A 72,089-nucleotide genomic window follows, 5' to 3' on the forward strand; every position below is an offset into this window, starting at 1 on the left:
CTAACACGGCCAAAACCAACCTACACGAAGGAATGAAAGAAGTAGCCGAATGGATGAAGCACAGCCGTCTGAAACTGAACTCAGACAAAACAGAAGTCCTCATCTTAGGTACCTCCCCCTCCGCCTGGGACGAATCTTGGTGGCCAGAGGCCCTTGGAAAAGCTCCCATCCCGACGGACCACGCACGGAACCTGGGCGTCATCCTGGATTCCTCACTCTCGATGAACAGACAAGTCAACGCCGTTTCTTCATCTTGCTTCAACATTCTTCGCATGCTCAAAAAAACATTTCGCTGGATCCCTACCGAAACTAGAAAAACAGTCACCCACGCTCTGGTCACGAGCCGACTGGACTACGGAAACACCCTCTACGCCGGCACCACCGCAAAACTCCAGAAAAAACTACAACGCATCCAGAACGCCTCAGCCAGGCTCATATTAGACATCCCGCGTAAAGAACACATCTCTGATCACCTGAAAAACCTCCACTGGCTCCCCGTCAATAAGAGGATCACTTTCCGGCTTCTAACCCACGCACACAAAGCACTCTACGAAATCGGACCCGAATGCCTCAACACACGACTATCCTTCTACACCCCCTCCCGCCAGCTACGATCCTCCAACCAAGCCCTTGCCACTGTACCTCGCATCAACAAAACCACCATGGGAGGTAGATCCTTCTCCTACCTAGCAGCTAAAACTTGGAACTCACTTCCCACTCACCTTCGCCTTACTCAGAACCACCTAGCATTCAGAAAGCAACTCAAAACGTGGATATTCGACAAGTAACTCCCCACCCTTCTACAAGCGCCTTGAGACCCTCTGGGTATGTAGCGCGCTATATAAATCTTCTGACTTGACTTGACTTGTAGGCAGTTGGAGTTGCACACTCAGCATGCGAAGGTGTCGTGTGTGCGCTTAGGGGTTGTCTGATAGCAGGCGGATGATTGTCTGGAGGACATTGCTTGGAGGTTGTCTGCAGCATGAGCCTATTGTGTGACGTGGGTCATGCAAAGACCAGAAGCTCGGGCACTGTGCATGTTGTAGGCGCCCACGGTCCTGCCTTTGGCACGGCGTTGGCGCAACAGTGGCACAGACAAGCTGCTGGCTGCATTAAGAATGGATGGAGTGGGGAAGGGAGGAGCATTTTTGAGGCGTGTGGGTTGCAGAATCATGGCACTCGGCGGGACGGTGCCGCAGGTGACGCAGCAGCAGGCGGAAGGGGTGAGAACCTAGGCAAAAAGTAGCACACAAAGACAAGGAGGTCAGAAAGGCACAGTGCAACAGGTGTAGGTAAAGGAAGGAGTGTCAGGTAACTCATGGGTCACTACGAGAAAATGTATGACCAATCACCAAAAATGACGGGCACAGGGTCAGGCAACAAAATGCGGAGCTGCGCACAGGAGACACAGCATCAGCATGTGTTCACGTCCCATTGTGTGGAGCAACCTGCACAAATACATACACAACCAGGGACTCCATGCACAATAGATATTATTAGCCATGAAGAACTGCATGCATGTTGCAGAAGTAGACATACACATATGCTCAATATTTGACAAGTATGCCATGGATGACGCATGCAAACTGGCAAGAGAGTTGAAGTGACAGAGATGAGGCCCTTTGGATTGTGCTGAAAACCTTTATTCCACATACACACACAATGGGAAATGCATCCATGTGAACAGACTCACAGGTCAGTTGACAGGACATGTGGGACATACGCTGGACCCCCCCCTTCACGACACAGATGATGTCAATCCCAAAGAACTGGCACACAATTCAAGGGGATGAGCCAAACAAATCCTGCTGCACACGGAGAGGCTGCAATTCCCCATAGAGCCTGTTGTTGTGATGTCCTACACTATGTCCACCCGTAGCATCAGCAATGTTTCATAGGCAAGGTTTACGCACATTGATGCCTTCATCAGACTCCACACTCCACTACAGATGACTGTCAAGAAGGGTGACTATCATGTTATGGGAGTGATGCTACATGTTATATGCTCCATGGTGAGAAGACATGTATGCATGGTACCACAACATGCACAGAAGCAGGCCCACACATTCCCAACCCGTACCACCACCAAAAAGCCTTGCTGCTATCCTTACCCAAACTGACATTTCCACATGTCCGTGCATGGAACGCTGATTCAGAACACGTTGCAATCCTCATGAGGAATAGCAGGAGGACAAAGATGACACGAGCAGACAACAGGCTCAGAAACCTGGGAATGACAGACACACAAGAAGTCAACTAAAACAATTCTCGCCGCACACATGGACATTTACAAAACATGAACAATGTTGGACACATGTAAATTTCAAAGAAAGTCTCTCCGCAAAACTGTGTGGCATGACAGCATCACTCGAGTGACACATCAGAACTCACATCAGTCACTTTGCATTCAGTCATCTGGACACACACATTGCAACACATGCCACTCAATGCAACAAGCTTGCACACTCATACCAAGTGACTCACCATTATGAGAAGAAGTTGCGTATGAGCTGACTCCGGATATCATCCTCCTCCTCCTCCTCATCACTTGCCTCATGACCAAGCCCTTGATCCTCCTCGGGTGGATGTTCCTGCTCATCCGGATCCAGGATGAGTGGCACTGCCTTCTCAACTGCCATGTTGTGCAGCATGCAGCACACAAGGAAGATTCTGCAGACCTTCTCCAGGGCATAAGGGAGGGACCCGCCTGTCTTGTCCAGTCACCGGAATCGGCTCTTCAGGAGGCCAAACGTCCTCTCAATCACTCGCCTGGTCTGCCCGTGTGCATTGTTGTACCTGTGATCTGCAGCTGTTCTTGGGTTGCGGAGAGGTGTCATTAGTCATGGCATGTTGGGATATCCAGAGTCCCCTACATGGAAGCATCATGTAAAAAAGTGGGTCAGGAGATGCCGTAAGAGCCAAAGATACCGCAACACACAGGACAAACAGAGTATACCCACCAACAAGACATGCTCATTCGTTGTGCAGCCGCAGCATCATTTGTGGCACCCTGCTACGCCTCATGATGTAGGCATTGTGTGCTGATCCTTGAAAACGTGCACAGACATGGGAAATCAGCATGTTAGCAAGACACACCATAAGGGCATTTATCGAGTGGTAACGTTTTCTATTGAGATAGGCTTGTTCCTGTGCCTGTGGTGGTACCAAAGCCACATGTGTACCATCAATGGTCCCAATGACATGGGGCATCCCTCCCAGGGCATAGAAATCACCCTTGACATCTGTCAACTCCTCAGGAGTAGGAAATGTGATGAATTCATCAAGGTGCTCCAACATGGCTGCTAAAACATCACACAGGACATGGCTGAACATTGTCTGTGACATGCCACCAACATTAGCTATGGTGAATTGAAACGTACCTGTGGCAAAAAAATGTAGGGCTGCCATCACCTTCATCTTTGGGGTCAGCGCAGTAGGATACCTGTGTCGCAGTTGGAGGTGTGGTGCCAGCCTGTCGGTCAAGTCCTCAATCAACTGTTGAGTGAATCTGTAACGTCGGATGCAGGCACGTTCCCTCATGGCACCCAAGTCTGCCATTGGTCTTGGGTCAGGCGGTGCCCTGCAAGACATTGTTTGTAAAAATGAAGATTGAGAGTCTGTCAATATCAATGTCAATGAACATAGCACATGCTACACTGCTAATACACATCAGGTAACTATGGAGTCGGGTGTGTGCAATACATACAGGACACATATGCCAGCTTGCTGGCACTCCTACAAAAAGCCAGATACACCTGTTGATTGTCAAGTCTACATGACATGCCCTGAAATGAGTTGGTGGCCAGTCTGAGTGAAGAGCCACAGATATCAACGGAGTGACACCCAACCACATAGCTGCATTGGAAGGATGTCATCTCATCCACACAGCTGACTGCAAGGCACACGCACAGGTCACAAGGAATGTCAAATGAACATATCAAACACATTGTGATGAAGGGGTACACGTGACAAGAGAAAGACACAGCCATTGAGACAACGCAGACATGTATGACTGGGAAAATATGATGTCCGATGCACACAGACCCTACAGCGGTGGAAATCCACATGTGGCATGGTGTGCGTAGATGTGTCCCATGCCCATCTCCACACAGACCCATGTTGGATGCACCAACAGCAGATGCAGTTGACGGAACACTGACATCAAGCTCATGGGAACACATGACACACACCTGACATTGTCACAAAGGGGCACGCAGATCGTGACATGTCAGTTGATAGAGTGCCCCTGTCCCTGGCATCAGGATACAGTTGCGGGTGGTGATGACTGTGCCATCACACTGCTGCTGTGCATGACACAGTTGGACTACAAGCGTTACAACAAACAAATGATGGACGGAATGCTGACAATGCATACATTCTCCCCCAGTCAAGAGATCTGGGTTAAATCCATCGTTCTTTTGCCCACTGCACCACCCCAGTTTAGACATGGCCATATGCAAATCAGTCTTGACCCTGTGCCTCATGGGAACAGTCCAGCCCGAACTGCCAAGCCATGTCTTCCCTGGACCGGAATCAAGCATCCTAGGACCGGTTTCTGGCTATCAGCCGTCATCAGCCAGGATAGCTTGACTCCAGTGGCGTAGTGAGCACGGGTCCCACGTCTGGGAATACCCATCCCACTTAGGGCGAAAAGCGTTACAACAAACAAATGATGGACGGAATGCTGACAATGCATACATTCTCCCCCAGTCAAGAGATCTGGGTTAAATCCATCGTTCTTTTGCCTACTGCACCACCCCAGTTTAGACATGGCCATATGCAAATCAGTCTTGACCCTGTGCCTCATGGGAACAGTCCAGCCCGAACTGCCAAGCCATGTCTTCCCTGGACCGGAATCAAGCATCCTAGGACCGGTTTCTGGCTATCAGCCGACATCAGCCAGGATAGCTTGACTCCAGTGGCGTAGTGAGCACGGGTCCCACGTCTGGGAATACCCATCCCACTTAGGGCGAAAAGCGTTACAACAAACAAATGATGGACGGAATGCTGACAATGCATACATTCTCCCCCAGTCAAGAGATCTGGGTTAAATCCATCGTTCTTTTGCCCACTGCACCACCCCAGTTTAGACATGGCCATATGCAAATCAGTCTTGACCCTGTGCCTCATGGGAACAGTCCAGCCCGAACTGCCAAGCCATGTCTTCCCTGGACCGGAATCAAGCATCCTAGGACCGGTTTCTGGCTATCAGCCGTCATCAGCCAGGATAGCTTGACTCCAGTGGCGTAGTGAGCACGGGTCCCACGTCTGGGAATACCCATCCCACTTAGGGCGAAAAGCGTTACAACAAACAAATGATGGACGGAATGCTGACAATGCATACATTCTCCCCCAGTCAAGAGATCTGGGTTAAATCCATCGTTCTTTTGCCCACTGCACCACCCCAGTTTAGACATGGCCATATGCAAATCAGTCTTGACCCTGTGCCTCATGGGAACAGTCCAGCCCGAACTGCCAAGCCATGTCTTCCCTGGACCGGAATCAAGCATCCTAGGACTTGTTTCTGGCTATCAGCCGTCATCAGCCAGGATAGCTTGACTCCAGTGGCGTAGTGAGCACGGGTCCCACGTCTGGGAATACCCATCCCACTTAGGGCGAAAAGCGTTACAACAAACAAATGATGGACGGAATGCTGACAATGCATACATTCTCCCCCAGTCAAGAGATCTGGGTTAAATCCATCGTTCTTTTGCCCACTGCACCACCCCAGTTTAGACATGGCCATATGCAAATCAGTCTTGACCCTGTGCCTCATGGGAACAGTCCAGCCCGAACTGCCAAGCCATGTCTTCCCTGGACCGGAATCAAGCATCCTAGGACCGGTTTCTGGGACCCGTGCTCACTACGCCACTGGAGTCAAGCTATCCTGGCTGATGACGGCTGATAGCCAGAAACCGGTCCTAGGATGCTTTATTCCGGTCCAGGGAAGACATGGCTTCGCAGTTCGGGCTGGACTGTTCCCATGAGGAACAGGGTCAAGACTGATTTGCATATGGCCATGTCTAAACTGGGGTGGTGTAGTGGGCAAAAGAACGATGGATTTAACCCAGATCTCTTGACTGGGGGAGAATGTCTGCATTGTCAGCATTCCGTCCATCATTTGTTTGTTGTAACGCTTTTCGCCCTAAGTGGGATGGGTATTCCCAGACGTGGGACCCGTGCTCACTACGCCACTGGAGTCAAGCTATCCTGGCTGATGACGGCTGATAGCCAGAAACCGGTCCTAGGATGCTTGATTCCGGTCCAGGGAAGACATGGCTTGGCAGTTCGGGCTGGACTGTTCCCATGAGGAACAGGGTCAAGACTGATTTGCATATGGCCATGTCTAAACTGGGGTGGTGTAGTGGGCAAAAGAACGATGGATTTAACCCAGATCTCTTGACTGGGGGAGAATGTCTGCATTGTCAGCATTCCGTCCATCATTTGTTTGTTGTAACACAGTTGGACTACAGACACACGTGGCAAGTGTCAAGGTGATGTGTGCCACATAGTGCCCCATCACACATGACATGTGTCCACAGGTCATCACACATCAATTGTGCAACTAGATGAGATGCCCTGTGCAATATCACTGGCTGCCACACCTAGGGCCTCCACATAACAGTATGCAATGACAAGTACGTGATGGACATCCTTGTGCGACCCGTAGCCCTCCATTCCTGGCATGTGTGCACCTGTATTACCATTGTAAGCATGTGAAATGCGTACCCTTAGGTGTCTAACGCACTGTGCTACTAGTGCGTACCGGTACGTGTGAACTAGTGCGTACCCGTGTCTAACGCACTGTACTACTAGTGCGTACCCGTATGTGTGAACTAGTGCGTACCCGTAGGTGTCTAACGCACTGTACTACTGGTGCATACCCGTACGTGTGAACTAGTGCGTACCCGTACGTGTCTAACGCACTGTACTACTAGTGCGTACCCATATGTGTGAACTAGTGCATACCCGTAGGTGTCTAACGCACTGTACTACTGGTGCATACCCGCACGTGTGAACTGGTGCGTACCCGTACGTGTCTAACGCACTGTACTACTGGTGCGTACCCGTACGTGTGAACTAGTGCGTACCCATAGGTGTCTAACGCACTGTACTACTGGTGCGTACCCGTACGTGTGAACTAGTGCGTACCCGTAGGTGTCTAACGCACTGTGCTACTAGTGCGTACCCGTGTGTGTCTAACGCACTGTACTACTGGTGCGTACCCGTACGTGTGAACTAGTGCGTACCCATAGGTGTCTAACGCACTGATAATAATATTTTATTGCGTGATTTGAAAAAAACCCATTGCAAATACAAAGTTAAAATATCAAGAAGAATTCATTTTAAAATAAGACTAGTTTAGTCCTGTGAGCTAAAAAATGTCAAGTTGTACTACTGGTGCGTACCCGTACGTGTGAACTAGTGCGTACCCGTAGGTGTCTAACGCACTGTAGTACTAGTGCGTACCCGTACGTGTGAACTAGTGCGTACCCGTAGGTGTCTAACGCACTGTACTACTGGTGCGTACCTGTAGGTGTCAAACGCACTGTACACCCGCTATCATCGCGTGTGTACGCTTCGTTTCACCATTGCACTTGTGCCGTAGGGGTACGTGTGAAATGCACCGTACACCCGCTATCATCGCGTGTATACGCTTTGTTTCACCATTGCACTTGTGCCGTAGGGGTACGTGTGAAATGCACCGTACACCCGCTATTATCTCGTGTGTACGCTTCGTTTCACCATTGCACTTGTGCCGTAGGGGTACGTGTGAAACACACTGTACCTGTGTGTGGATTTCAAATTTACATAGGGGACACATAAGGGACAAGTATTAGGCCCTAAATGCATGCTAGTTGTCATGGAGACAGAGTTTTCAGTTGAAAAGTGTCGATCATGTGTCCTGGAACAGTCAGTTGGACACAAAATACAATGTTGCAAAGTGGTTGTTGACTTGACATGATGCTCAAAATTTGAATGCTGTCATTGGTGTATGTTTAAAGTCATTGGTGTATGTTTGAAGGGATTGGAGTAAACGTAGGATGCGAATGAGTCTGACCAATCACTATGCACTCCTCTAAATGAATGCCCCTCAGCAAGACAGATATAAGGCAGCCAGAACCCATGAGAGGGCACTTGCCTGCACAACTTTCCTGTCGGCCACACTGCTGCTGTCTCTGCTTCCTCTGGACCATGTCACGTATTGTGGAGAGGGCCCAGCCATTCACCCTGGAGGAGAATCAGGCCTTGCTGGACGTCCTCCTCCCACAGTACACCAAGCTTTATGGGAGACCAGGGGAGCAGGTGAGTGCTGAGTCCACTAACTTTGCCTATGCACCTGTTGTGTGAGTGTCAATATTGTGTCCAGGTGGGACAGACATGCAATGTTGTTTAGAGTGGGTCCCAGGGGGGGGGGACATGCTGATGTCTCTCATGCAGAGCATGATGTTGTTCCTGTGTGCACTCCTCACTTGCATTGTGCTTACTGTGACTTTCACTGCATAGTGCATGACACTTTCAGCCTGGCAAATCCTTGGTGTTTTTTTTTCCTATTGTCCTGAGGTGATTCAGTGGTCCCCCCGGTCTGACAGGTGACTGTACCCACAGATGTGTATGAGTTGAGTGGCCCTGTGGTGAGAGTGTCCAAATGATGTGTACGACCTCATGGACATTGATGTGTGTGAATGTTCCTTGTCATGTGGGTGAGTGTCTATGTGAAGTGTCGCACCACAGCTGCATGGAGGAGGCAACAGTTCAACCCATCTGATGTGACAAGTAAGCCGTGCTGTGTGTCTGACTTGCAGAGCTAGTATGACACCTGTGACACCCCACTGGCAAGTGGCACATGTGCAGAGTGAGGGTTGTATCCGCTGTTGTCAATGACAGGCGAGTGATCTGTGCTTGGGTGTGTCTGTCTAGTATGCTGATGGTGCGTCAGTGGAGTGGGACATGTGACTGCTTGGCACGTGCTGCCCTTCAACCTGCTGTTGCATGTGCTGCACAGTGTGTGGCATGATCAGTGAGTGTGTCGCACCCCTCATGGCAACATGTTGACTTTCAATGCCATGTAGTGCATTGGGGCTTGCACACAGGCCAATTTCTTATTGTATTATGATGTAATTCCTGTCTGCATCCTATGCCCTGTGCAACATTTCAATGATGTTCAAATGTGTGTCTCTGGGACATGGAGCAGGTGTATTGATGTTGTGTCACTTTGTCATCCTGACAGGTAACTGCCTACGAGAAGGGCGTGATCTGGAAAGACATCGTCAGGGCCGTGGGATCTGAGGGGGATCATCGTCGCCAGCTGCCCCAGGTGCGCAAGAGGTGGCAGGAATATCCGGTGCTGGACCCGGCGGATCGCCCGGGTACTGCTGGGGCTCGACAGTCCGCGCCCCTACGGCAGCTGCCGATGCCTGACCCCCCACATGAAACGTGTCCTGGCGGTGGTATTCCCTGAGCTCGATAGGCAGCTACAGGAGAGACTGCAGCAAGGAGGGGGTAGGTACATGGCTGTTTGTCGTGTTATGTGTCGCCAGCTTTTGGAAGTGCTCTTTAGCCTGGATACACTCCCAGAGTTAATATGTGCAGTGCATTTTCTGTTCCCCAATGTCACCTGGTGCTCTTTTTCATCCCTTCCCCTCCTTGACATGTGTCCCCTGGTGTGTGTGTAATCACATTTGCACATGGTCATCTAGGGTGCCAGTAAATCTAAGTGCACATTGCTTTCGGCATCATGTGGGAGGGTGGTCTGTGACTTGTGTTGGTACCTTACCTGTACCATGACCTGTTCACTATGTTGGGGGTTCATATTTGTTGTCACTGATGATGATTCTCAACATAGGAGTGTGAGCTTTAAAATGAACACCCTTGCAGCATGCATGACCAATGTTGTGGCCTCAGACATGATGTGCATGAGTGGGAGATATGCATTTTGCCATGACGGTTGAACATGGTACAGTTAGCTCATTCCAGGACCACGGAGCAGTGGGCCCACTACAGTCCCCTGAGACACCCTGGCCTCATAATCATGTGTGTCATCCAACACTGTGCACATTCTCTGTGTGTTCAGCATAGGTCTGCCTCTTTGGCATTGTTCCCTGGCCTAGTAAGTATTTAGCAAATGTGTGCTACATGTGTCCACTGGAAAGGGATACACCATTTTGCTTGTGCATACTCACACTGGGCAGTGCCTGTGTGGCTATTCACAACAATCTGTTGATGGTTGTGTGTCACAAAAATGTGTTGCCAGCCCCACGAGGTGATGTTGTGTAAATGAAGCTATTTTTCCAGCACAGTTATTGTAACCCTGAAAGAGGTGTCACTTCTTGATCTGTATCAATCACATTGACTCAGGCATGGGGTGGGGTGTGCAGGAGAGGCATACATGTGCAACCCTGATTTTTCATTGCCAGGTCTGGCTTGTGTGTGATACTTGGCTGTACAAAGAATCACCGTGCAGTGCCCCTGTGATGCTGGCCAGTGCTTAATTTACCTGCTTTGCAGCCTGTGTCAGTTTTTTATAAATATGATTCCTGCTCATATATTTTTAGCACCCTTGTGTGGTTCAGATGCAACGCTGTTTGGACTTTGTGTGATGACATCTGTGTGTACATTCTGGCTTGCCATGAGGGTGTCCCAACTGTACAGCTAGGCTTTTTTTTTACCCAATTGCAGGCCCATTAGCTAATGCATTGTCCTGGGTGTGGACATGTGTGCCACTCCAGATGACAGGCAGTAGGTCATATGTGTAGCCAACTGTGTAATCAGGTGACGGATGGCCATGTGACAACTGACATAATTCAAGTTGTCACTCTTACAAAATTGTACCTTGGCACTCACAGCACTTGTCAACAGTTCTTCATGTTTTAAATGTGGGAATTTGATGATTTGTGTTGAGAACACTCTTGTGCCTGCATGGAAAAAGTTGCCCAAGGAAGTGCACACCAAAATACATTTCCACTTTCATGGAACACACTGGCACATCTTCTAAGAAGCCACTGTTAGAAGTAAATGGTGTTGTAGATTCTCCATATACATGCTCCCACAGTGCTCTTGATTTTGTGAGACTCCTTTATTGTTGGCGATACAAACTGACGAGTCTCAAGACATCCAGACCTCGAGCGATGAGGCGGAGAACATGGCGGCCATGAGTCAAGCAGTCGCAGGCTGACACCGGTAGCCCTTCCGCTCCAGGAGCTATGTTCTAGCTGTGGTAGGATGAGTAAGCTAGAATAAAAATTATGAAGAGAAAATTGCTTTGAATACCTGACGCGTTGATGAGGAGCTGAAATGCATTGGGAGTTTTTGCCGGATCTCCCGCGCTGCTTCTGGGCCGCATTGGAGTGGAGGCGAGGCCGGGGGTTTGTGACGCGCGGGCGTCTGCGCGGCGGTCTCTCTCGCGGAGTGAGCGTGGTGGGCAGTGTCAGCACAGGGAGTGCGACTGCAGCATTCACACTGGAGAAGGAAGCAGCGAGGGGAGAAGACGACGCCGCGGTCGCTGTTGCAGAGGAAAGCGGACGAATCCTGGATATTTCGGAATTGAAGGATCAGGAGTATCAGAATTGTGAGGTATTGGGGGCCCGGGGCTATATTAAACCGGGTAAGTCCTCTCTACCATACAGCCTGAGACAGGGGAGTCGGAGGGGGGGCTTGGGGAAAATAAGGGTATCAACGCCGCCAACGTCCTCTTTGATATCTTCACTGCCCCCCCTGCCCGGTAGTAATTTAGCTCCCAAAGTGTCCAAAGCTATAATAAATAAAACATCTATAAGAGGCAGGAAGCTGCGGGAAGCCCAAGGTACAGATATTCAAGAATCCAATGACCAGGAGATTTTTGAAGGGGGAAAAGCGACAGATAAAACAAAGCTTGTGAATAAGGAAGACACTCTTCAAGGTTCAGAGGGGGGCATTGGGGAAGGGCATTAAGACCTCAAAGAAGAAGGGTGCAGAGGCTAAAATTAAAATTACGCCCTCATTAGGATCATATTTTAAAGTTCTCCCCCAAGTGCTGGATGTGATAAAACAGGGGGAAGCTTTAAGAGAGGCTTTGGAGTTTGAAGGGTCAGCAAGGCCGTCTTCTTCTCCCGTTATGGACGTAGATTCTTCCCTGCTTCCAACCGTGTCTCCTGCTCTCATGCCTGCCCCCTCGCCTGTTCTTTGCTCCCCCCTGGACTCCCTGGATTCCTCTTCTTCTTTGAACCCCCCTGGATTGGTAATGCAGCTAGCTAAATTACCAGTTAATCAACCTACTCTACCAAAGGACTCTGAAAATGTGGCCAATTTAGAGAATAGTATGTCAATAACCTCATGCATAGGAGGCAATGGGGGGTCGGATATGGGGGCAATGGTAGAAGTAGGAGAGGCAGATGTGTGTAAGGGCTCTTTGGAAAACTTGTTCCTTACAATGGCTTGAGATATTAAAAAAGGGTTCGCTGTCTCCGAATCTAATCAAGGAGAGATTCGTCTTTTCTGTGAATCTCTAGAGAAAAAATTTGACAACTTATGCTCAAGGACAGTGGCCTTAGAGAATGCCATGGATGTCTTTAAGGATGATCTGGGAATGGTTAAAGCGGATATCTCCACACTTAAAAAGGAAGAAGCCGCCCTTCGAGATAGAGTTGAATCTTTGGAGAACAACGCAAGACGTAACAATCTGCAAATTTTAAATATCCCAGAAGGGAAAGAGGGGGATGATCTTAAATCTTACATTGTGGCCCTCATTAAAGAATCGATACAGATTGAAGAATCAGTGGATGAAATAAAGAAGGACATTCAAAGAATCCATAGGGATCCCTTTAGGAGGCATCCCAATCGGACAAAACCGAGGAAAATTTTAATTAATTTTCTGACTCTTTCTCTGAAAGAGAAACTATTAACAACTGCTCTTAAACTGAAAACATTAAAATCAGGCGATTCCTCTTTCTCCTTTGAAATAAGGTCGGACCTCTCACGGCATACTTTAGATAGACAGTGGGAGTTGGGCAAAAGAATGGAGGATTTCAAGAGACTGGGAGCAACTGTCCAACTAAAATTCCCTGCACAGTTGAAAATTATGTTTAATAATAAAATGTACATTGCCAAATCTGTGCAGGAAGCTGACGATCTCCTAGAGAATTTTAAATGATTTTCTTAGTTTCCCCTCGCATGTCAAAGGAAATTTAAAAAAAAAAAGAGAAAAAAAGAAAAATAAATAAATGGGAGAAAAAAAAATATATATATATATATATATATATATATACATATACACTAGTAATTTGTTTATATTTACACTTATAGATTTTTCTCCTAAAGATGATCTAAGAAAATAGGAAGACGATACATACAGCTTTGAAAAAATAGTTAAAGAATAATACTGGAGCGGTTAGAGTTTACCGGCCGGTAGAACCTGGATTTATCCAGGCAAATGGGGGTAGGGTTCTCCAGGGAAGGGTGGGGGGGGGGGGGTGTTAGGGTAAGGGGAAGGATGAGCACGGGTGTGGGGGCAGGGGGTTTAAAAAAGAAAAACTTGTTCGCCTTTTATCTCAGCTGAGGTTCATTTTGTTCCGTTTCTGGTTTGGTGTTGGAACTCCGTAGGATGGGGTAAAGTCAAAACCCAGTATTTTCGCCCCCCATGAGGACTTTACAATGTCTATCGTGGAACGTGAACGGTTTGCGAGTCAAAAGCAGGAGGGAGAAAATCTTCCAGTATTTAAGAGATTCACTTGCACAAATATTCATCTTACAAGAAACGCACCTCCTAAAAAAAGAGATTAGCAAGTTCTGTGGGAAGCTTAGGTGGGTGGAGCACTGTGTCTCCTCATGCCAGACGGTTAACATCAGAGGTGTGGCTATCTTAATAAAAAAACAAGTGAATGCTACCCTTCAGGAGGTTAGAACAGATACAAGTGGCAGGTGGATCATAGCTAAGATCATGATAGAAAATATACTTATTACGGTAGTACGTTACTACGACCCCAACCAGGATGATCCGTCAACATTAAAAACTATCTTTATGAATCTTTTGGAATTTCCTGATACAATCATTCTTGCAGGAGATTTCAATATAGTATTGAATTCAAAATTAGATAAATCATCAAAAAGTAGGGCCAACACCCCTTCCAAATCCAGGACATATTTAAAAACAATGATGAAGCAATACGCAATATGCGACAAATGGAGGGAGAGATCGGGCTCTCAGTTGGGAGTATCATTTTACAATAAAAAATACAGACATAAATCACGAATAGATTATGTTCTAATTAGTAGTAATCTACGAGGAAATATTAAGAAGATCGACTATTTGACACCCCATTTATCAGACCATGCGGCAGTTTGGGTAGATTTAGACCTGTTGGGGAAGGAACAACAGAAGGTATGGACCTTTGACCGTACTCTCCTTCTAGATGATGCCGTAACTGAATTTTTAATCCAGGAGACGACATCTTTCTTGGATATTAATATAGGTTCGGCAAATATTATGGTTGTTTGGGATGCCCTGAAGTCTTTTCTGAGAGGCATAATTACAAACAAAACTGTTTTTAAGAATAGACAATATAGGGAGGAGATCGCATCTATTGAGCGCCAATTGAAGTGGCAGGAGGAGAAGATTAACAAAGAAACTGACCAGGAACAGGAACTTCGTCAGACATTAGTGGCAGATATGGAATCCTTGAAAATCTCTCTGGATAATATAATCCAGACCAGGATTTCCAATAGGTGGGAGGTGAGTAAGCTCGCTCACTTTGAATATGGACTGGGAGATTATTGGCCTGGAAGGCGAAATCGGATAGAGTCAGAAATTATATCAAAGAAATTGAGAATGTGCACACTAGATTGCTAATAAGTAGGGAAGATGAAATAGGAGAGGCCTTTCACACCTACTTTAAAGAATTGTATGATGAGGAAATACATCCAGATGGAACATATATCCAAGATTGGCTAAAGCCAATTCAGCTAGCAACATTAGGAGTAACTCAATGCGACAATTTAGAGGCCGAAATAACAAGTGAGGAAGGCACTTTTAGAGTGTAAAAAGGGTAAGGCCGCTGGGCCGGACGGTCTTCCCGTCGAACTCTATAAAAAACTAGGGGACGTAATAATTCCTGTAATGTTAGAGGTCTTTAACCAAATTCTAATTGACGGAGTCCAACCACCCACCACATGGGGAGAAGCAAATATCACCTTAATTTTGAAAGCTGATAAACCCCCTACAAAATGTGGGTCATATAGACCCATTTCCTTGTTAAATTCAGACTACAAGGTATTTTCAAAAATGTTGGCAGATAGATTGGGGGCAGTGGTGGGGAATTTACTGCATACTGATCAAAAGGGTTTTGTAAAAGGCAGAAACCTCTTTGACCTTACACATGACTTCATTGATGCAATAGATCTGGCCTCTAACTTCTCTCTTCCTCTGGCAGCAATGACGCTGTATGCAACCAAGGCGTTTGACAGAGTCAATTGGAAATATCTTATGGCAGTCCTTGAGAAATTTAATCTCGGGCCTAGATTCGGTCAAACCATTCGTCTCATATATAGCGAGCCTTCAGCAAAATTGGTTGTGAATGGTAGAGTGACCAGGCCGTTTAAAATCAAAAGAGGAACCAGACAGGGTTGCCCCCTCTCCCCTCTTCTTTTTGTTCTATATATAGAGCCATTTGCTCAGCGTCTCAGAGATGAGGCAGCTATTTCATCATTTAAGAGCGGTTCATGGGAGAGGAAGGTAGCCTTGTATGCCGATAATATTCTTGTCTTTTCTTCAGATCTAGAATCTTCTTTTCCCCGGGTCATTGATCTAGCGCGAGATTTCGGCCATGTCTCTGGTTATGAGATTAACGCAGATAAAACTGAATTAATGACCTGGAATCTGCCGGAGTGCCGATACCAAACCAAGAGTGAGTTGCGTTACTTAGGGGTCAAAATAGTCCCAGAGATAGATAAGATAGCTACAGTAAATCTTGGGAATATTTTAAAAGAGAGTCAAAAACTCATGAAAGGTTGGGTCCATCTTCCATTGTCTATTTTGGGGGTCTCACTCTTCCCGATATACAGTACTATGCTTGGGCCTTTCAGCTAGTGCACTCTAGAATGTTGCTAAAATCTCCAGACGCTTCGGATAGAGGTAACATGTTTTTAGCTATGTTACAACAATCAGGGCTTCCATCGGAAGGTTTTCTATTCAAATATGGGGACAACATTTTTTTTAAGAAGGTTAGACTGAAAGTCCATGGTGGTGCAGCTCAGATTTGGGCCAGAATTAAAAAACTAATGGGCCTCGATTACTACTCAAGGCTAGCTCCTTTGTGGGATGGTCCAGGAACTCCTAACTGTCTTCAAGATTTGTTGGCTGTCCCACTAAAAACAGCTAGACTATCATCATGGGGAGACTTAGCGGAAAATGGAACACTTTTATCTTGGACCGAATTAAATGAGAAACTGGAAGACGGGATGTCTAGATTTAAATACTTGCAGTTAAAAAGCTGGTCCCAGGATTTTAAAAAACCGATAGGGTTGGGGAACCCTTTGGAAGAACATCTGGCTAATAGGCTAGTAGGGAAGAAAGAGATTTCGTTCTTTTATTGGGCAACTGAAGAAGCTATTGATGGGGAGTTTAAGCTAGCCAGAGAGTTGTGGGGGGATCCTTCCCGGGGACAGATTTGGTGGACTTGTGGCAATGTTCCTATAACACTCTTTTCTCAGCTGTTAAACCAGCTTGGCTGAGGAGGAACCACTATTTTACTACACATAGAGCCTATCTTTACCCAGCAAGGCTCTCTAAAATCTTCAAAACTTCACCTGCTAGATGTAAAAAATTTAATCTGGAGAGTGCCCCGGATGTACATATGTTTTGGGAGTGCCAATCTCTTTCTGTATTTTGGAAGGGGGTTGAAGTCTCTCTAACATCTATTTTGGGTCACCCAATACAGATTTCCCTTAAAATTATTATCTTTGGTATACTAAGTGACATCACTGGCTGTAACAGAGGCTTCTTGTTTTTTGCTATATTATTAGCCAGACGGGAAATATGTAAGAGATGGGTTGAGATTACACCCCCCACAAATTCGGATTGGCTATCTGCCCTGTATAAAACATCAAGGACAGACCTGACCAGATTGAAGAACTCTAAGAAGAGAACTATTTGGGACTGCCTGATAGGCTGGACTTCAGTCTGACCTTTTTTTTCAGTCCTAGTTGTCGATCAACAGTGGGCAACCAGCACTAGTCGTCGGTCTTCAGGATCCTGTAGAGCATGGCCATCCTCTCAATAATAACGGGAGGTCAGCAACTAGGGGGAAGTCGGTGTGCCACTGGTAAGTGGGGGACAGGAAGGTTGTGAAGGATTACCCCAAGCTTACTCCTCTTAATTTGAGTGACAGTGGCGACCTTCTGACCTCAGGTCAGCTGGGGTCTGAGGCGAACGAGGCAAAAAAAAAAAAAAGACATCCAGACCTCCGTGGGCCCATGTATATGTACTGTCTGCAACACCATTAATTTCTAACAGTGGCTTCTTTGAAAAGGTGCCAGCTTCTTCAATGACAGTGTAAATGTACTTTTGTGTGCACTGCCTTATGCGACATATTTCATGCAGTCACATGAGTGTTCTTTTCACAAAATGGTGAATTGGCACATTCAAAACATGTAGATTGTGTAAAGTATTGTGAGTCCCAAGGTAGCGACATTTTTTGGTTTTGTGTTCCAAGGTACTTACAGGTCTCTGAGTGTGGCGACACCTTGAGTATTGAGATGGGTCAGTTTACAATGGGTGCACCTCTACTGTTTCTTTCAGGTTAAACAAGAGGTGGCATGACTTCATTGTATTGTTGTGCTCACTGGTTCACAGACACTAGCTTCTCAGTGTATTTCTCAGTAAAGTTGTGGCCTTTTGTGTTCTTTTTTTCCTGGTGTACAAGTGGCATAGTGGGTCTACCAACTGGGCAGTACAGGTCTTACATATGTGCGGAGTTATCTAGCTGTTACTCATGATGCATTGCCTGATATGCACTATGACCAATTGTTCTTGTGCTCATGTGTCATATGTATACAGGTGACTGATGCACTTCGGTTTCTTCTCCTTGCCCACAGCATCATCATCCGCAACCGAGGGAGACACCTGCATGGACCTGGAGGAGGGACCCAGCGGCAGTGCCATCAGTGCTGTGGAATCAGAAGCACCCAGTGGCACGGAGGGCGAGGGGAGTCAGTCGGAGGACCTGTCTGGACACGATACCAGCTACGACGCCGACGGGTCCGAGGCTGACCTCCCTGAGGAGGCGGAGGCTGCAACACCAACTGGCAGCATCCCCACATCTGTCCCCGCCTCCCCCATTACCATCTCCGCCCTCCCAGTTGCTCCCGTCCCTTCTGTCCGTGCAGAGTCCCACCATGTCTCCTTCGTCCCAGGCACCGTACCCCCTGCCCCTGTCACCCCTGCTGCCCTCAGTGAAGAGTCTGTGGACATACTGCTGCAGTTGCAGGTTGGTCAGGCATCTGTGCTGACTGTCCTCCATGGACACACTAAACTGCTCACACAGATGGTGTCGTTCATGGAGGGCATGTCAGCAACGATGTCTGACCAATGCAGGTTTCTGCGGTCCATGGACTCTTCCCTGACGACAGCAGTTTCTCTCCTGCAGCGCTCCGTCCCCCCCTACCCCGGACCCATCCACACTGCCCTCTCCCATGCCTTCCCAACGCACACCCAGACAGTCACGGGCACGCACCCCACCAGACACATCCAGCACACCCCCAAGTAAGGCACAGCGCACACCTCCTGGCATGCACACTCAGGGGGATGTAGGCACACCCACCCTGTTCCTCCAAAACCACTCCTCTTAGCTCCCCTGCTAAACTGTCACCTAAGGAGACCTGTATGTTTGAGCTGGGCCTCGCCCCCACTGAGCCACCACACCACAAGTGGGCGAGGAAGTCCCCGGGCACGGGAGTTGAGTCCCCCACCATGTCCACCCCTCCCCCAAGAGCGCTGCACCCCATCCCTCGGCCACCACACCCTCCGTTGGCCCTGGGGTGCTGAATAAAGCCTTTTCTTTTACTTTCAACACTATTGCTGAAGTACTGGGTATTTTAGACCCAGCGGTGCAGGGGCACACACCCTATGACTTCGGGGTTTCACCCTGTTCCGGACCTACAGAAACACAGAGTCTTCTGGGTGAAGTCAAAGAATCGTTTATTGGCTGCAGACCAATGACAGGTATCCTAGAAGTACAACAGCGTGTATGTTCTCAGGAGACTGCTGAAAATCATAGCAACGGACTTCTCCTTAAATACAAAATATCATGCTCCAGGCATACATTCCTTGGTTTACGATATGGTCATATAAAGGCATACATTACAAACGAAAAAGCAGAGTCATGATGACCATCCCACATTCCAGTTCGGCCAGCCCACAATGATTTACACAGGAAGGTTCAGATCCCACATCGTATGTCAATAGACCCCCCAATAAACATGAGCATCTCCTGTTTTGGGAAACAAGTCATAAAGCAAGAACAAGCAGGTGTGGGAGAGATTAGCCGGGGGATTGTGTAGAATGAAAGGGTTTTATGACGGGTCAAGCCCTGATACGAATCACAGGTGGAAGGAGGAAGGGGAGCTCGTGAGACCGGTTTGACCCGGGGCAGCAGAGCCAGCTGCCCAGGTCACAGAGAAGTCAGAGGGAAAGCCCGTGTGCTGTGAGGCCCGTATTAACTCCATCATAGCCTATGTGAGGGCAATGACAAGATGGCCACTGCTTCCAAAATGGAACCCGCGTAGTTGAGCAGAATACGTGTACACAGTGCATTCGTAGCTAGAACGGCACATAAAGCACTCGTACGTGCCGCATTTACCATTTGCGGTTCGCTAATACCAAAAGAGACAGAGGTAGGGCCCTGTCCCTTACGCGGTTCCGAATACCAAAGTACGACAGACCCTCCTTTTGCCCTTACATAGGCAATCACTATACTCATCTTAATCCGAGTCTAGGTCAATGTTCACGAAGTCATGGAGATGTTGCTGTAGCATCATCCTATTACTTAGCTCGTCCCTCGATACAGGTTTCCTTACACATAAGGTAGTACAGAGGCCACATATCGCAGGAGCACACTGTATGCATAGACAGAACAGGAAAAGAATGGCTAAGATCATTCCAATGACCATCAGAACTTTCCAACCCCAGGCAGATATCAATTCCCAGAACCATCCCATCAGTGACCAATCTCCCTTATCCACGTGTATGGCTTCAGATATTTTATGGAGTTTGGAGATGGCTTGATACACTGTTGGAGCATTATCTGGTATGAAAATGCAGCAACTGGATTGGATGACCTTGCATACCCCACCGCGGTCTGCGAGAATAACGTCTAGGACCATGCGGTTCTGCAAAGTCATAAGGCGATCCGCTTGGAGCTCAGCTGTCAAATTACTAAGGGCACCAGCCGTTACATTGACGGTGGATTCAACCACACGAGTCAGCTGTCTCAGGTTCCTACTATTGACCATAGGTCCCCAAAACGGCAGGAAACCCAGGAAAAAGTCTCCTGCTTCCTGACCGGCAGTGTCCTCCTTACTAATCACACCTCTCACAACTCTGGTCTTGTGATAGTCAGAGGCGGCAGTAAATGTCGGCGGTAGCAAGTTCGCAATATAACATGTGCCCGAGAAATCAGGGGGCAACCACGTATATGCTCGGTCATGACAGATGAAATATGTGCCCTTAGCAGCCAAAAACGCAGGGGAAAACTGTGACGGGAAAGTGTACGTTTCAGTACAGTCACTTCTTCCCAGTTGAGCCCTAGGGTTCTGACCATTACCCTGTAAGCAGAACCGACCCATGTGGGGTACGACCCAGATTGGAGATGAGATTTTTCGCTGTCTTTCACCCAGACTAATACTATACCCCGTCGCGTTCCATCCTACATAAGGTCTCAGCTCTTCTTTGGGAATGGACGAGTATGCATTAATATCCCTACTCATATCGGCAACTCCTTTCATCAAAGCCTTATTATTGGTGATGGGTCTGATGGAACGCGGTGGGCGAGGGGAGTATGTATCTAGGGCGTAGAGAAACATGGTTTGGAATGCCCATGACGATCCATTGTAACTGTACGGTAGCACTAGGTAGGGAATACCCTTGTTAATGGTATGTGGCATTAACCCACAGACCCAGCAATTGGTCGTATTCATTACCAGTTGGTGCTGGTGCAAGAGTTGGATAAATGAGTTATTTACGAACTCTGATCGTCTGGTCTGTTCGTGCTCAGGCAAAGGGTGAAAAGAGTGAGAGGAGGCAGTAGAAAGAGATATAGGCTGTTGAGTGGGTGCAATGGGTTTTGGAGCAGAGAAAAACACACATCCTACAATAAACATCATGATACTACACAGTGTAACAAAGCACAAAAAGACAAAACATTTACTTTTTACAATTCTACACATCCTTGCGTTAAAGTTCATTTCCTCAATCGGTCTCTCCATCTTAAAAAACTCCATCCTCTACTCGGGCCGCTCGCGGCGGATGAGTTTCTTCTGCTAAGGAGTACGCCTGTCAGTCCAGGGAAACGCCCTAGACCAACCAGAACCGTTGACCTAGCGTCTTCGGCCTGTACCCCAAAGTCTTGGCACCGCGACCCTGCGGCAGAACCCGGATGGTGGTTCGAAAAACAAAAATCAAGAAAGTCCTTCAGATGGGAGAGCAAAAAATGTCAAAAGGGAAATAATGAGGAAATCTTTATTTGTCCATGGGCCTAGGTCTCAAGTTATAGCGGAGATGGCCAGGTGCTGTTTGGTCTTGAAACAAAAGTTCAGGCTCAGTGGTGTCCAGTCGATTTGATGGCGGCACAGCTTCCTGCAGAATATTGTCACTCTCTTGGACTGAAGCTGTGTCTCTTAAGCGGGCGTCACTGAATAGTACAAAGCGAGGTACAATGTCTGTCTCTGAGTCGGCGATACCCTCGTTGACCCACTGGTCATATGGCAGAGGCAAGGGAACTACCTTGCAGTGAGTACCATGAATCCAGTGCTTCTTCCCTTTCACTCGCACTGCTGATCTTGTCGAAAGAAGAACAAGATGGGGGCCGATCCAGCGAGGTTCGTCGTTGCCCTTACGCTGGAAATTCCGGACCAGGACCCACGAGCCAGGGTTGATGGGGTGTCCAGGAGGTTCAGAGGCTTGGGGAAGAGTATCATGTACCTGTTGGTGCAAAACACGCAGTTTAACAGTCAAATCATACAGGTAATCGAGCAGTACTGGGTGCTCTATTTCGCTGAACTTCGTAGGCCTTGGCACACCCCATACGTTGGCCGGGCGGCCAAAGACTACTTCATAAGGACTAAGTCCCACTCGTGAGTGTATCGTCATTCTGGTGGACAAGAGTGCTAGAGGCAGAGCGTCAGGCCATTTAAGACCGGTGCTCGCCTGGATTTTGGCTAACTTGAGCTTTAAGGCTCCATTGTAGCGTTCTACTAATCCAGCTGATTGGGGGTGATTTGCAGCGTGGAACTTCTGCCTTATGCCTAAACCTTCACATACATTCTTCATCACTTTACCCACAAACTCACTACCATTATCACACCATACCATTCTCGGCATCCCAAACCTAGGGAAAAACTCCTTCACAAGGGCTTTAGCTGTGGATAGGGCAGTGTTATCTTTCAGAGGGTAAGCCTCTACCCATTTGGAAAAAGCACAAACAACCACCAATACATATTTCAGGTTGTTGCATCTTTCCATGTGAATAAAGTCCAGCTGCAAAACTTCGAATGGACATGATGGGGGTGCAAAGTGACCGGCCGGAGTTGGGGTTCCCCTACCAGGGTTGTACTTCAAGCATACTATGCAATTCTTGACCACATTCTCTGCACACTTGGGAATCCCAACATTCTGCCATACTGGAGCCAACAACTTACAAATACCTTTCGTACTGATATGTGCCATTCCATGTGCCATAGTAACCACTGGAAGCACATATGCGTCAGGCAACAACCATCGTCTATGTTCTGTCAGGTCAATCCAACAACCATTCTCATCCAACTTACCCATACTCTCTCTCCACTTGCTTAACTCTTCTTCTGTAGCTTCAGCCTGAAGCGACTTCACACTCTCTATTGTGTTCTCACACATTCCCACATCATTAACCCATCTTGCGGGGCCTGCAACATACATTCTAGTCTTCACATTCTGTGCTGTCTCTCTCGCGGTCTCATCAGCGAACGCATTCCCACGTCCAACATCATCTGTGACTTTCCTATGCGCACTGCATTTCATGATCGCAACTTGCAAAGGTAGGGTCAGTGACTCAAGGAGATCATTCACCAACTTGCCATTCTGAATTTTAGCTCCATGCGACGTCAGGAACCCACGCTCTTTCCACAAACGCCCAAAATTATGAGCCACGCCAAAGGCGTACTGGCTATCTGTGTATATGTTCACTCTCATTCCTTCAGACAACACACATGCTCTCGTGAGGGCGATCAATTCTGCTGCTTGGGCCGAATTATGTGGCACTCGTGCAGTTTCCACGACCGTATGTAAAGTCGTGATAGCATATGCAGCAGTCGTGTCACCATTAGGGAGCTTGAAACATGACCCATCTACCCATAAAGTGCCATCACATTCAGTCAGGGGAGTATCTTTGAGATCTACTCTCCCTTTCGTCTCTTCTTCTGTCCTGAACAGACAGTCATGTTGCTCAATCTCATCTGAGTCTGCTGGAATCGGCAATAATGTGGCTGGATTCAGCGTATTGCATCTTTTTATGTGTATGTGATTCGCTAACAGTGTGAGTTCATACCCTGATAATCGCGCACTAGTCAAGTGTTGTGTCTTGGTTCTATTTAATAATGTGTCTACAGCGTGTGGAACCATGACAATCAATGTATTGTCCATTACCAGACCAGCAGATTGTCGGATAGACATCGCTGCAGCAGCTGTCGCTCTCAGACAGCTTGGCAATGCCCTCGCTACAGGGTCCAAGGTGGATGAAAAATACGCGCATGGGCGCGGTCTGTCGCCAAAAGGCTGTGTTAACACTGACAACGCACATCCATCTTTCTCGTGAACATACAATGTAAAAGGCTTGTTATAGTCAGGGGTGCCCAACACAGGAGCTGAACACAACGCATTGCGTAATTCCACAAAACTTTTCTGGCACTCTTCAGACCATGGGATAGGATTCGGTGTGTCTTTGCATGTTAATGCTAATAAAGGTTTTGCCAACAAAGAAAAACTAGGGATCCAATGCCTACAGTATGAGGTGATTCCTAAGAAAGCACGCACTTCTCTCTGTGTCTTTGGCACACTCAACTGTGCAATGGCTTGAATTCTTTCTGGGGTCAGTCTCCTTCCCTCCTTCGATAAGAGATGACCTAAGTAGGTCACTTCTTGTCGACAATATTGCAGCTTAGAGAGAGACACTTTGTGATGGAAAGCGGATAAATGGCGCAACAGTGACAATGTGGCTCCTTTACAGATCTTTTCAGTATCCGCAGCGATCAGTAAATCGTCCACGTACTGGATCAGGATAGCGCCACTAGGTAGAACAAGTGCATCAAGCTGCGCTTTCAAAGCTTGACTGTATATGGATGGACTCTCGCAGTAGCCTTGGGGAGCGCGTTTGAAGCGGAAGCTTCGGCCTCCCAGACTAAAACCAAAAATGTCTCTGCTCTCTTCTGCAATTGGGATACTAAAGAAAGCATTCTTTAAATCGATCACTGAAAACCATGCAGCAGAGGCTGGAATCATCGTTAACAAGGCAGTTATATCAGGGACAACCGGAAACTGTGGCACAACAATCTTATTAACCTCTCTAAGATCAATCACAAATCTGTAAACAGGTGGCTGTGAAGGATCCGTTCGTTTTAAGACAGGTAAAATCGGACTATTGCAAACGTTGCCTCTTGTCTCTTCAATCACACCCTTATCAATCAAGTCGCTGACAATGTCTAACAATGCTTTCTGGCCTTCATTAGAGATCTTGTACTGGGGAATACGTGGCAGTCTGACATTAGCCTTTAGAGTCACCACATATGGTGGTATTTCCAAGAGGCCCACATCATTAGGACCAGTAGCCCAAAGGGCATCCGGAAGGGATGACAATTCAGGTGGCATCGTGTTTTTAGACAAATACATTGGAGAAACCACTTGCTTGCCTAATGTAAGTTGTACTCCTAAAGGAGAACAATACAGTGTAGCATGCAATCTTTTCAACAAATCTAATCCCAGCAAATTCTCACCACAACCTGTTGTCAGGATCAGGGGCGCTTTCAGCTCGCAAGGTCCAACGGAAAGTGACATGGGACTGGAAATCGGGTTCCTAACTGGGGCGCCAGAAAAACCTACTGAAACATTTATATCGCCAGACAAAGGTGCGCCAGGGAGTTTGGAATGCATAATTGAACTCTTTGCAGCACCAGTGTCTAGCAGAAAAGGCTCCGTTACATTTGCTGTAGTCACCTCAACATACGGTCCACTCTGATCCACTGGCACTGAAACAACTCCCTCTCTCTGTCTATGGCTATCCTAGTAATCATTATTCTCTGCATCACCATCTTCTGCATAATAATCATTATTGTAATACTGAGCCGTATTACTAGTCGCATTAGCTTGCTGATCAAAGCTATTAATGGCGCTTTGGGGCGGAAGAGGACGCGCGTTTTGGGGAACACTCCCACGCCCTCTGCCTCTAGGAGCTTGCTGACCACCTCTACCTCTTGCGCCATACGCATTACCGTTCCGTTGCATTAATTTAGGACAACTATATTTAAAATGACCTTCCTCTTTGCAGTATGAACATTGGTTGGGACCTACAGGGACACGTGGTTGATAATACCCATTCATTTGCTGATTAGTCTGAAATTGTTGGGGTTGGTGATAGACACCCTGGGGTTGTCTATAATTATTAAGGCCGCCACGTGGTGGATAGGCCTGCTGTAAAAGGACCTTTGTCTTTAGTTCCTTCGTTTTCTTCTCCGTTCTATCTTTCTCGTCTTTATCTCTGTTCTCATAATACTGTGCAGTAGCCAGTATTTGCGCTGAAGAAGAAACGGCCCAAGAACTCTCTGAATCTTTCAACTTTTTACACAGGTCAGGAAGTAGATTCTGCACAAACTTATCCACAAACAACCGTTGGCCACCCTCAGTACTCATATCTTGCCCACTGTGGTCAATAAACGTTTCCTCAAACCTAGTAAAGAAGTCTGACACTGTCTCATCTTTCTTTTGTTTACATGCAGATAACTTGTCCCAATTTACGCGCATCGCAGGCATTATTGTCTTCATATACGTGATGATTCTACCAGGCAATTCAGCTACTAAAGGTTCTGGTTTCGCACCACCCGTCTGTCTAGCATCAGCAGCAACAATGTTAGCCCAGGTATCCCCTAGTTCTGCATTGTGATCTACATTACGAATTGATCCCCATAGAGGCTGTGGAACAACATTACCAAACAACATGTCTATGTCGGCCAGATTCATAATGCATGACCCTGCCGTCTGTGACAACTCTTTATAATAACCTGCTGGGTTTTTACGGGGATCAGGCAAGGACTGCTTAAGTGCTAACACTTCAGAGCGCTTCCATGGAACATGCACCCAAACACGCTGGAAATGCGCTGCCACAGCGGGGTTACCACCGACAGCTGCAACCGCTTCCTTCCATACCGGGGGAACTTCTCTCATAGGGTATTGTCGCGCTTTTGCCTTTTTCCCCACAAGGACCTCTTGTTCAAACAATGACTGTTGACAATCGTCATTCCTTAAGGACAATACAACCGCAACTGCTTTATCTACTTCGCGGTCCACAATTATACCAGTTCCAAAATCGAACCTCACTCTACACAATTCCTGCGGGTTCGGATTTCTACCACTATCCTCCAATTCTTCACAGAGAATTTCGCACATTTTCTCGAATACATATCTCTGTTTCGGGGCATCCCATTGATGGAAAGTGTTAACAACCGATTTCACATCATACAGTGAAGGAAAAACGATCCATCTACGCGCCATGTGATCTATTACCTTTTTCTCATCGGGGTTAGGCAATTGACTGCGCAACTGCTTACGCTGTACACCAGGAGTTTCACCAGATGACCCAAAGAGAGGCGACATTAATGTAGTAACCACATTGGCTAAACGCTGTCGCGCTGAAGGAGAAGCTGAGGCGAGAACAGGGGGAAAAACAGAGGGAAGAAAAGAGGATGTAGAGACAGGTACTGGAGTGGTAGAAGGAAGAGCGTTAGGGGAGGAAGTTACTGAATTAAGCAAAGTCGCAGGAAGTGCGGGGGTAGTTGGAAGCACTACCGGAGGCGCTTGAGAGGACTGCGCTACAGGAATAGGAACTGGTTGCAAAGCAACTGGCGGTTGCGGCAAGACTTGCAGTATATGCACTGGAGGTGGCATATTTACAAGCTGGGGAGGCGCCGTGGCAGTTTGAGCATACGGGGGTGGCGAACTCAACAAATGCGACATTAAGGGATCTTTCTCCTTTTCTTCTGACTCATCCTGCTTAGAATGTGGCAAAGCTGGGTAACATTTGTCAATCCCTAACTTACGCTGCCTGTGCAATTGCTCATTCATTTGCTCCTCTTCATTATCTTTAAATTGTACAGCTGCTTGCATTACTGACATACCTCTCTCTCTTTTATTCTTTTTCGCTAGCTTAATTTCCTTCTGTTTGGCTTCCTTTCGCCATAAGCGGAAAGAGTCAAACATCGCCGGCCGGGCTTTCTTCTTAAACAATTTAATTTCCAGGTTATCTAAAATATCGGTATCAAAACTACCATTTTGGGGCCATTTTAAAACACCGTCTTTCCTGGTGTAGTGGATCCACACTTCGTTATATGCAATGGGGCCTACGCCATGTTTCACATAGAGCTCATAAGTTGGAGTTCCAACCGGAGGAACCGGACATGATTTTTCCAGCTGGAAATCTTTTCCACAACCCAAACAGAATAATCTACCAAATAGTCCAGAACCAGGCATCTTCGCTCACTAGTCTAGATCCAAACGTCAAAGGATTATCGATTACGATATTCTCGTGAATACACGAGTCCTCTGGCTTTGGGGTTTGCAAACACCAAATCACCAATTACCAAATCAAATCAAACGATCCCGAGGGATACCAAAACAAATGGGAGACGCTCCACTTATACTTAACTGAATATTGCCGATCGATGACGTCACCAGAAGACTCTCTCGATTGTTTCGCTCTCTCAAACTCGTCAAGGGTCCAAAACAGGTCGATTAATCAGGGCAGCAGTCCTTCGTAGCCGTCGGGACGCGGAGAACCTCGCAGAAAAGACTTTCGGACCACGTCGACATGCAGGGGTCGATGAAGTGGCGGCCTTCCTCCGGAATTTCCACACGAAGCTCCTCACGAACCTCTGGCTTGGACTGGTACCGCTGAAATCGGCCCGAGTTGGGCGCCAAACTGAAGTACTGGGTATTTTAGACCCAGCGGTGCAGGGGCACACACCCTATGACTTCGGGGTTTCACCCTGTTCCGGACCTACAGAAACACAGAGTCTTCTGGGTGAAGTCAAAGAATCGTTTATTGGCTGCAGACCAATGACAGGTATCCTAGAAGTACAACAGCGTGTATGTTCTCAGGAGACTGCTGAAAATCATAGCAACGGACTTCTCCTTAAATACAAAATATCATGCTCCAGGCATACATTCCTTGGTTTACGATATGGTCATATAAAGGCATACATTACAAACGAAAAAGCAGAGTCATGATGACCATCCCACATTCCAGTTCGGCCAGCCCACAATGATTTACACAGGAAGGTTCAGATCCCACATCGTATGTCAATAGACCCCCCAATAAACATGAGCATCTCCTGTTTTGGGAAACAAGTCATAAAGCAAGAACAAGCAGGTGTGGGAGAGATTAGCCGGGGGATTGTGTAGAATGAAAGGGTTTTATGACGGGTCAAGCCCTGATACGAATCACAGGTGGAAGGAGGAAGGGGAGCTCGTGAGACCGGTTTGACCCGGGGCAGCAGAGCCAGCTGCCCAGGTCACAGAGAAGTCAGAGGGAAAGCCCGTGTGCTGTGAGGCCCGTATTAACTCCATCATAGCCTATGTGAGGGCAATGACAAGATGGCCACTGCTTCCAAAATGGAACCCGCGTAGTTGAGCAGAATACGTGTACACAGTGCATTCGTAGCTAGAACGGCACAAAGCACTCGTACGTGCCGCATTTACCATTTGCGGTTCGCTAATACCAAAAGAGACAGAGGTAGGGCCCTGTCCCTTACGCGGTTCCGAATACCAAAGTACGACATTGCATTTCAAGTACTTGATGTTGGTGATGAGGCTCCGGGAGTTGGTGTTCTAGTAATGTGTTAGGGTTCTGAGAAATGTTTTTGTACGATGGTCATGAGGTGGACCATGGTATCTGTGTGCCATCACAATGTCCCTGCAAAGATTCATTGGTAGTGTGTGTTCGTTCAGTTTGGAGACATTGTCCCAAGGAGTGTTCCTTCCTCTGTGGCACCTGACATCTTCCATGCAAACAGTTTCACAATTGTTGTGCTGACCTGTGTCCACATTTTCTTAGTTGGTGACGGATCCCTTCAACAATGGCCATGCCTGCTCACCGATGTCTCCTGCTGAATCGTCAGTGCCATCCTTGCCAGTCACTGTACTTGTGTTTTGGGTATGTAGGAATGCCTTCAGGGACAAATTGGCCCTTTTCAGCACTATGCATGTGTGCAATCACGGCCTACCACACAAATGGTACTTGTTATGCAGGGTATTTGGGCACATGACTCACAATTGTGGGCATTGTATGTGGTGGAATTGAACCCTAGTCCTTCCATGAGAGACAACATCTTGGTGGCTGGACCAGCACCTGTGCAATCCTATCAGTCCTGGGATGTGCGTGACAGTGTGTGTTCCCTTTGGCTATCTTAGTTTTGTATGCAGTTACATGACTATACAGTCTGTTGGCATGAAATCAGGGTTTGTATTGTGCTGCATCCGCCATGGGTGGGTATGTATGTGTTATATGTCCTCACACCCACATGTGGTATGTCATGCAGTATGTGACAGACATCCATCGTCCTGGGAGTGGGACCCTGCTGTCAGTGATGTGTTGTAATGGCACTAAAATCATAGTCCAAAGTTAGGGATGCGTCCATACCACCATGTAGGTGTGGTCATCTGATGATGGTGTACACCCCCTCATATCTCTGTCCACTGCTAGGAGTCATATGCACCCACCCCCCATATCTCTGTCCACTGCTGGTAGTCATATGCACCCACCCCTCATATCTCTGTCCACTGCTAGGAGTCATATGCACCCACCCCTCAAATTGCAGGCCACTGCTGGGAGTCATATGCACCCACCCTTCATTTTGCAGACCACTGCTAGGAGTCATATGCACCCACCCCTCATATCTCTGGCCACTGCTGGTAGTCATATGCACCCCCCCTCATATCTCTGTCCACTGCTAGGAGTCATATGCACCCACCCCTCATATTGCAGGCCACTGCTAGGAGTCATATGCACCCACCCCTCATATTGCAGGCCACTGCTAGGAGTCATATGCACCCACCCCTCATTTTGCAGGCCACTGCTAGGAGTCATATGCACCCACCCCTCATATTGCAGGCCACTGCTAGGAGTCATATGCACCCACCCCTCATATTGCAGGCCACTGCTGGGAGTCATATGCACCCACCCCTCATATTGCAGACCACTGCTAGGAGTCATATGCACCCACCCTTCATATGTCTGGACACTGCTAGGAGTCATATGCACCCACCCCTCATATTGCAGACCACTGCTAGGAGTCATATGCACCCACCCCTCATATCTCTGTCCACTGCTAGGAGTCATATGCACCCACCCCTCATATCTCTGTCCAATGCTGGTAGTCATATGCACCCACCCCTCATATCTCTGGCCACTGCTAGGAGTCATATGCACCCACCCCTCATATCTCTGTCCACTGCTGGTAGTCATATGCACCCCCCTCATATCTCTGTCCACTGCTAGGAGTCATATGCACCCACCCCTCATAGGAGTCATATGCACCCACCCCTCATATTGCAGGCCACTGCTAGGAGTCATATGCACCCACCCCTCATATGTATGGACACTGCTAGGAGTCATATGCACCCACCCCTCATTTTGCAGGCCACTGCTAGGAGTCATATGCACCCACCCCTCAAATTGCAGGCCACTGCTGGGAGTCATATGCACCCACCCCTCATATCTCTGTCCACTGCTGGTAGTCATATGCACCCATCCCTCATATCTCTGTCCACTGCTGGTAGTCATATGCACCCACCCCTCATAGGAGTCATATGCACCCACCCCTCATATTGCAGGCCACTGCTAGGAGTCATATGCACCCACCCCTCATATCTCTGTCCACTGCTAGGAGTCATATGCACCCACCCCTCATATCTTTGTCCACTGCTGGTAGTCATATGCACCCACCCCTCATATCTCTGTCCACTGCTAGGAGTCATATGCACCCACCCCTCATATCTCTGTCCACTGCTAGGAGTCCTCTGCACCCACCCCTCATATTGCAGGCCACTGCTAGTAGTCATATGCACCCCCCCCTCATATGTCTGGACACTGCTAGGAGTCATATGCACCCACCCCTCATAATGTGTGGACACTGCTGGGAGTCCACCCACGCACCCCTTTGGAGCAGTACACTGCTGGCCTGGACCTACACACACCAATATGAAGGTAACATGCTGGGCCAGTCCTCTACGCCCACATTCCTGGCGTGTGTACGCCTCATATTAACGGGGTACGTGTGACACGCACCATACCCACGCATTCATTGCGTGTGTACGGTCCGTATCACTGTTCTACTGTGTCGTAGTGGTGCGTGTGACATGCACCGTACCCACGCTTTCATTGCCTGTGTACGGTCCGTATCACTGTTCTACTGTGTCGTAGGGGTACGTGTGACACGCACCGTACCTACGCATTTATTGCGTGTGTACGGTCCGTATTACTGTTCTACTGTGCCGTAGGGGTACGTGTGGTATGCACTGTACCCACACATTCATTGCGTGTGTACGGTCCGTATCACTGTTCTACTGTGTCGTAGGGGTACGTGTGACACGCACCATACCCATGCATTCATTGCGTGGTTACAGTCCGTATCACAGTTCTACTGTGCCGTAGGGGTACGTGTGGTACGCACCGTACCCACGCATTCATTGCGTGTGTACGGTCCGTATCTCTGTTCTAATGGTGCCGTAGGGGTACGTGTGGTATGCACCGTACCCACGCATTCATTGCGTGTGTATGGTCTGAATCTCTGTTCTAATGGTGCCGTAGGGGTGCGTGTGGTACGCACCGTAACCACGCATTCATTGCGTGTGTACGGTCCGTATCACTGTTCTAATGGTGCCGTAGGGGTATGTGTGGTATGCACCGTACCCACGCATTCATTGCGTGTGTACGGTCCGTATCTCTGTTCTACTGTGTCGTAGGGGTACGTGTGGTACGCACGCATTCATTGCGTGTGTATGGTCCGTAAGTCTGTTCTAATGGTGCCGTAGGGGTACGTGTGGTACGCACCGTACCCACACATTCATTGCGTGTATACGGTCCGTATCACTGTTCTAATGGTGCCATAGGGGTACGTGTGGTACGCACCGTACACGTCCACTTCCGTTGTTGCGGTACGCAGGGGTTGCTGGACACGCCCCCCCCAAGTGACCAGAACCTGGTCAATCAATCAATCAATCAATATGAACCTGGTGGTAATGTATGGGCTCCATATTATAGGTATGGATTTGGGTATGGGGTATGTTTCCTGCCCCTAACCCCCCCCCTGGCCCCTGGGTGTTGTTCTCACCTTCTGCGGCGTGTGCGTCGGGTCCGGTGCACCAGGTCGTAGGCTAGGAGGACCGGGATGACACATACGATGGGGTTCATGGCGTGTACGTCGTGTACCGGGGCTCCGTTACATGGCGGTTCATATGCACCCACCCCTCATATGTGTGGACACTGCTGGGAGTCCTCTGCACCCACTCACCCACCCCCTTGGAGCAGTACACTGCTGGCCTGGACCTACACACACCAATATGAAGGTAACATGCTGGGCCAGTCCTCTACACCCACATTCCTGGTGTGTGTACGCCTCGTATTAACGGGGTACGTGTGACACGCACGGTACCCACGCATTCATTGCGTGTGTACGGTCCATATCACTGTTCTACTGTGTCGTAGGGGTACGTGTGACACGCACCATACCCACGCATTCATTACGTGTGTATGGTCCGTATCACTGTTCTACTGTGTCGTAGGGGTACGTGTGACACGCACTGTACCCACACATTCATTGCGTGTGTACGGTCCGTATCACTGTTCTACTGTGTCGTAGGGGTACATGTGACACGCACCGTACCCACGCATTCATTGCGTGTGTACGGTCCGTATCACTGTTATAGTGTGCCATAGGGGTATGTGTGGTACGCAAGCATTCATTGCGTGTGTATGGTCTGTATCACTGTTCTAATGGTGCCGTAGGGGTACGTGCGGTACGCACCGTACCCACGCATTCATTGCGTGTGTACGGTCCGTATCTCTGTTCTACTGTGTCGTAGGGGTATGTGTGGTACGCACCGTACCCACGCATTAATTGCGTGTGTACGGTCCATATCTCTGTTCTACTGTGTCGTAGGGGTACCTGTGACACGCATCGTACCCACGCATTCATTGCGTGTGTACGGTCCGTATCTCTGTTCTAATGGTGCCGTAGGGGTACGTGTGGTACGCACCGTACCCACACATTCATTGCGTGTGTACGGTCCGTATCACTGTTCTAATGGTGCCGTAGGGGTACATGTGGTACGCACCGTACACGTCCACTTCCATTGTTGTGGTACGCAGGGGTTGCTGGACACGCCCCCCCCAAGTGACCAGAACCTGGTGGTAATCTATGGGCTCCATATTATAGGTATGGATTTGGGTATGGGGTATGTTTCCTGCCCCTAACCCCCCCGGCCCCTGGGTGTTGTTCTCACCTTCTGCGGCGTGTGCGTCGGGTCCGGTGCACCAGGTCGTAGGCTAGGAGGACCGGGATGTCACATACGATGGGGTTCATGGCGTGTACGTCACGTACCGGGGCTCCGTTACGTGGCGGTTCATATGCACCCACCCCTCATATGTGTGGACACTGCTGGGAGTCCTCTGCACCCACTCACCCACCCCCTTGGAGCAGTACACTGCTGGCCTGGACCTACACACACCAATATGAAGGTAACATGCTGGGCCAGTCCTCTACACCCACATTCCTGGTGTGTGTACGCCTCGTATTAACGGGGTACGTGTGACACGCACGGTACCCACGCATTCATTGCGTGTGTACGGTCCATATCACTGTTCTACTGTGTCGTAGGGGTACGTGTGACACGCACCATACCCACGCATTCATTGCGTGTGTATGGTCCGTATCACTGTTCTACTGTGTCGTAGGGGTACGTGTGACACGCACTGTACCCACACATTCATTGCGTGTGTACGGTCCGTATCACTGTTCTACTGTGTCGTAGGGGTACGTGTGACACGCACCGTACCCACGCATTCATTGCGTGTGTACGGTCCGTATCACTGTTATAGTGTGCCATAGGGGTACGTGTGGTACGCAAGCATTCATTGCGTGTGTATGGTCTGTATCACTGTTCTAATGGTGCCGTAGGGGTACGTGCGGTACGCACCGTACCCACGCATTCATTGCGTGTGTACGGTCCGTAGCTCTGTTCTACTGTGTCGTAGGGGTATGTGTGGTACGCACCGTACCCACGCATTAATTGCGTGTGTACGGTCCATATCTCTGTTCTACTGTGTCGTAGGGGTACCTGTGACACGCATCGTACCCACGCATTCATTGCGTGTGTACGGTCCGTATCACTGTTCTAATGGTGCCGTAGGGGTACGTGTGGTACGCACGTACACGTCCACTTCCGTTGTTGCGGTACGCAGGGGTTGCTGGACATGCCCCCCCAAGTGCCCAGAACCTGGTGGTAATGTATGGGCTCCATATTATAGGTTTGGTTTTGGTTATGGGGTATGTTTCCTGCCCCTAACCCCCCCCTGGCCCCTGGGTGTTGTTCTCACCTTCTGCGGCGTGTGCGTCAGGACCGGTACACCAGGTCGTAGGCTAGGAGGACCGGGATGGCACGTACGATGGGGTTCATGGCGTGTATGTCGCGTACCGGGGCTCCGTTGCGTGGTGGTTCGCGTCGAACTCTGCTTTTCCGGCTGTGCTTGACTCCCGTAAAAAAAGAGCCGTACAGAGTGACGTAGGGACGAATCGTACTTGCTGGGCTGGAAACCGCTGCCTGAATACGTCCGGAAGTCGCGTACAAGCTGTTCCGGATCAGAATCGTAGATATTTTTTCCACGTACGGTCTTTTGTACGATTCGTATGGAAATAGGCTTTCTGTACGAATTGTACTTCTTAGGTTGTAGGGACAGTTTACCGGGTATGAGTTGTACAGATAAAACGCTCTGTACAACGATTCGTACTGCCTTTTCCCAGGATTGGAATCGGCCCCTAAATGTGAGTGAAAAAATGGCAAACAAACCATAAACAATGTACCGGAAAACCAAAGTGAAACTGCCTGAGCTTGCTCATTGTGAAAGTCGTTCTAATATTTGTTTTGTTTAGCTCACTTGCTTTATCTCCTCTGTACTCCAGACATCTCCCATTAACATTCTCCCACCTTGCCCTCCTGCTAATAGTTGTTATCTACAAACTTTGAACAAGGCCTGGGGTTGTTTTTCGCACTTAGACAACTTGTTGACAAAAAAGAAAGAAACATCTGGATAGCAATAGTATGCAAAAACGTACACTGCTGCTACTCGCCTTACAAGTTACAAATCTAACGAAATACATACAAGCATTGCTTCTATACAGTGGTTGAAAGTTTTAAAATGATCTGCAGGGTCTACAATTTAATGTGAAAAGTACTTTACTAAGTTTTAGTAACAATAACGAAACAGTAATACGTTATTCCTCTTTTTTAGTCCTAGTGTGTTTGTCTTTGTATGTGCATTTCTATATGTGTCTCTGTCTCTATGTGTGCCTTTCTCTCTCTGTGTGTGCGCCTCTCTGTATATGTGTGTATTCTAACTGTGCATTCTTCCTTTTGTATTTCTGTGTGCGTGTCTGCCTGTGTATCACTGTCTTATATATGTCGCTGTTCCTGAACATCACTCGCACATGTGTGCATTGCTGTCTTTGTATGTGAATTATTGCCTCTGTCTGTGCAGGTTTGTCTTTGTGTGTGCATTATTGACTCTGTGTATACAGCACTATTTATGTGTGTACGCCTTTGTTTCTGAGTGTGCATCACTGTCTGTTTGTGCATTATTGTCTTTGATAGTGCATTACTGTCCCTGTGTGTACAGCATTGTCTCATTAGTGCATTACTGTCTCTGTATGTACATTACTGTCTCTTGTGTCTCTATCTCAATATATGCATCAGTATCTCTGTATGTGCATCTTTATCTCTGAGAGTGCATTATTACCTCTGAGTGTGCATCATTCTCAGGTATGTTTATCACTATATCTGAGCATGTCACTGTCTCTGAATGTGCATTATTGTTGCTGTGTGTGTTACTGTCTCTGTGTGTACATCACTGTCTAAATAAGTGCATCACTATCTGTGTTTTCATCACTGCATTTGTATGTGCATACTGTTTTTGTGTGGGCATTTATGTCTATGTGTGTATATTACTATCTCTGTATATGCATCATTGTTTCTGTATGTGCATTTCTGTTTCTGTGTATATGTCACTGTCTCTGTGTAGGCATCACTGTCTGTGTGTATCACTGTGGTTGTGAATGCATCTTTATTCAATGTACGCATTATTGTATTTGCATGTGCATTACTGTCTCTATATGTACATTATTGTCTCTGTAGATACATTACAGTGAATGTATGTGTGTTTCTGTCTGTGCATCATTGTATTAAGGCGCATGACTGTCTCTGTATCTGCATTTATGACTAAGTGTGCATTATTGTCTCTGAGAGTGCATCACTGTAGATGTGTGTGCATCATTGTATCTAGCTATGTTACTGTCTGTATGTGTGCATTTTTGTCTTTGTATTTGCATTCCTGATTTTGTATATACATTACTGTCTCTGTATGGGTTTCTCTGTTTTGGTGTGTATATTATTGCACCTTTATTTGCAGCACTGTCTTTCAAGGTGCATCTATGTCTGTGTGTGTATATCACTGTCTTTGTATGTGCATCTCAATCCCGATAGTGCATCTGTTTCTGTATGTGTATCGTTGTCTCTGTATGGCCATCACTGTCACTGTATTTCAGTGTATATGTTATCAGGTCTGTGTGTGCATGACTTTCTCTGTGTAGGCATAACTGTCTCTGTGTGGGCATAACTTTCTGTCTGGGCATGATTAACTGTCTGTGCATCACTGTCTTTGTAAGTGCATCTTTACTTATATGTGTACATTATTGATATTGTATGTGCATCACTGTATCACTGTATCTGTAAATGCATCTATGTGTCTGCATCACTGTTTGTGTGTGTAGGCATTACTATCACTGTGTGTACATCCCTGTCTCGGTGTGTGCATCTCTGTATCTGTATATGTCATTGTCTATGTATCGGCAAGACTATCTCTGTATGTGTGTTACTGTCTTAAAAAATGTATCTGAATGTATGTGTATGCATTTTTGTCTCAGTGTGTGCATCACTACATCTGTATGTGCAGGTCTGTGTATATATCACTATCTTAGTGTGTGCATCACTGTATGTGTATGTGTATGTGCCATTCTGTGACTAGATGTGTATCACTCTCTTTGTACGTACATCACTGTGTCTGTGTATGCCTCTATACATCTGTATGTGCTTCTCTGTTTATGTTTGGGTGCAGCTCTGTCTCTGTGTTTACGTCACTGTCTCTGTGTGTACATTACTGTTTTCTAAGTGTAACATTGTCTTTGGGTGTGAGTTACTATTTTTGTCTATGCATTGCTGTGTGTGTGTTTTCGGCTTTGTATATAAGGCTCTATTTTTGTGTGTGAATCTCTGTTTCTGCGTGTGCATTATTGTCTTTGTGTGTACATCTCTATATGTACTTCACTGTGTCTGTGTGTACATTATTGCCTCTATATGTACATCAAATTCTGTATATGTGCATCTTTAGGGTGATACTATCTCTGTATGTGTATCTCTTTCTCTGTGTATAGGTTATAGGCTCTGTATATGCATTCCTTTCTCTATATGAGCTTGACTGTCTATGTGTGGCCATGACTGTCTCTGTCAGTGCATCACTGTCTTTGTAAGAGCATCTTTATTACAATGTACGCATTGTTTGTATGTATGCACTACTGTATCTGTGTATGCATCTCTGTCTTAATCTATGCATCACTATTTGTGTATCGGCATGGCTGTCTGTGTGTGTGCATCCCTGTCTGTGTGTGTGTGCATCTCTTTCTGTATATATGTGATTGTTTATGTGTAGGCAAGACTGTCTGTGTGTGTATTACTGTATCTATATGTGCGTCTCTGGCTGTGCATCACTGTCTCTGTGTGTGCATCTTTGTCTATGGATGTGCATCTCTGTCTCTGAATATATGTCATTGTCTATTTGTGGGCAAGACTAATTTGTGTATGCATTACTGTCTTAAATTCATCTTTATCTCTGCGTTTTCATTATTGTCTTTGTTTGTGCATCATTGTCTCTAGGTGTGCACCTTTGTGTCTGAGTATAAGTCATTGTCTCTGTGTGGTCATAATTGTCTCTATCTGTGCATTACTTTCTTTGTAAGTGCATCTTTATCTACGTGTATGCATTATTGTATATGTGCATGCATCATTTTCTCTATAAGTGCATCTTTGTGTATGTGCATATGTCATTGTCTCTGTATGGGCATGATTGTTTCCGTCTGTCCATCACTGTCTTTGTAAGTGTATTTTTATCTACCTGTGGGCATTATTGCTCAGTGTGAACATCACTTCGTCTATATGTGCATTTATGCCTCTGTGTATATATCACTGTCTCAGTGTGTGCATCACTGTATCTCTATCTGCGTTTCTGGGTGTATATCACTGTTTGTGTGTAGGCATTACTGTCTCTGTATGTGCATCCCTGTCTCTGTAGATATGTCCTTGTCTATGTGTTGGCACAACTATCTATGTATGTGCATTATTGTCTTGATAAGTGCATCTTTATCTACATATATGCATTATTGTCTCTGTCTGTGCATCATTTTCTATGTGTGTCATCTTTTTGTCTGAGTATATGTCATTGTCTCTGTGTGCTCATAATTGTCTCTATTTCTGCATTGCTGTCTTTATAAGTGCATCTTTATCTACGTGTATGCATTCTAGGCTCTATATATGCATCATTATTTCTGTATGTGCATCTTTGTGTCTGTGCACATGTCATTGTCTTGGGCATGATTGTCTCTATTTGTGCATTGCTGTGTTTGTAAGTACAACAAACAAATGATGGACGGAATGCTGACAATGCATACATTCTCCCCCAGTCAAGAGATCTGGGTTAAATCCATCGTTTTTTTGCCCACTACACCACCCCAGTTCAGACATGGCCATATGCAAATCAGTCTTGACCCTGTGCCTCATGGGAACAGTCCAGCCCGAACTGCCAAGCCATGTCTTCCCTGGACAGGAATCAAGCATCCTAGGACCAGTTTCTGGCTATCAGCCGTCATCAGCCAGGATAGCTTGACTCCAGTGGCGTAGTGAGCACGGGTCCCACGTCTGGGAATACCCATCCCACTTAGGGCGAAAAGCGTTACAACAAACAAATGATGGACGGAATGCTGACAATGCATACATTCTCCCCCAGTCTCTGTACTGGGGTGAATGTATGACATTGTTCTGCATTCTGTCCATCAATTGTTGTTTTTGCTTTTGTCACCCCGAGTGGGAAGGGTATGCTCAGACGTGAGTCCCGTGCTCTCCATGCCACTGGAATCAAGGTATCCTGGCTGATGAGGGCTGAAAGCCCGAAACCGGTCCTAGTATGCTTGTTTCCAGTCCAGGGAGGACCTGGCTTGGCAGTTCGGGCTGGACTGTTCCCATGAGGCACAGGGTCAAGACTGATTTGCATATGGCTGGGTTCAAACTGGAATGGCATGGTGAGCAAAAAAACGATGGATTTAGGCCCAGATCTCTGTACTGGGGTGAATGTATGACATTGTTCTGCATTCTGTCCATCAATTGTTGTTTTTGCTTTTGTCACCCCGAGTGGGAAGGGTATGCTCAGACGTGAGTCCCGTGCTCTCCATGCCACTGGAATCAAGCTATCCTGGCTGATGAGGGCTGAAAGCCCGAAACCGGTCCTAGTATGCTAGTTTCCAGTCCAGGGAGGACCTGGCTTGGCAGTTCGGGCTGGACTGTTCCCATGAGGCACAGGGTCAAGACTGATTTGCATATGGCTGGGTTCAAACTGGAATGGCATGGTGAGCAAAAAAACGATGGATTTAGGCCCAGATCTCTGTACTGGGGTGAATGTATGACATTGTTCTGCATTTTGTCCATCAATTGTTGTTTTTGCTTTTGTCACCCCGAGTGGGAAGGGTATGCTCAGACGTGAGTCCCGTGCTCTCCATGCCACTGGAATCAAGCTATCCTGGCTGATGAGGGCTGAAAGCCCGAAACCGGTCCTAGTATGCTTGTTTCCAGTCCAGGGAGGACCTGGCTTGGCAGTTCGGGCTGGACTGTTCCCATGAGGCACAGGGTCAAGACTGATTTGCATATGGCTGGGTTCAAACTGGAATGGCATGGTGAGCAAAAAAACGATGGATTTAGGCCCAGATCTCTGTACTGGGGTGAATGTATGACATTGTTCTGCATTCTGTCCATCAATTGTTGTTTTTGCTTTTGTCACCCCGAGTGGGAAGGGTATGCTCAGACGTGAGTCCTGTGCTCTCCATGCCACTGGAATCAAGCTATCCTGGCTGATGAGGGCTGAAAGCCCGAAACCGGTCCTAGTATGCTTGTTTCCAGTCCAGGGAGGACCTGGCTTGGCAGTTCGGGCTGGACTGTTCCCATGAGGCACAGGGTCAAAACTGATTTGCATATGGCTGGGTTCAAACTGGAATGGCATGGTGAGCAAAAAAACGATGGATTTAGGCCCAGATCTCTGTACTGGGGTGAATGTATGACATTGTTCTGCATTCTGTCCATCAATTGTTGTTTTTGCTTTTGTCACCCCGAGTGGGAAGGGTATGCTCAGACGTGAGTCCCGTGCTCTCCATGCCACTGGAATCAAGCTATCCTGGCTGATGAGGGCTGAAAGCCCGAAACCGGTCCTAGTATGCTTGTTTCCAGTCCAGGGAGGACCTGGCTTGGCAGTTCGGGCTGGACTGTTCCCATGAGGCACAGGGTCAAGACTGATTTGCATATGGCTGGGTTCAAACTGGAATGGCATGGTGAGCAAAAAAACGATGGATTTAGGCCCAGATCTCTGTACTGGGGTGAATGTATGACACTGTTCTGCATTCTGTCCATCAATTGTTGTTTTTGCTTGTGTTTGTAAGTACATCATTGTCTACATGGGGGTATTATTGCTCAGTGTGTGCATCACAGCGTTTGTATGTGCATTTCTAGCTCTGTGTATATATCACTGTCTCAGTGTGTGCAACACTATATCTGTATGTGCGTCTCTAGGTGTTCATCACTGTTTGTGTGTAGGCATTATTGTCTCTGTGTGTGCTTCTTTGTCTCTGTGTGTACATTTCTGTCATTGTACATATGTCCTTGTCTATGTGTGGGCAAGGCTATCTCTGTATGTGCATTATTGTCTTGATAAGTGCATCTTTATCTACGTGAATGCATTATTGTCTCAGTGGGTGCATCACTGCGTCTAAATAGAATTCTAGCTGTGTGTGTATATCATTGTCTCAGTGTGTGTAATACAGTTTCTGTATGTGCGTCTTTGGGTGTGCATCACTGTGTTTGTAACTACATCGCTGTGTCTGTGTATGCCTTTCTGACTCGGTGTATGCGTCTCTGCCAAGGTTTGTCTGCATCTCTGTCTTTGTGAGTACGTCACTGTCTCTGTCTGTGCATTACTGTTTCCTATGTGTAACATTGTCTTTGTGTGTGCATTAGTGTCTTTGTCTATGAATTGTGTCGGTGTGTGTCTCTCTGTGTATAGAACTCTATCTTTGTATGTGCATCTCTGTTTCTATGTGTGCATTCTTGTCTTTGTGTGCACAACTGTATATATACATCACTGTGTCTGTGTGCACATTATTGCCTCAATGTGCATTAATTTTTCTAAGTGTGCATTTCTACGGCATCAATGTCTCTGTTCAATGTGCATTAATTTTTTTAAGTGTGCATTTCTACGGCGTCACTGTCTCTGTGGATGCATCTTTGTGTCTGTGTGTAGATTTATCGTGCAGGTTCGCCTCTGTATGTGCATCTCTATTTCTATATGTGCATCACTTTCTTTATGTGTGCCTTTCTGTATGTAAATCATTGCATATGTGTGTATATTATTGCCTTTATATATAGATTACGGTCTGTGTGTGTGTGCATCTTAAGTGCATCACTATGTGTGTGTGTGTGTGTGCGTCTTTGTATCTGTGTGTACATTTATCATATGTCTGTCTCTTTATGTACATCATTGTCTGTGTGTGTGCATCACTTAACATGTGTGTACATCTCTAGTGTATTACTGTTACTGTATGTTCATCACCATATCTGTACCTCTGTCTGTGTTTGCACGTATTTGGATCTGTGTGTGTACCCCTGTTTTATGTGTGCATCATTGTTTCTGGGTATGCATCACTGCCTCTGTGTGCGCGTCTGCCTGTATGTACACATACAGGCAGACGCCTTTGTCTATGTATGTGTAGAACTGTCTTTGTTTGTGCATCTCTCTTTGTGTGTGAGCCTCTATCTCTGTATGTGCATCGTCACTGTAGGTGTCGCTTTGTGTGTACGTCACTATCTATTAAACACATCAGTACTGGTTGCATAACAACAAACTTTTAAATACATTTCTCATACTTACGTTACATGCTGTACATCATATACATGTTTTTACATTTGTTTACACGTAAAGTATGGAATCTTCCAGCTTAGCGCTTATACACTATCTAATTAGCAAACAATTATATCGTTTTTACAAACATTACTCGATAATTGCTAAATACAAAACAAAAATACAAACAAATAGGGGTATTTACATAGCATCTATCTACATAGCTAAATGCTATTACCGTTATAAATCGAAAACATAAACAACTACACAAAGCTGCACAGAACTATACATTATTAACAAGCTAAAATAAAACTAAAACCAACACTATTCATGCCTTGCTGGGAAAACATTCCTCTCTTGCCCATTCTTACGCACCTTTCTTGACCTTATCTCTGTTTTTTTTCCCAATATTCTGATTGGACCTTGCTATTGGTTAACTCCTTTTACTGCATTTTGATTGCCTTTCACATTATTTAACCTCATCAAGAACATCTGCTGCAAACGCTTCCTTTGTTGCTGACTACAGACACATCGTTTACGCCTACGGTTCTCAGACTAACAATTGCGGTAAGATAATTTTCACTTTGAAAGTTTAATTTTAAATAACTATTAGATACTTTAGTTGCCTTAAGCTTATATTTAAATTACCTAAACAACAACTTTAACAAAGTTTTCTACGTCATCCTCCATGTGAACAAAAATATTAGCTTACAAATTAGTCAATGTTAATAGCTTTGCTAAAATTGCTTTTCACTTCCACTTTTTAAACTGTTTCCTTTTTTAAATCTGTAGCAAACAATCTTCCAGCAGACAACACTATTGTGCCGGTCTTAATAACATTTGCGAGCACCATATTATTGACAAGATCACAGCTCTGGTAAGTAAATTACAGATCTAATGTATTTGACCTACGTAAAAATTGCTTTTGCTAAACAAAGAGCATTTAAGGTTAATTATTATGTATTATACACAGCAGAGATTTTAGAATATCTTGTTCTTTTATTACCCCTTAAATGTAAATTGTGTTTCCGTTTAAAGGAAGTAACTTAATATGTAAGCATAAACATCTTGTTACAGCCAGAACAAAAAAGTTATAAACTATGCATCCCAATTTCGTTACTGTTCTATTACAAGGCAAGAACATGCTTTCCTTATGTACTACTAATTTAAGATACCTCTGTACTGGTTAATCACAAGTGCATTAAAGTTTACTGTGCAATGTAATGCTTAAATTACCATATAATGCACATAGACAACTAGTGCTCACGCAAACACCAGAGTAGATACTTTCTTATTAGTTGTACTATTTTAAGGTCCTGAATTTTTCAGCAGGCGCACATTTTTTTAACCTTATTTTAGGCTACATTACCTGTGTTTTATTTTGTTAACTTGATTGCTCTACGATCTGTTCTTATACTCAATTGTGGCCTTTGTTATAACTGCTTTGAGATAGTTAGTTATACAGGTTAAAAGTGAGGTCAAAAAAGTAGCAATATATACCATGCATCTTAACAGAAAATACATATACAACGTATTTGAAATACAATAGCTTATTATGCGTTAGCTGTACCGTAAATGCTCCGCAGTACGTACAGAAGAAAGGATCCTTGCTTTTTTCTATGTGAATCTTACTTACATCCTATAACCTATATCATTACAATTATTAGCTTCATTTCCATATTTTCCCTTTTCTCTTTCACATTACTCACATTTACATAATCCTGTCAACACAGTCCAGTAATAACAACTAAACTATCTTAGTCAGCAATACTAACAATTGCTATACTATATAGCATTGCTGTGTGTAAACACTTCAAACAACATACAAATACACTAGTAACAGTGGGGGTTTTGGAGTCTCTGCCAGGCGGTATCGTAGGCAGGGGGATGGGCAGGATGCGGGGAGTAATCTATAGGTATGAAGAATTGTAGGTAAGTAAACATTTAATAAACAAAAATGATTACGTTGCACACACTGCATTTCCAACTACAATGCTGTGCAAACAACAAAATTCGTTTTATTGACTTAAATATTTACTTATAATACTCCGTAATATATAGATTTTTGTTCCCCACACCACCCCTACCCTTTCCAAAGTCCCTGCATGGCAGATACTCCCACTAACAACAGCTACTAGAATACACGCTTCACAACGCTTAAATGTAGTGCTTCCACTTAGCAGTTATTTTTTACACAATAAAACTGTGTACAAACCTACTATCCCTACTACCCCACAAAACCTACTATCCCTACTGCCACACATTAGAACGCACACACAAAGCAAGTATATTTTACAAACCCATTACGCATTTAAGTTTTTCTGCTACTCCTAACATCCTATCTGCTACCGTCCATTACAGTATAGGCTTCTTGCTCAATAGTTTCTGTTTGGACAATTTACGTCACACCCCCAAACCGGCTGTGTGGCTTACTTACTATTTTCCAAACCCAGTGCTCTATAAGACAACTTAACAAACATTAACTACACGCACATTTTTTTACATTATGCTACACTAATAGCAGCATCATACATAAAATACACACATCAACATGCACTATACCCTATACAATATATATAAGGAATACTTACAACTACAGCCTCCTATTACATGCAATAGTACTTACATTGTTAATCCGCATAAAAAATAATAGACTCTACTTACAAAACACGTTACTATTAGATTTTTTTTTAAAAGCTACACGTGTCTTGCTAGAGAGCACAAAGTACAGAATACGGCACATACTCCCACCACGAACCGTTATTGAAATACACCCTTCACAAGGCACAATCTAGCGCATACACATAGCAGTTACTTATCTCACTATAATACTTCGAAAACAAATCTACATCCACTACTGCCACACATTATAACGCAAACACAAAAGCAAGTATATTCGACAAATCTATTATGTTTTTAAGTTTTGTGCTATTTCTAACATCGTATCTGCTAGCGTCCATTTTAGTGTTAACTTCCAGCTCCATACTCCTTCCGGTTTCAGCAATTTACGTCACTTCCTAAAAACAGCTGTGATGCTTCCTTACTGTTTTCCCAAAACAGACTGCTCTAAAAAACCTCCTACCAAACATCAGCTACACGCACATTTTTTCTGTAATATGCTTCACTAATAACGGCATTGTACAGAAAATACACAAATCATCCAGCATTATAAGTCATACAATACATATAAGTATTACATACATACCTCATCTCCTCATTACATGCAATGATATTTAAATTGTTGCTCTACACGAGAAGTAATAGACTACGTTCGGACACATTCCCAATAGATTTGGAAAAATGCGCTGCAAGTGCCTTGCTTAAAGACACAAAGTACAAAACACTAAGTAAAGTATAGCGATTAAAAAACATTGCAGTGTTTGGCACAAAATACACAGTCACATCCATGAAGAGTTATACATAAATATTGCTCGCCACTATCTACGTTTTTTAGTTTACCAATTCGGATGCCTATTTAAAATTATTTACTTGTTTCCATCCACCCAGATATTTTGCAGTAACAAACACATAAGGCGTACGCTGCACATTTATACTTGCTGCATACGAACACAGTATAGTATTTTGTCTTACTAACTACAAAAAAAATTAGTATGCACACATAAAGGCACAAAGTACAGAGCGTTGCCGATTTCAAACATCCCAAACATACAAACTAGCCGTTTCTCAACGCATAAATATCGCGTTTATACTTAACAGCCAATTATCTCTGCATCCTCTGCTCCTACACGTTATAATACAAACACACAGCAAGTATATTCTACAAACCTTTCATGGATTTCTTTTGTCTCGCTAGTCCTAACATCTTCTCTGCTAACGTCCATTGCAGTATCGACTTCCGGTTCAATACTCCTTCCTGTAACAACAATTTATGCCACTCCCCCAAACACGCTGTGCCGCTTACTTCCTGTTCTTCAAAAACACACTGCTCTGTAAGACCTCTAAGTTAACGCTTGTACAGAAATCTCCATTTAAACTACTCTCCCTTTACACTTACACACTCGAATACTTTACACTTCTATCAACAATCCCTATATGTCTCCTTATACTAAATAACTACAGGCTATTCAAGCTTTAGTACCATGCAAATAAAGGATCCATTACACCTCTCCCTACTAAAAGAACACACGTTAATCAGTACAACCTTAGCTAAAATACACTATAGCAAACATGCATCATACTCCACACAATACATATAAGTATAACTTACACACAGTAGCGGTCGCTCATAAGAGTAGCTGTTGGACAGTGACGTAGAAAAAGACATGGGCAGAATGGAAGTTAGTTTCCTATACATTAAGAAGAATTACAGGCAAGTACACATATAAATACATAAAAGGAATTACGTTGCACACACTGCGTCGCCAAATGTGATGCACTATGCACAACGATATTCATTTTATATATAACTTTACTTACCTACAATTTCCATAACCCATACATTACTACCCCCAACTGTGACTTCTCCCCATCCCAACATTACTGCCCAGCAACTACTCCCACCACCAACTGCTACAGGCTACTTCCACCACTCACCGTTACTGCTTACACCCATCAAATGTTCATTACATGCAATAATATTTAAGTAGTTGCTCCTCACAAAAGTGAAAGAGTACATTCACTACACTTTCATACTAGATTTAAAACAACAACGCACAGCTGCATGTATAAGAAGGCGGAAGTACAGAACAATAACTTAATTAGAGCTCATAACAAGCATTGCAGCGCTTATCACACAAAACCAAAATACCACGCATAGAGGATAATATATTATCCATAGATATTACTCGGTACAATATATTTTGTCTCAAATCTAACAACTTTTATGAGTATTTAAAAAAAATTATTATTCACCACCTCACAAGCTATTTTGCTGTAACACTACATAATCCTTACACTGCACATACACACTTTATACACACAAACACAGTATAGCTTTTCATTTTACTAGCCTCCAAAAAACAGTAATGCTTACATTAAAAGGTACAAATTACATAGCATTGCTATTTTTCATATGCACTAAACACCATACTAAATACCCCCTTCACAACACATAAATATATCCCTTATATTAAACTGCCGGTTATATCACCCAAAAATGTCTAATATCTTGCTAATTTAAAATATCCTTCCAACAGAACAACAAAATTAACTGCTCCTATTTTTTGGACAAAATACATACATGCTACTCTAACATGCTATTTTCTTACTTTAGTTCAGGGCAATCTTCTTCAATAAGCTGCGCATTTTTAACTGCATTTCTTTAAAAACGCTCAACCTCACCCTCAAACTAATTAAAGTTCTTCACAAAAAGTACACCACATAAGCTGTGCACAATCTCGTACTTTAGTAGCAGCGCTATCTTTTTAAATCAACAGTGCCTTTTAAACAGCGTTTTTCATAAAACACTCACCCCTACTCTAAAAGTAATAAGCTTGTTTGCACAAAAGGTACACGACAAAAGCAATACATATCCAAATCACTTACATATTAAACTACATTTTTTTAGTAAGCAATACGCAAATTAAAAGTACACTACTCACAAATTACCTTACAAATACTCTGTACAGTTATACTTATCTAAATCTTGCACAAAAAAAAAATACAGCTTCCAATGCACATTACAGTAGTTCAGTTACAACGCAATAGTTATACTTACAATAACATTTTAAGAGGACAAGCAAATTAAAAGCAAAACTACATAATATTTATGCAAAATGCCTATGCACGAATGCGCAATATTCACATTAAATACCAACACATAGCAAAACTATATCATATTAAAGCAATTCATTTGCATTTTACACAATTACTAATCAGCAACCTATGTATGGGGAGAATTTAAATAAAACATTCTTATCTTCCTCTACATGTGCTGGCATTTCTGTCTTACCTGTGGACGTGAGGAGGAAGATCACTGTGACACTGTAAAAAAAATACATGCGTCAATAAGTCCTATAAGAGGAAATATTAACAACCATTCTTACAAACAATAGAAAGTACAAGAAATATTATTGAAGCACTCTTACCTTGCTTTAATGGCTTCATCCTATTGTTCTCTGCAGCCATTAAAAAATCTTCATAATACTGTAAATAAATCATCACATTAAAATATTTTTTACACAAAACATTTACATGAAATGTGCAGTAACTTTGCAATGCAGAAACAATATTACACAACAAGTCTAACTCTTCCCTTTTTTAACAATGCAACTCTACTTGTAATGTTTTCTCAGCTCAGGTTCATGGGGTGAGGCATCACAAACATAGAATGAAGATTGTCAGTTGAAGTGAATTACACACACATATATTAACAAACAGTATAGAACAAAGTCTCAACATTATAAAATACACCATAGTAATAAATAGTTGCAAATACTTATTTTCCAAATAATAACATTAACAACACAAAACAATTGCGCATCAAGTAGAGCCAACGTCCAATAACTAAACTTACCTAGCTCTTCGCTCGCCGCTGCGACAACTCTGGTGCGGTAGATGGGCAGGGCCATCATCCCAAGAATAGCATCGACTTTGTTAGTTTCAATAAGTTACACGTGCATATTAAAAACAGTACAGTGCAAAGTCGCAACATATTAAAATACCCAATATTACAAACCGTTACAAGTATTTTCTTATTCAACAGCAGCAGATACAATAGAGCGACATTAAACACATAGAATAAAGCCAGCATTAAAGAACGAACTTACTATTTTCTTCGCTCGCTGCTCCGTGTTCTCTGTTCCGGTCGGTTTTGTGGGCCATCACAAAAATAGCAACTACCTTGTCATTTTTATACATTACACGCGCATATTACAAACAAATTAGTAACATAATAATACACAATATTAATAAATACTTGTAAATTAAATAGTTTTCAAATCACCATTTACAATTGAAATACATTAAAGTAATAGATAAAAGCCAACATTAAAGAACACAAATTACCATTATTTTCGCTTGCTAGTTTGTGTTCTCGGCACCGGTCAATAGGGTGGGGCAATGAAAAGAGCAACAATCTTGTCAATCTAATACATTACACGCGCGTATTAACAAACATTAAGAACAGATTTGCAACATAATATAAGACACAATCGTTAGTAAGAGTTACAAACAAAAGTTTTTAACTTACCATTTAAAGGGGAAATACATCAAACAGCTACATTAAACAGCTACATTAAAGACACATTAAAAAAAACATTACTTTTATTGTTGCTCGCTGCTTTGTAATCTCAGCTCTGATCGCTCGGGTAGGGCATCATAAATAGCAACAACATTTCCAGTAACAGTTACATAAAAATGTGGATTAACTAGCAGCACACAACAGATGCATAACATACTAACATGCTCAAAACTAATACAAAGTTGCAAATAATATTTTTCTCAACAAAACATTTACAATAGAAATACATAGCATACATACAATAGAGTCAACATTAAAAAAAAGCTTACTTTTCTTTTCGCTCGCAGCTTTGTGTTCTCGACTACAGTAGGTGGGATAGGGCAAGTTCAAGAATAGCAGCAACGGGGGAGGAGCCTAGCGCTTGACCAAGATGGCCGCGTGAGCTTTGAGCTCCCGAGACCCTCGTGCCCTCCGTCGTCTATCCTGTATATAATCCTGTTTGTATGCATGGCATCGTGTAGATGACTTGTCAGGGAGGCGATCAATGCCACCAGAGGTCGAATCGCCCACCGGGAACCGGAGTTATGCATGGCGGAAGATTGAGGCCCATCTCCGAGGGATGCCAGGGGCTCGAGTTGGCAGGATGCCCGACCTCTAATTGAACAACAGCGGCCAGGCGAGGTGTGAACTGCCGGACGGAGGTCCCTATCCTTTCACTTTCACTTTCTCGCCCTTTGTCTGCCCAGCCCAGGGAGTGCTTGCGTCTGCTTTATTATCATTTGGACGCTCTGCATGCCACACTGGCGACCCATCGTAAGACGGAGCACTCCTGCTCTCTCTCGCTGAGAGAGGGCAGTCCTGTTTGACCCGACCTGCTCGAGCCCGCCATGTCGGGCAAAGCAGAGGTGGATCGGCCGAAGCCCAAGGCCACCAGGCGGGGAGCCTACACTCAAGCCAATAACATGGACCGCTATGCCCAGCAGAAGGGGTCACCGGGTGCACCGAGCCAGTCCCCGGATACACAGAAGACTGCTTCACCCTTGGCCCCGGAGCTCTCACTGCAGGATGTCATGGGTGCACTTGACGGGCTGCAGACTTCGATTGGGAGACAGTTTGATGCCCTGGCGCACAAAGTGGATACCATCTTGGTGGATGTTAATCTGATCCGCGCGGATTTGGGCAAAACAAATGAACGGGTCAAATCTCTGGACATCAAGACCACGGGCCTCGCCGATGATGTCTCGGACCTGCAGACCGAGGTCCGTAAGTTGCGGACCGAGCATGATCTCGCAGCCCGTCGGCTGGAGGACTTCGAGAGCCGGGCCAGGCGCAACAACGTGCGCATTATTGGGGTCCCGGAGTCCTCGGATGAGATTTCAGTGGACCTGCTCGTGGAGGACTTGGTGCTCAATCATCTGCAGCCTAAGGGTCTAGGAAAGGTCTTCGCAGTTGAGCGGGCCCATAGAGTGCCTGGTGGGAGGCCCAAGGTGGGAGCCACACCGAGGCCGATCGTCGCCCGGCTCTTTCATTTTCGAGACCGGGACGCTGTCCTGCAGGCCTCAAGGGTAACGGGCCCGGTCCCCTTCCAGAACGCGTCGGTGAATTTCTATCCTGACTTCACCCAGCAGGTACAGAGGCAGCGGCAGGGCTTCCTGGGGGTGAAGAGGAGGCTTCGGGAGAGGGATCTGAAATACGCCATGCTCTTCCCAGCCAGACTGCGTGTGGTGTTTGAAGACCGTACATTCTACTTTGAGTCACCTGCCATGGCGGATGAATGGCTGGACGCTCTGCCTCGACGACGCATGGAAGAGGAAACTGCCGTAGACGGGGACAGTGGCCGGGATGAACAAGGTTGATGTATTCGGAACCGGACTGACTTTAGATAATGACTTGCAGTAAACACGGAGGTTGTGGGAGGACGAGGGGAGCTCTTTCCTCCCTTAGGGTACTTTTTGTAGATTTTGGGTTTGGTAGGGCGACAGGCACACTGCAAGTTGGGGGGGCTTTGTAAGCTGCAGCAGGGGTGCAGGGTGGGGGGGGATTCCGGGATTTTGGGGTTGTTGTTGGGGGGTTTGTTTCAGCAAGGCATAGTGATTATTTCCAGGATTGTTCCATGGGGGCTCTTCGGGTGTGGGGTGGGCCTCTTTACGTTTGGGGATGGGGGTAGAGGTTTAAGTGTTATAAGCTGGAATGTGAATGGTTTGGGGGATCGCATTAAGCGTGGGATTGTTTTGCAATTCTTGAAACGGTCATTGCCGGATGTCGCCCTGCTGCAGGAGACGCATCTTATAGGTAATACGTGCTATGCCCTGAATAGGAAGGGTTATAAATTCATAGCTCATTCGGGATTCTCCTCTGGGTCCAGGGGTGTGGGCATCCTAGTCAGAGCCTCGCTACCATTTGAGGTGGACTCCACCATTGTTGATGATAGGGGGAGGTTTGTGGCGGTGGCGGGGCGGTGGGAAGGAAGAACTTTGGTTTTAGTTTCGGTTTATGTCCCGCCGGCCCTGCAGGCCTCCACTTTCACAGATCTGGGTAGGGCCCTGCTGGATCTCCCGGGGGGTATGCTTGTAGTGGGAGGTGATTTCAACGCTGTTGGCTCCGGCCTGCTGGATAGATACCCGCCCAGAGACACGGGGGGCCCAGAAGTGGCTGCCAGACTTTCTAGATACGCTTGGCCTGATAGACTGCTAGAGGCTCCGGCACCCCACATAGAGCCAATACACTTTCCACTCCGGGGCGCATGGTAGCCTTTCTAGGATTGACTACTTACTCACTCTGGCAGCGCATGCCTCATTGGTGTCTGAGGCCAGGCACATGGCGCGTGGCATATCTGACCATTCGCCGGTGTGGGTCAGGCTGGATCTGGGTCGGGAGGGAGGGGGAAGGGTGGCCCCTATCAACCCTTGGTATTTCCGAGACCCCAAGACGCGCAGCGCGCTGGTAAAGACAGTAAAAAAAATGTTCAAAGACAATCAGGGATCCGTGGACTCGGCAGTGTCGCTGTGGGAAGCATTTAAGACCGTGCTGCGAGGGGAAGCCCTCTCCCTTGTAGTGGCTGCCAAGCGGCGGAGAGATGGCGAGGTTTTGCAGGTTGAGGAGGAGATCGCGGCTTTGGAGGGAGCGCTGGAGGAGGAGGTTACAGAGGCCTCACTGCGTGAGCTGTGCTTGAAGCAATCCGAGTATAAGGACCTGGTGACGAATGCCGCTAAGACCCTTGGTAGGGAACAGCAGGGACGTCTGTATGATGTTGGTGACAAGGCCGGGAAACTCCTGGCTTGGCTGGACAAAAAAGAACGGGTCAATAGAGTAGTGCCGGAGTTGACGGGAGAGGGGGGAGAGGTGATTGTGGAACCTGAGAGGATTGTGCAGTGTTTCTCGGACTATTTCCGTATGGTTTATGCCTCAGTGTCGGACAGGCTGCCCGAGGACTCGCATGACCTCCTGCGTGATATTGCATTGCCCTGTCTCTCTGATATAGATAGGGACGATCTAGATGGTGACATAACGGTCGATGAGGTGGCGGGGGCTATCCGCGCGTTGAACTCGGGCAAGGCCTCGGGTCCGAACGGCTTGCCGGTCGACCTGTACAAGCTATTTCCGGATAGGGTTGCCCCTCACCTGCGCGCCATGTTCGTGGAGGCGCGGGGGAGTGGGGCCCTCCCGTTGGATCAGCGACTGGCGACGATTGTGGTTATACACAAAGAGGGCAAACCCCAAGATAAGTGCGCCTCATATAGGCCTATCTCACTCCTTAACGCAGAGCCGAAAATTCTGGCTAAAATCCTGGCGGCCCGTTTGATCAGGGTACTCGGTGACTTGGTCCATCCGGATCAATCCAGATTCATCCCGCACCGTAACACAGCGTTAAATCTTCGGCGCCTACATGGTGTAATCGCCAGGGCGGGCACGCTGCGTGAACCAGCTATTGTGGCGTCTCTCGATGCCACGATGGCCTTTGACACGGTGGAATGGGCATATTTGTGGGCCGTGTTGACCAAGTTCGGCTTTGGCCACGGTTTTGTGAGCTGGGTGAAGTTGCTGTATGAGGGCCCTCTTGCGAGTGTGGTGGTAAATGGCCGGGCGTCGACTCCGTTTCAGCTTGGGAGGGGTACTCGGCAAGGTTGTCCCCTGTCGCCATTGCTGTTCGCCCTCGCCCTTGAGCCGCTGGCTGCGTGGATACGCTGGCACCCGGATATACGGGGACTTAGATGGTCGCCTGAGCACGAGGACCGTATATCGCTCTATGCTGATGACATCCTGTTGTATCTTGCCTCACCCAAGAAATCACTTATAGTGGTCTGTGACGTACTCACATCTTTCGGTAGGAACTCGGGTCTCGTTATCAACTGGAGTAAATCGTATTTATATGTTCTTAGTGGCGAGGTTCCACCGATCCCTCGAACTTGTTCGATCCAGGTTGCTCAGCAGGGCTTCGTGTATCTGGGGATCTTTATCTCCATGGATTCTGCCGTGCGATATGAGAGGAACCTGCTCCCCCCCCTAGCGCGCCTGAGGCGGGATGTGGAGGGCTGGCGGAGGCTGCCGCTCTCCCTCGTTGGGCGGGCGGCCCTGTTCAAAATGATGTCTCTTCCCCGGTTCCTCTACGCGCTGCAGAATACTTTGGATTGGGTACCGGCCAACTACTTTCGGGAGGTCGAAGGCCTCCAACGAGCTTTGCTGTGGGACGGGCGGCCGCGAATAGCCATTGCAAAGTTGACGCTCCCATGGTACGACGGGGGTATTGCGCTTCCAGACATCCGACGGTACTATTGGGCCACCCAGCTGAGTGCGATTAATCATGGGTTTTATGGCCCGGCCCTCAGCCCTGGGTATGCCATGGACAGGTGGTTGCTGCGTGGTGGTAACTATTACAGGGCGTTGTATTCGCGGTCCCTGGACTCGTCCCTTACGGGGCCCACTGGTGTGGCGGTGCGTGTGTGGAAGATGGCAACTGACTCGCTGGGCTGGAAGGATAGGCTCACCCTCGCTACCCCGCTGTTTGAATCTGAGAGATTGGGTAGGCTTTGGCACACAAAAGGCTTTGACAAATGGGACTTGATCGGCATCTCCAGGGTCGGAGATGTCCTGATTAAGGGGAGGGTGAAGTCCTTTGAAGAGTTGCAGAAGGAGTATGAACTGGGGCCATCTGAGTTTTTCCGCTATATTCAGGTGCGTCACGCCCTCCGATCAGTCCTCATAGAGGGTGAGAAGGTGCCTGAGTCCTCTCCTTTGGAGGACCGGGTCCTTGATGGTCATATGCCCGAGAGCACGATCTCGCTCATCTATAAGAAACTGATAAACGTCCGGGCGGATATGCTTCTGGGGTTGAGGGACCAGTGGTCTAGGGATGGCCTCGAGTTGGATGACGAGGATTGGCAGTCTGCTGTTTCCTCTCCTAAGGAGGTTGCGAACCCGTCGCGTCTGAGGCTGGTGCAGCTTAAAATACTGCATCGAGTGTACGTGACGGGGCCAAGGTTGGTTCACATGGGATTCTCGGAGGACGGCCTATGCAGGAGGGGATGTGGTATGGTGGGTACTTTCCTGCATATCATTTGGGAATGTGGTGTCATCACGGAATTCTGGCGGAGAGTCCATGCAGTGATGGGGGAGGTGACGGGCATTGCTATGCAGCCGGAAGCGCGGTGTTGTCTCCTGAATGTCTGGGGGCCCACTGATCACAATGCGGCGCAGACCCAATGGGTGACTCTGGGCAACATGGTCGCTAAGAGAGATATAGCGCGATTGTGGGGATCCGTGGGCCCCCCCACATTGACCGCGTGGAAAGAAAATATGGACTGGAGTATGCTAAGGGAGAAGACGGTATATTGCGCTAGAGGCCGCCCTCGGAAGTGGCACGCCATCTGGGGGCGGTGGAACCAATACAGGGGGGGAATTTGTCTTGCCCCTGATCTGGATCCCCCCGAGGAACAGCTTTCCTCCTAACCTTCTTTCCAGCTCAGTATGGTTAATGGACTTCTTTGGCCCCCGCTGTCCCCCTTCTTCCTCTTTTCATGGTACTGTAAATGGTAGATGATTGGGGTCCTGCCTCCCCTGGGGGGCTATCACCATGGGCATTCAGTGTTCTTGCCTTGCTGGGGGTTGTTGTGTGTTTTGTGTTTATTTAAAAAATGGAATCTTTGCACTCCTCCTTCACTGTAATGTGGACGCGTCTCTGTTCCTCTTTATCGAAGCTGCCGAACCTCCGGGTTGTCGGCTGAATAGCTGTGTCCAGACTTTTGAAAATAAAGGTTTTTAAAAAAAAAAAGAATAGCAGCAACATTGTCGGTTTCCGTCAATTACAAGCACACATAGTAACGAACAGAATATAACAGTTTTGTTACATAGTAACAATAGAGATCGGTGGTGGAAGTATCTGCCAGACAGTCACGTGAGGAGGGGGAGGGGCAGGGTGAACAATAATAATCAAGAAAAAAAGTCGTATCAACATACTTACTTATGGGAAATTACACGTGCGTATTAATAAACACTACACAACATATTCAAAGTACAGCAACATACACAATATCATGCAATTATAGAAAAGAATATCTTTTACACTATTAATATATGTACTCGAAATACATAACACACATCGAGTACAGCTAACATTAAATAACAAAACTTACTTTTCTCTTTGCTCGCTGTTCCGTCTTTTCGAATCCGGTCTGTCAGGAGAAGCATCACCAAAAAGACATCTGCATTTACAGTTAGGCTATATTTCACGCGCGTATTAACAAACACTACACAGCAGATTTGTGACATACTAAAATACTACATATAAATAAAGAGTTGCGAAACATCATTTTCTTTAGCAATAACATTTACTATAAAAAAACAGTTAACACGTAAAGTTGTTAGAACAAAAGAAAAATAAAATTACCTTTCAATTCGCTCGCGAGGCTGTCTTTTCGCGTCCGGTTACTGGGGTGGGGCATCATGAAAATAGCATAAACATTGACACATTCCGTACAATACACGCGTACATTAACAAACATTACACAGCAGATTCGCAACATACTAAAATATACAATATTGATAAATCTCTGCAAAAATGTTTCTTTTAACAAGAACATTTACATTAAAAAAAATACGAAACACAGAAAGAAATAACAAATATATCAAATAAAAATTATTTATTACTTACCTTGCTGCTCTGTCTTCTCGCATTCACTCGGTGAGATGGGGCTTTACGAAATAGCATAATATTGGCACCTACCGTTAAGTACACAAACGCATTAACGGACAATACAAAGTAGATTCACAACATAGTAAAATACACACTATTAATAAATAGTTGCACAAAATATTTTTTTAAACATTAACATTTACAATAGAAATACTTAACACATAACGTAATAACAACATACACAAAAAATTACCTTTTACTTCCCTCGCTGCTCGAACTTCTCGCGTCCGGTCGGTAGGGTAGGGCATCACAAAGATAGCATAACATTATAGTACCGTAAATTAGGCACGCGTAATAACAAACATTACACAGCAGATTCGTCACATACTAAAATAGGAAATATTAATAAATAGTTGCAAACAAATTTCTTTTACCAATAACATTTACAATAGGAAAACGGTTAACACTTACAGTAGTGCCAACATTGTACATCAAAACTTACCTTTAGCTTCCATCAGTTTTCTCAGCTCAGGTTCATGGGGTGAGGCGTCACAAACATCGAATGAAGATAGTCAGTTGAAGTGAATTACACGCACATATATTAACAAACAGTATAGAACAAAGTCTCAACATTTTAAATACACCATAGTAATAAATAGTTGCAAATACTTATTTTCCAAATAACAACATTAACAACACAAAACAATTGCGCATCAAGTAGAGCCAACGTCCAATAACTAAACTTACCTAGCTCTTCGCTCGCTGCTGCGACAACTCTGGTGCGATAGATGGGCAGGGCCATCATCACAAGAATAGCATTGACTTTGTTAGTTTCAATAAGTTACACGTGCATATTAAAAACAGTACACTGCAAAGTCGCAACATATTAAAATACCCAATATTATAAACCGTTAAAAGTATTTTCTTATTCAACAGCAGCAGATACAATAGAGCGACATTAAACACATAGAATAAAGCCAGCATCAAAGAACAAACTTACTATTTTCTTCGTTCGCTGCTCCGTGTTCTCTGTTCCGGTCGGTTTTGTGGGCCATCACAAAAATAGCAACTACCTTGTCATTTTTATACATTACACGCGCATACTACAAACAAATTAGTAACATAATAATACACAATATTAATAATTACTTGTAAATTAAATAGTTTTCAAATCACCATTTACAATTGAAATACATTAAAGTAATAGATAAAAGCCAACATTAAAGAACACAAATTACCATTATTTTCGCTTGCTAGTTTGTGTTCTCGGCACCGGTCAATAGGGTGGGGCAATGAAAAGAGCAACAATCTTGTCAATTTAATACATTACACGCGCGTATTAACAAACATTAAGAACAGATTTGCAACATAATAAAAGACACAATCGTTAGTAAGAGTTACAAACAAAAGTTTTAACTTACCATTTAAAGGGGAAATACATCAAACAGCTACATTAAACAGCTACATTAAAGACACATTAAAAAAACCATTACTTTTATTGTTGCTCGCTGCTTTGTAATCTCAGCTCTGATTGCTCGGGTAGGGCATCATAAATAGCAACAACGTTGCCAGTAACAGTTACATAAAAATGTGGATTAACTAGCAGCAAACAACAGATGCATAACATACTAACATGCTCAAAACTAATACAAAGTAGCAAATAATATTTTTCTCAACAAAACATTTACAATAGAAATACATAGCATACATACAATAGAGTCAACATTAAAAAAAAGCGTACTTTTCTTTTCGCTCGCAGCTTTGTGTTCTCGACTACAGTAGGTGGGATAGGGCAAGTTCAAGAATAACAGCAACATTGTCGGTTTCCGTCAATTACAAGCACACATAGTAAGGAACAGAATATAACAGTTTTGTTACATATTAACAGTAGAGATCGGTGGTGGAAGTATCTGCCAGACAGTCACATGGGGAGGGGGAGGGGCAGGGTGAACAATAATAAACAAGAAAAAAAGTCGTATCAACATACTTACTTATGGGAAATTACACGTGAGTATTAATAAACACTACACAACATATTCAAACTACAGCAACATACACAATATCATGCAATTATAGAAAAGAATATCATTTACACTATTAACATATGTATTTGAAATACATAACACACATCGAGTACAGCTAACATTAAATAAGAAAACTTACTTTTCTCTTTGCTCGCTGTTCCATCTTTTCGAATCCGGTCTGTAAGGAGAAGCATCACCAAAAAGACATCTGCATTTACAGTTAGGCTATATTTCACGTGCGTATTAACAAACACTACACAGCAGATTTGTGACATACTAAAATACTACATATAAATAAAGAGTTGCGAAACATCATTTTCTTTAGCAATAACATTTACTATAAAAAAACAGTTAACACGTAAAGTTGTTAGAACAAAAGAAAAATAAAATTACCTTTCAATTCGCTCGCGAGGCTGTCTTTTCGCGTCCGGTTACTGGGGTGGGGCATCACGAAAATAGCATAAACATTGACACATTCCGTACAATACACGCGTACATTAACAAACATTACACAGCAGATTCCCAACATACTAAAATATACAATATTGATAAATCGCTGCAAAAATATTTCTTTTAACAAGAACCTTTCCATTAAAAAAAATACTAAACACAGAAAGAAATAACTAATATATAAAATAAAAATTATTTATTACTTACCTTGCTGCTCCGTCTTCTCACATTCACTCAGTGAGATGGGGCTTTACGAAATAGCATAATATTGGCACCTACCGTTAAGTACACAAACGCATTAACGGACAATACAAAGTAGATTCGCAACATAGTAAAATACACAATATTAATAAATAGTTGCACAAAATATTTTTTTAAACATTAACATTTACAATAGAAATAATTAACACATAACGTAATAACAACACACAAAAAATTACCTTTTACTTCCCTCGCTGCTCGAACTTCTCACGTCCGGTCGGTAGGGTAGGGCATCACAAAGATAGCATAACATTATAGTACCGTAAATTAGGCACGCGTAATAACAAACATTACACAGCAGATTCGTCACATACTAAAATAGGAAATATTAATAAATAGTTGCAAACAAATTTCTTTTACCAATAACATTTACAATAGGAAAACGGTTAACACTTACAGTAGTGCCAACATTGTACATCAAAACTTACCTTTAGCTTCCATCACGGCCCCATATTCTCACGTTCGGTTGTTGGAGTGGAGCATTAAAAAAAAAGGAAAAATTAACAAGTACCATACATTACACATGCGCATTAACTAACAATACACTGCATATTCGTAACATACGTAGCGTATATTATACGCACACAATAACAAAACAATACACAACAGATTCGTAATATTATTAAATACACAATAGTAATGATTAGTTGCAAACACATTTTTATTGAACAAGAACATTTACAATACAAAACCAGTTAGCAATGAAGTTGTACAACATAAAAAACAACACTTACCTTTTACTTCCTTTACTAGTCCGTCTTCTCGCGTACAGTCTGCAGGATGGGGCATCACTAAAAGAGCATAAGCATAACCAAGAAACGTAAATTACACGCACGCATTAACAACCAACAGACAGCAGATTCGCAACATAACAAAATCACAAAATTAGGAAATAGTTATGCTGCATTTTTTTTAAATCAATTAATCAATAATTTGTAAAGCGCACTACATACCTGTGAGGGTTTCAAGGCGCTGGGGGGAGGGATGCTGCTGCTATTGGTCGAATAGCCAGGTCTTGAGTTGTCTCCTGAAGGTCAGCAGGTCTTTGGTCTGTTGCAGGTTGAGGGGGAGGGTGTTCCAGGTCCTGGTGGCTTGGTGGGAGAAGGATCTGCCTCCGGACGTAGTTCTCCGGATGTGTGGGACCGTGGCCAGGGCGTGGTCAGCGGAGCAGAGTTTCCTGTTGGGTACGTAGAAGGAGAGACGACTGTTGAGATAGGCTGGGCCGGTTTTGTGGAGAGCCTTGTGTGCGTGGATCGGGAGCTAGAAGGAGATTCTTTTGTCGACTGGGAGCCAGTGCAGGTTCCTCAGGTGGGGGGTGATGTGGTCTCGGCGTGGGACGTCGAGGACCAGGCGTGCGAAGGCGTTCTGGACTCTCTGTAGTCTGTTGATGAGCTTGGACGAGGCTCTGGCGTAGAGGGCGTTTCTGTAGTCGAGTCTGCTGCTGACTAGGGCCTGGGTGACTGTTTTCCTCGAGTTTGTCGGGAGCTATCTGTAGATCTTGCGGAGCATGCGGAGGGTGTTGAAACATGTGGAGGAGACTGCATTGACTTGTTTGGTCATGGAGAGTTTCGAGTCGAGGATTACTCCCAGGTTGCGTGCGTGGTCGTTGGGTGCCGGGGGGATTCCAGTGACGTGGGCCACCAGGAGTCGTCCCAAGCGGAGGGGTTGGACCCGAGGATGAGGATTTCTGTCTTGACTGTGTTCAGTTTGAGGCAGCTGTCCTCCATCCAGTCTGCGACGGCCTTCATTCCCAGGTGGAGGTTGGATTTGGCGGTGAGGGGGTCCTTGGTGAGGGAGAGGATCAGCTGAGTGTCGTCAGCGTAGGAGATTATGTTGAGGTCGTGTTGTCGGGCGATGCGTGCTAGTGGGGCCATGTAGACGTTGAACAGCGTCGGGCTGAGGGAGGATCCTTGAGGGACGCCGCAGATGATCTTGGAGGCATTGCATCGGAACGGGGGGAGGCGGACTCTATGAGTTCTGCCGGAGTGGAAGGAGGAGGTCCAGTCCAGAGCCTTCTCTTGGATCCCGACGTCGTGGAGGCGTGTGCGTAGAGTGCAATAACATTTACAATATATTAAGTACAATAACATTTACAATATATTAACAGTTACCACAACAAGTAGTGCAACATACAAAAGAAACTTACTTTTAACTTCCCTCGCTGCTCCATCTTCTCGCGTCTGGTCGTTAGGGTGGGGCATCAGAAATATAGCATAAACATTATAGTATCGTAAATAAGACGTGCGTAATAAACACTAAACAGCAAATTCGCTACATGCTCAATACACAGTTTGAATACATAGTAGAACATTTTTTTTTTACATTAGCATTTCAATAGAAAAACTGTTAATACATTAAGTTGTATAATATCAAAAAAAACTTACCATTACTTACCTCGGTGCTCCGTCTTGTCACGTACGGTTGTTGGAGTGTGCCATCACAAATATAACACTAACATTGGCAGCTATTATAAATTGCATGCGCACATTAACAGATGAGACGCAGCCGATTTGCAACATTAAAAACGCACAATATCAAGAAATAGTTACAAAGACAATTATTTCTTTACGTTAACATTAACATTAGAAAAACATGTAACACATACAGTAGTAGCAATAAAAGAAAACACAACTTATCTTTCGGTTTCTTCACAGCTACGTCTCCCGCGTCCGGTTGATAGGGTGCAGCATTACAAAAATAGCATTCCTATTCGCAAGTATCCTAAATTACACATTAACAGTAACAGTGTTCGGACAGTTAACACATACTGTACAGAGAATTGTAAAAAAACAAACCTTTCCTTTCTCTATGATCGCTACTCCATCTTTCCGATACAATTAAAGGGATAGGGCATCACATCAATATCGTACAAACAGTACACAACATATTCACAACATACTGAAATACACATTATTAATAAATATTAACAAATCTATTTTTTTGACACATTAACATTTACATAGAAAAACATTTAAGACATACAATAGAGTCACCATTAAAAAACAAAACTTACCTTCCTCTGAGCTGGCTACGCCCACTTCTCAGGTACTGTCGGTAGGCTAGAACATCAAAATAAATTGTTATTTGCAGTTACGATGAATTCCACGCACGTATTAACAACAAACAGCAGCACATTCGCAACATATTAAATACACAGTATTTAAAATATTTAGCAATTATAATTAATTATAATTTCTATTTACTGTTTACATACATTCACACAGAGTAAAGCCTACATTTTAAAAAAACTCACCTTTGCCGTCGCTCGCTGCTCCGCGTTCACTGCTCTGTAGAGGGCAACAAGGGGCATAAAAGAAAAGATGCACATTATCAATAAGGATATTCCTGCTGTTCCTCAATATATGAGAGAAGAGGAAGAAGAGTCAAGGGAAAGGCTAGAACCAACTGTATCCAATGTGTGTTTAGAGTTGGTAATCCATTTGTTGGATAATAATGCCCTCACACACCCTTTCAGGTGTCATGCTTCATCATCTGGGCTGCTCCTCGTCGGGCCGGCAGTGCAATGCCTAACGGGCTCCCTTTGTAAGGGGCACTTTATCGGAGATCTTCAATCCAACTGCCGTATGGTGAAGTGCGGGTGTGGGTGATGCCAGCTGGGAATTAATTTTATTCTGGGGGCCTCCTTCCCTGATTAAAAACGTGAAGGTGTTGCACTCATCAGAGTATAATGTCTCATGCGTGAGTGGCCTATGTTAAAATGGTCAACATGTTTCTCGCTAGGAGTTGTTACACTCGCGATTCTTCAGGACCTATGAAAAAACTATCTACAACTAAAGAGAATGTAATATTAATAGTATTCTCAATTGGATGGTATAAAGCGAGTCAGTAACTTCTAATTAAGATACCTGTTGGTGAGGGAGGAGCCTAGCGCTTGACCAAGATGGCCGCGTGAGCTCTGAGCTCCCGAGACCCTCGCGCCCTCCGTCGACTATCCTGTCTCTAATCCTGTCTGTATGCATGGCATCGTGTAGATGACCTGTCAGGGTGAGGAAATATGAATTTTTATGGTCAATTGTGTCCCCTATCTAGACCCCAACGGCTCCATGTACATGCTACAAGTACATGTATGTTCCCTCCACTTCAAACTATGAAGACGCAAATACAATTGTGTCCAACGTTAATATGTCCTCTTTTAAATCTGCCATGAATGGGTCAGATATTCCGTTCCTAAGTATGCCTTGCCACCGTCTTTATATGGTATACTTTTCACGTTTTCCAGCTCTGGCAAGGTAGGCCCTGAATTCTGCCATCGAGCTTTTCCTGCTTCTGCCTCTGAATGCTCCAGCCTGGACCTGTATCTGTATCCATGAACTCTGTCTTACTTCCTGCGCGGCTAACGGTGCCTAGCCCGGCCTGTTGCCTGCCAAAACTGTATTCAGCCTTCAAGTTATCTGCTCCGCTCCTCAAGAAATGCATTCCTGTCTAGTAGTTTAGGTAAACATCCCTCCAGCTGCAGAGCAAAGGGCCCGGCCTTACTGTCTCCGTGCAAGTAATTCATGACTCTCGTTACCATGGTAGGCCCATGCCCCCTCACATCTCATGTAGACACTTAGACGCTTGTACACGCACTAACAGTCAGTATAGAATAGACTCTGTCCGAAAAGACCTTTCCTTCCAGATAATATAGTTCCTTAAACACAAGATATTAGATATGATTTGGGACTAGGTTGTCCTGACACCCCAGACTTCTGTCTCCTCATGTAGGGCTAAATGTCAAGTTCCCTTCACCCTCTAGTTACACGTCAATTACACGTCATGCGGCTGCGCGCGCATCTCTGTCATGTATTTCTGCTGACTTTGCAGGATTCTCTTATGGATCCACCCATTTGTGTCATCATCCTAATGACGTTTCTAGTATACGCCTCTATGCACGCCTATTGTAACGCCTTTTTCATTACGTATGTGTATTCTTATCAGTTGTAACGCCTCCTGCATATGTCTTTACTGTAATGCATTTTTCATATAAATATGACAACCTGTCAATAATGTATTGCTGATCCCTTCCTGAACCTTCGTGGTGACGGAACTCGATTGCCTGGTTCGAACCATCATCATCATTCCTTTGTAAGGAATAAATTCCCTTTTATAACCTCGAATACCACGGATTCTGCCTCTTATTTTTACTGAGTTATTCTTCTTGAATTTTACCGCATAAATTAAGTCTAGGTAATTTAAATTTACCACATAATTGGCGCCCGAATAGGGACTCCTCTCACACCCCACGCGCCGGAGGTGCGTTGCAGACCCGGTCTCCTGCCACAGCCGGACGGACAATTACGTGTACCCGCAGGATTTCCTGTATCTCCCTCAGGCCAACGGGGGCGACTGAGGCTGCGATCAACACCCAGACGAGGCGGTGAGGAGTGCGGAGAATCCCGACCAGAGCCTAGCTGAGAGAGCAAGATCCGAGGTATACAGAGGCCCACCAGATTCCGAAGTTCCGAAGTATCTAAGTCACGAGTCCAGTCCAGTCCAGTCCAGTTTGGTCTAGTCCAGTCCAGACTTCCGAGGCCTTCCGTTCCGTGCTTCCCGGTGAGTACCGTTGCTGGGGACGCATCTAGACGTGCACATTAGTTTGTGCCGGTCAAGACAGGTTTGGGTACACAGACCTGGTCTGCACTGTTTTAGCAGTGTATCTGTACTGTTTAGCAGTACATACAGTATATTTAGTATTATGCAGTTAACTAGTTTTTTTCTAATTATTATTGTTCGTTCTAAAATGTTTTGATATGTTTTAAATGTTGTGGTATGAGTGATTGTTCGATCTTCATTATTGTGTCTATTGTAATTAATTGTGTTCAAGACCGAGTAAGAATTAAGTAGCAAGGTTCAAGATGCCGTTATTTTCAAAATTAAGACAGATAAAAACTAGAAAAGGGATACTCGAGGAAGCTGTTCCCATTCCACCTAGGGACACTCCAGGGTACTTTATGTACCATAAACATGGCCTAGATGCCGTATTATATCTTGATCTATGGGTGGACTACACCAAGGATTTAGCAGAGAGTCAGAGATGGCCCGCTACTGGAACATGGGATGCAGATTGCATCATGAGAATAGAAGAAGCATTATGGAAAAAGAAAGCCAGACAGTCACAGAAAGATGCCATTGAACTATGGCGCAAAGAATCGCATAGACGCACAGAGAAAGCGCTCAGAAAGGAAGAGAAAAGTAGGGAAGATTCAGAAAGAGCCCGAGAAAACATATTAATTGACGAAGGTATCCGAGTAAAAACAGAACAAGTAGACAGACAACGAAACACTCTTATGAATGGTATGTATCCTCTTCTGGCCGAGGGTTTGCCTAAGGCCACCCTGGAGGTACCAAAAGATCTGCCACCTCCATTACTCCCGATTAAAGTACATCCCAAGACCGCAAAGGACATTTTCCTTTCTTCCTATTTAGATGACGCAGCCCCCGAATATGCTAATGGTGCGCAGCCACGCACACCACCTGTTAACGACGCTCAACCCCAAGATCAGCTGCACCCACCTCCGCAGCAACAAAGTCCTCACGTTCTAAACCTTCCATCTGTTTCTACAGTCCTTCCTGCACCCACACTCTCTACCCTACACCCAACAAATCCTTTTGGACTTGGCACCTCAGGAGGTGCGACAGGAGGTTTTTCCACGCCACCGCCAGCAACTAGATTGACTTATAGGGATTTAGCACACCAACGTACACCTCAACGAGCTAATGACAATATATTAAATGAGCCTCTTACAGATTGTAGATATGATCCAGTGCCAGGTAAACAAGACAGGATGTTGCTATCTTCAGTACGTTTACGACGAGCTGCAAACTATTTAATGACATTACCAGGAATGGTTGAACATCTAGACAAAATATATCGCTTTGTCCAAACAGGGCAAGGTCCTGAAAGTATTGGCGAGGCCATGGAATACCAGAAAGTAGATATGCAGAAATTATTGTTACGCTTTTTTATAAACTGCTGGATCAGAAACAGAGATAGGCCTGAGGTAGATTCGGAGGAAATGCAAGTACTTACCAGATGGGGTCAGAATATAACAGATGGGAAACATGATAAACAGAAGTGTATAGAAGTCATGTGCCGAAGGAAAAGAAAAGAAGTAGAACGAATACATGAAAGAAGATTAGAAGCAGATAAAACTGAATCAGAGGAAGAGGAGGAGGAGGAACAGTCAGAAATGAACACAGGACAATTAGAATTACCAGCTAGACAAACGATAGCTTATGTAGGAAAAGGAAGATCTTTCAATAATCCAATACGTCCGATACGTCCAGAATGTAACAGAATTTTTCAAACAGTTATCTCAAATCCAAGGACCCCTGAACACTTATTCCAGGCTACTGATAAATTACTTCGAGAACGAAGAGGGTACCATGTGCTCGATTCTATGGATGAACAAGAGTTAGCCAGGTCAGCAGTACAATGGGCTGACAGCTCTGAAAAATACAGTGATGATGCGCTAGCACACACGTTTCTGAATCTCACCCCAGATGAACAGCGTTTAGCTAGTATATACATGATACAACATCTCCTTATATTATATAAAGGCCAACACTCCGATCCTGGTCCCCTACCTGGTATACTGATAGAACTACTCCTGAATAAATGGAGAGGTCTAGGTACCGATCTAATTAAAGTAATTCTAGAATACCGACATAGATATAGTGCCTTTTTGTGTCCAGAACATGATCCAGCTCCTTCCATGGAGAGAAAAACGTATTACATAGACAGACAGAATCCCTTACGCGAAGTACACCCAGTTAGAAATGATGACAATACGTTTAGACGCGTGTTTGTGTACACGCCAATAACTAAAATAGAACTATTGGAAATGAAAAAATTAGTGCCCAGCCATGACAAAGATCCAGCAGGTTTTCACCGTGAACTAAAGGACATGTTACTCATGGGTGATTATACCTATCCTGACATTATGAAAATATTGAAAGTATTATTGCCTGCCGGTATTTATGAGAAACTCAAAGAAAAAGAGTGGGAAGTGGGAGACCAAAAGATTGATTGGACAGTATTAGAAAACGAAGAAAATGCCCGAACTGCAGGCGTAGGGCTTGGGGACAGAACAAAAGCATTGCCAGGATTATTAGTACAAGTATTGCCACGTTTATTAACTACGAAAAAGGAAGACTGGGGAGCAATCTCAGCTTGTAAACAGAAACCCGATGAAGACACTAGTGATTTTTATTCCCGATTTGAAAAATGTTTTGGTATTAACAGTGGCCTGAAAGCAAGTAGCGATTCATATCCACATCTTTTTGTAACAAAACTAGTCGAGAATTCCCTGCCACAGGTTAAAAATAGAGTATTGAAAGTTGAGAGCACTTGGCAAGCTAACACTCCTTCACAAATGTTACAAATGTTACAGTATCATCAGAATAGAATTAGAGAAGAACAAGAACACGAACAAAGACGTATGAAAGACACGAAAATGAAAATGCTCGTCGCTCAGTCAGTTCCAGCTGACGGTCATAAAAAGGGTGCGACACAGTCCAGTAATTCAGCGGTTCCCGTTAAAGGGACATGCAACTATTGTAAACAGCCAGGTCATTATATAAACGACTGTGCAGTTCTGAAACACAATATCTCTACGGGTAAGACCAAGGAGAGACCACGTCCGCCTAGACAGGATCAGATCCAACAACAAGCACCTCAACATGTACAGCCTATGCCGGTTCCACAACAGACCGTAGTGGTACCACAGCCACAGCCTATTGCCGCAACACAAAACACGACACAACAGATGTACCAGTATGCACAAAATGACTATCCAGAATATCAGCGATACACATGAAATAGCCTAGAGAGGGAAGTTGGCTTACCCCTTATTGAGGTTCCTGTAGATCAAGAGGGTCCTTATGTACAGAGTCAAGTATTAGGGAAAGACAGAAAGTTTCTACTTGATACAGGGGCAAGCAGAACAACTATAAGTCACGACGAAGTCCCAGGGGCACCCCTCTCAGGCTCACAAAATATTTCCCTTGGTTTTTCAGGAAAGCCTACTATTAACGAAGTATCGCAACCACTTGCATTTACAGTTGGTCCATTGACACGGACTACAGATCTATTGCTTACAAAATCATGCCCAGAAAACTTGTTAGGTATTAAAACATTGAAAGCTCTAGGAGCTATAATATGTTGTTCTCCGGACGGAGTACGACTATTTTTGCGTGACTTTAAAGGTCACTACGTGTCAAGGGACATGGATCACCGGTTACAGAATCTACCTGCACATTTATGGGCACAAGGCCCCACTGATGTAGGTTGTATGCACATTACACCATATCGAGTTACACTCAAAGCAGGAGTGGTATTACCACGAATGCGACAATACAAGTTACCTCCAGATGCTGTAGTGGCTTTACTGCAAATCATTGACGAGCTCATTGCACAAGGAGTGGTTGTAGAAACCGACTCCAATGTATGTAATTCTCCGATCATTCCGATTCTTAAACGAACTGATCCAAAAGCACCCCCAGTATATCGATTAGTTATTGATCTGCGCGAATTGAATAAATGCATTGTACCACAATATCCCGTGGTCCCAGATATCTCCTCATTACTGACAGCTATTGATTCAGAGGCAACGTTCTTTACTGTAATTGACCTCAAGAACGCCTTCTTTAGCGTCCCAATCGATCCGGAAAGCCAATATTTGTTCGGATTTAGTTTAAATGGACGAAGTTTTAAATTCGCACGCGCACCTCAAGGATTTACAGAAAGTCCTAGCATCTACAGCCAAGCACTGAAAAGACAACTTGACAGTATCCACATGCCAGTTAACACTGCACTGCTTCAGTATGTCGATGATCTGCTGATCACCGCCCGAAGCGAACCCGAATGTGAAAAAGCATCACTGACGGTTTTACATTTTCTGGCCGACAAGGGGCACAAGGTGTCCCCTTCAAAGCTGCAATTCTGTGCCCAGCAAGTTGTGTACCTAGGGCACTTGCTGTCCAAATGGGGGAGACAGCTCACACCTGACCGCATCCAGTTAATTGTAAACATGCCACCACCCAAGACACAAAAGGAGGTACGGGCCTTCATAGGCCTCACGTCGTACTGTAGGCAGTGGATCCCCCAATATGCATTTTTAGCAAAACCACTCATTCAGTTGACAACCCAGGAGGCAGCGACATCGACTGTCCTCCCTTGGACTCCAGAACATACACAAGCATTTGAAGACTTAAAGAAAGCTTTATGCCAAGCACCTGTTTTAGCGACACCATGTTACAGTAAGCCTTTTACACTCTTTGTTACAGAACGTGAATGTACTGCTTTGTCAGTACTCACTCAGGAACAAGCAGGATCACACAAGCCATGTGCTTACTTTTCTAGCACATTAGATCCCGTAGCTCAAGCTCTTCCTGCGTGCCTGAAATCAGTTGCAGCAACAGCTCTAGCGATCAGACAAAGCGATTCCATAGTATTAGGACATCAATTGACAGTACAAGTACCACACGCAGTAGAGGTTCTCTTGAACCGAACACAAACACAACACTTGACTATAGCAAGACTGACAGGTTACGAACTGACATTGTTTCAGCCACACATAGAAATCAGACGTTGTAGTACATTAAATCCTGCCACACTTTTGCCATTAAGTGGAACAGACCCACTGGCACATGATTGTATTGAAGTCATTACTATTACGACAAAACCCAGACAAGACTTGACAGACGTCCCATTACCAGACCCAGACCTGACACTTTATGTGGATGGTTCATGTATGAGAATAAGTACAGGAGAGTTAGTGGCCGCTTATGCAGTCACGACAGACACCGAAGTCATAGAAACAAATTGTATTGACACATTATCAGCTCAAGCAGCAGAGCTTATTGCTCTGACACAAGCCTGTATTCAAGCCAAGAATAGAAAAGTTAACATATACACAGATTCACGTTATGCATTCGGAGTTGTACACGACTTCGGAGTCCTTTGGCGAGAGAGAGGTTATTTAACTTCTCACGGTGCCAACATTCAACACGGTCCCCTCATTCAAGCTCTGTTAGATGCAATACATCTACCTACTTCAATATCTATCATGAAGTGTAAGGCCCATACAAAAGTCACCGATATTATTTCCCAGGGTAACGACCTAGCAGACCGAACCGCTAAGCAAACAGCACAGAATAGGACTCATGTAACTGACTTGACAAAGACAATAGTTCCGACGCCGACACACTGCATGACAGTTAGGGATCCCGCCCTTGATGTAATTGACATACAGACACATGCTACACCAGAGGAAATAAAGAAATGGACTGAATTAGGAGGGATCCAAACAGATCAGGGATGGATGACGAAGGGAAAATCTATATGGTTTCTCCCCGACTCAATGGTTCAAGTTATCATTAACACAATACATAGTCCAGCACATCTAGGAGAAAAAGCTATGTTAGACAGTATTCAACACATTTGGTTCAACAAACACTTACGAGCTGCAGCCAAACAGAAAGTCCGAACTTGTATGATTTGTTGTCAGTCCAATCCAGGTAAAGGCGTACCTGTAGAGCAGGGTGGATTTCAACCTCCCGATCACTCTTTTGAAGTCCTCCAGATGGATTATATCCAGATGGAACGATGTCGAGGATTCAAATATGTCCTCGTAGTTGTATGCGCTCTCTCCCGTTGGACAGAGGCATATCCCGTCTCAGATTACACTGCCCCGACTACTGCCAAACAATTAGTTCGTGAATTCTTCCCACGGTATGGTTTGCCCCGTATCGTGTACTCAGATAATGGCCAGCCGTTCTCATCCGAGCTAATGAAACACATTTCACTCTTGTTAGGCTATCAATGGAAATTCCACTGTGTCCGACATCCCGAGGCAGCAGGTCTCGTGGAACGTCATAATCAGACACTGAAAATCCGACTTTCTAAAATCTGTAGAGAGAAAGGTGTCGACTGGATAGTAGCCTTACCAGTTGCACTATTTTACATGAGAATGGTAGCACATTCTCGCACAGGGCTATCCCCGTACGAGGTGGTCTTCGGTAGGCCGCCAAATATGTGGGGGACGCCTATACCTCGTAAAATAACTGATGTTGATTGTAATATGCTGACAGATTACCTTGCTTCCTTGATGTCTGCACTACAA

The sequence above is a fragment of the Triturus cristatus genome, chromosome 5_1 (genome assembly GCF_964204655.1).
Source record: "Triturus cristatus chromosome 5_1, aTriCri1.1, whole genome shotgun sequence".
Taxonomy (NCBI): domain Eukaryota; kingdom Metazoa; phylum Chordata; class Amphibia; order Caudata; family Salamandridae; genus Triturus; species Triturus cristatus.